This window comes from Impatiens glandulifera, chromosome 7, assembly GCF_907164915.1.
Source record: "Impatiens glandulifera chromosome 7, dImpGla2.1, whole genome shotgun sequence".
Taxonomy (NCBI): domain Eukaryota; kingdom Viridiplantae; phylum Streptophyta; class Magnoliopsida; order Ericales; family Balsaminaceae; genus Impatiens; species Impatiens glandulifera.
In genome coordinates, this window is record NC_061868.1 from 6,848,994 (window position 1) to 6,909,941 (window position 60,948).

At 31.5% G+C, this 60,948-nt stretch overlaps 6 protein-coding genes across 9 annotated transcripts; 3 read left to right on the plus strand and 3 right to left on the minus strand.

The window, feature by feature from the left end:
• The first annotated feature begins 6,852 nt into the window (after positions 1–6,852).
• LOC124946247 lies at positions 6,853–8,085 on the plus strand. The gene is made up of 4 exons (XM_047486813.1): positions 6,853–7,095; positions 7,274–7,342; positions 7,678–8,010; positions 8,059–8,085. The coding sequence occupies exons 1-4, from the start codon at positions 6,916–6,918 to the stop codon at positions 8,083–8,085; spliced, it is 609 nt and encodes a 202-aa protein (XP_047342769.1). The 5' UTR covers positions 6,853–6,915.
• A 3-nt stretch (positions 8,086–8,088) lies between these two features.
• LOC124910603 (WRKY transcription factor 42-like) lies at positions 8,089–9,499 on the plus strand. The gene is made up of 2 exons (XM_047451275.1): positions 8,089–8,220; positions 8,780–9,499. Exons 1-2 carry the CDS (start codon positions 8,146–8,148, stop codon positions 9,374–9,376), a joined length of 672 nt encoding a protein of 223 aa, XP_047307231.1. The 5' UTR covers positions 8,089–8,145; the 3' UTR covers positions 9,377–9,499.
• A 17,040-nt stretch (positions 9,500–26,539) lies between these two features.
• On the plus strand, positions 26,540–28,126 carry LOC124946248 (mitogen-activated protein kinase kinase kinase 18-like). Its single transcript, XM_047486814.1, has 2 exons — positions 26,540–28,012; positions 28,110–28,126. Exons 1-2 carry the CDS (start codon positions 26,716–26,718, stop codon positions 28,124–28,126), a joined length of 1,314 nt encoding a protein of 437 aa, XP_047342770.1. The 5' UTR covers positions 26,540–26,715.
• Positions 28,127–28,987: 861 nt separating this feature from the next.
• On the minus strand, positions 28,988–29,783 carry LOC124910613. The gene is made up of 2 exons (XM_047451286.1): positions 29,355–29,783; positions 28,988–29,264 (listed from the first exon to the last, which is right to left on the minus strand). The coding sequence occupies exons 1-2, from the start codon at positions 29,632–29,634 to the stop codon at positions 29,161–29,163; spliced, it is 384 nt and encodes a 127-aa protein (XP_047307242.1). The 5' UTR covers positions 29,635–29,783; the 3' UTR covers positions 28,988–29,160.
• A 1,389-nt stretch (positions 29,784–31,172) lies between these two features.
• Positions 31,173–37,314, minus strand: LOC124945164 (dihydrolipoyllysine-residue succinyltransferase component of 2-oxoglutarate dehydrogenase complex 2, mitochondrial-like). 2 transcript variants are annotated; one of them, XM_047485551.1, is made up of 15 exons: positions 37,190–37,314; positions 36,991–37,062; positions 36,828–36,905; positions 36,143–36,203; positions 36,034–36,058; positions 35,669–35,736; positions 35,117–35,191; positions 34,944–34,999; positions 34,797–34,841; positions 34,415–34,693; positions 34,231–34,325; positions 33,272–33,365; positions 33,056–33,166; positions 31,755–31,949; positions 31,173–31,680 (listed from the first exon to the last, which is right to left on the minus strand). In XM_047485551.1, the coding sequence occupies exons 2-15, from the start codon at positions 37,039–37,041 to the stop codon at positions 31,489–31,491; spliced, it is 1,425 nt and encodes a 474-aa protein (XP_047341507.1). In that variant the 5' UTR covers positions 37,042–37,062; positions 37,190–37,314; the 3' UTR covers positions 31,173–31,488. The 2 variants fall into 2 exon arrangements, with proteins under 2 accessions (XP_047341507.1, XP_047341508.1); XM_047485552.1 differs by having other exon boundaries at positions 37,251–37,309.
• Positions 37,315–38,725: 1,411 nt separating this feature from the next.
• On the minus strand, positions 38,726–44,396 carry LOC124945825 (rab3 GTPase-activating protein catalytic subunit). 3 transcript variants are annotated; one of them, XM_047486329.1, is made up of 14 exons: positions 44,064–44,396; positions 43,882–43,949; positions 43,540–43,737; positions 43,363–43,457; positions 43,043–43,223; positions 42,735–42,923; positions 42,010–42,336; positions 41,873–41,937; positions 41,540–41,588; positions 41,284–41,434; positions 40,422–40,506; positions 40,272–40,341; positions 39,773–39,913; positions 38,726–39,172 (listed from the first exon to the last, which is right to left on the minus strand). In XM_047486329.1, exons 1-14 carry the CDS (start codon positions 44,176–44,178, stop codon positions 38,915–38,917), a joined length of 1,992 nt encoding a protein of 663 aa, XP_047342285.1. In that variant the 5' UTR covers positions 44,179–44,396; the 3' UTR covers positions 38,726–38,914. The 3 variants fall into 3 exon arrangements, with proteins under 3 accessions (XP_047342285.1, XP_047342283.1, XP_047342284.1); XM_047486327.1 differs by having other exon boundaries at positions 43,534–43,737; XM_047486328.1 differs by having other exon boundaries at positions 42,735–42,913; positions 43,039–43,223; positions 43,534–43,737.
• Between the last annotated feature and the right edge of the window lie 16,552 nt (positions 44,397–60,948).

Here is a 60,948-nt window from a genome sequence, read left to right on the forward strand (position 1 = left end):
GTTAGTAAAAACCTGTTCTTTATAAGTTTAGTGATATAGAGGAATATATGATGGTTTAGTAGAACTTAGGGTTGAGACTTGAGAGACAGCTAATAAAGGTCAAACTCTTACATTAATAAAATAAACTATTAAATTAGAAAATGGAAAATAGTACATTATTATTATAGTGAGGAGGGAGGATTAATTAAATTCTAACACTGGTCAAATAAAATCTAATAATGAATACACATCAGCTAGCTCCAGCTGTAATGAATACATGGCACATGAAAGTGTTGCAAATTTCAATTATTTTTGCAACTTGTTTGAAAATTGTATTTCTTTTCTACCTAATCTTTGCATTTGTGATATTTATAGACATTTGCAATTTTTTTAAGAATGAATGAATGGGAAGGAATAAATAACAAGGTATAATATCTCTCTTCTCACATTTTTTTTTCTTTTTTTCAATTCAATAATAACATTATTGTCGTGTCATCCTCTCACCCAATTTTTCTCTTTCTTTTACTAAAAAAAATTATTAATATTTTTTTTATTAAAAAATTAAAAATAATAATGGGCCTAACGTAATATTTCAGAGATTTTATTAAGTTTTTATGTTGACGTCTTTTTAATGTTTTTTTTATAAAATTGTATGTTTCTTTATAATAAATGTAAAGACTAAAGATTGTTTATTTATCATCATACTAAATTTACGGTGGGTCTTTCAAAAAATTATATTTATATCGTACAAAAATTTTGGTATACTATATAATATTTGCGGTAGATTGAGATTTTATATTGAAAAATATATTTTTTTAATTGGAGAAAAATTGTCGAAAATAAAAACATAAGAGAGAATAGATATATTAAGAATAGAACTTCATTATTTCTGAATATATTAATATACCCAAATTTTGCAAAACTTATCGATAATTTTGCAAAACTGGTTTTAGGGCATACCAAATATATCTGTAATTTTTCATTCCCTAATAATAATATCTAATTTTGAAAAAAAATTAATTTGAAAAAAAAATATGAACTAACATTAAATTTGAAAAAAAAAACCCTTGAATAATATTTTTTGTGAACTTAAAATAAAAATTTCTAACCTATATAGCAATTTTGCATGCCCAATTTTTAAGTGTGAATTGAATCTTTGAACATTTTATTTATTTATGTTTAAAATAATTCAATTATATTAATTAATAAAGTGGTTGCATTATTGGGATAAGAAGAAACGTCCTTTTTGTAGTTGTTGACTTCAGTTTCTTCAAATATATATAATTAACTTAAATGATCATCATCGTCACTTTGTTGAAAATGTAATTTTTCTTTTAAATTCAACTATAATTAAATATCACAAATTTAATCCATCATTAATTATATCCCCCAATTCAGTAAATAAAATATAATTAAATTTTTTAAAATAAAATTATTTTATTATTATATATTTCAAATCCTTTTACACCAATCATCCACTCTTTCAAAATTACTTTCTATAAATATTTTTTAAAATAAACCTAGAGTTTATTTAAACAAACCTTACAAAACAAGATGTTGAACTAGTCACTATTATTATTTTGTTGAACAAAGTGCATATGTGATACAAATAAATTTGATTAGACTTTTTTTCTTTCTTTAATCCAAGCTAGCTTGTATTAATAACATTTACAATTTTTTATTTGCATATAATTTTTTATTAAAATGTTCATTTTTAATTTGAAATTTTTGATTTTTTGTATGTAAAAAACATATTTGAATTATTTTAACGGTTAAATTGTTTAAGTTGAATAATTTAATTTTTTTAACAAATTAAAATAACTCAAGATTTATCAAAAGTATTATTTAAGAGATTAAAAATTTGAAGTTTAGTTTTTTTTTTTTAAATGTGAATGTTAGGTTAAGAAAATGACTATGAGTGTGTATATGTAGGTTGCAGTACTCGTTTGTCCGATATACGTGGTATCCAATAGTCGGGTTCGAATATTTTAAATTGGGGTCGGGCATGGAGAGGAAAGAAAGTATTCAGGGTACGGGAATGAGGAGTGTTCGAAACTTAAACCCGATACTTGACTATATTAATATTAAAATTAAAAGTATTTTTTTTATTAAAACTTATTGTGACTTTTCAAATGCTTCGCCATTACAATTTACGAATATCATCATAAATATATCATTAAACTTAGTTTATCCACACTCCATTTTTAAATTTGTTATATTTTCAAAAATATATTTTTCTACATAAATATGATCTTCAACTTTATTTTAATAACAAAATATTATTTTCTCACATCATTTTTTATATTCAATCTTTTAATTTATTTTTCAACTTTCATTCTATTTTATTTTACTCTAATTTATTTTTTTCAAGATCTACCGAATAAGTATTTAAGTAAGTCATATTTTTATTTTTATTTTTTTAATATTATTAATTTTAAAATTATTTATTATAATTATGTTTCTTTTTCTTAAATATTTATAATCTTATAATTAGTTTTATAATCGAGTAATGAGGTATCCGTCGGACATCGGGTACCGACGAATTGAGGATGGAGATAAAAGTAGAGATACTTGTCGGGTTCGGGGTCATGTAGTAAAATATAAATTAGGTTTGGGAACGAATACTTCATTACCTATTACCCATCAAGTAAGATACCCGTTGGAAGACATATTTACCAGATATACTCATAAGATGTGTAAAAAATTCAAAATAGAAAGAATAAGTATTATTTTTTACAGTTATTGTAAATTAATTTTTTTACACTAAATCTCTAATTATTAAAATTGTGAATAATATAAAATTTAATAAAGATTAAAAATAATAATAAATTTTTTTTTGTTGTTGTTGATGGTTAATTCAAACAAAATTATTTTTTTAATTAATTATTTTTCAATAATCAAATCACTTATTTTATTAATCAAAATACTAAAATACTCTCTATTTAATGGGACAACGGATTAAGTATGTAGTCCGCAAACACACGCAGAAACAGGTACAACCCTTTAACCAACTAGGTTAATAACACTTTTAAAAGGAGTGTGACACGAGGACTTCCCAGGTGGTCACCTATCCTAATACTACTTTTGCCCAAGCACGCTTAACCAACTAGGCTAGTAAAAATTTATGAAAATGAGACAACGGATTAAGTATGTAGTCGCAAACACACTTAACCATTTAACTAGGCGCCTTACGAGCTCGAACCCAGGAACTTAGGGTTAGTATCCACCTCTTTTTACCACTAGGCTAGAAGAACAAAGTATCATTCCCAACTACCAAAGAGGCTCTAATTAAACAGTGGGAGAAAAGGGACTTGAAAATGTTTTTGCAAACATACATGACTTCTACTTCCTATAGTTCAAAAATGACTTAAATCTGAAAGAAATCCTATAGAAAGGGCATACATACATATGATCAAATTGCATGAAACTGGAAAAGTGATCAGAAGAGATAAATCTACAGAGCGTACCAAAGGAAACGGCCTAGATTTGGTTCAAGCTCTAGAATATTCCAGTCCACATGTACAATGCTGAAACAATTAGTCATTTTGCAGGTACAATTGGGAAACCATTATATATGGACTCAATAATTGAAGGAGGAGAGCACTTGTCCTTTGCTAGAATTAGCATTAAAGTGCATCCTAAGAGTGTTCTGCCAATGAAAATGACAGTTGTTGACAGGAAAGGAAATCACAATGTTATGAAGATCTCTTATGAATAGAAACCAAAGAGGTGTGCTTTTTGTAACACTTTCCTGCACAATAAATGTAATAAAACTAAAGAAAAATAGCAGAAAAATCAGAAAAGCCAAGAAGTAGAAAAGGAAAAGAAAGAAACAAAGTAGGTTAAACTTAAAGATCAAACAGATGTAGAAGGAAGTAAGAAGGATTCTAGAAAAAAGGAAAGTAGTGAAGGAAAAAAAGTAAAGGGAATCAAGGTGAAGAAGAAAAGAAAATTTGCTATAATGCAAATGACCAGGATGAAAATGAAAGATGAACCTCAATATGTTGTTGAAGAAACTCAAGAGGAAGATACCCAAAATTTCAAATCTAAAATAGAAAAATCTAAAATCGATAAAGAAGATTTCAAAACCAATGTGGAGTCTGAAGCTGAAGATAAGAAAGACAAAAACACATAAATTCAAGTTGAAGATAAAAAAGATAAAAGCCCTAAAATTCTTTGAAACAATTCTTTCTGTCAAATCAGAACGAGTTCGTACAAATAGAGAATTCAAAATGAGAAACAAAAATATTCATCATCCTCTTCAATACAACCTCCTTTCATAGCCAGAGGAAAGGGAAGAAAGTCTCTCAATGAAAACGGATGGAATGAAAAAATGCTAGGCTGGGATAGTTAGGTTTGAATATAATCTTTTTTATTTGTAATCTCTGTTTTTTTAGAATGTATGAATGTTACTAATTAGTTTTTTAAGATCTTTTGATTGTCATACTTAATTATAGTTAGGGTTTGTTATTTTTGAAAACTAACCCTCCCACTTTTGGGATTTTAATAAAATGGTTCTAATAGTTTTTCAAAAAAAAAAAATATCATTTATTTTAAATTATTAATTTTTATTTTATTTATATATATATATATCAATATTTTTTAAGTTTTCTTTTATCAAAAATAATTCTCACCTCTTCAAAATCATCAACGATCATTGTTTTTTCTTCACTCAATTTTAAAAAAATCACAATCCAAACAAGGTCCTATACCTATACAGTCAAACACATAGTCTGCGGACCCCACACACAGATAGGACCATCGCAACCGTCAATTTTGTTGACTTGGTTCAGTTCGAAATAAATGGGATCCACTCTCATAATCCATACAAAAAAAAATGAATTATGAACTTAAAATAATTTATGCTTATAAAAAAAAATTATTTGACATTATTATTATTTTTTAATTTAATATTTAACTTAATAAAAAATAGAAATAAGTTAATAAATTAAATAATTTGATTATTAAGAAAATAAAAGAATTATTTTACTTTTTAAAAATATTAATAACTTTATTTATTATAAACTATATAAGAAATAAAGTATGAAAATATTTAAATTAAATTAAAATAACCCTGTAAAATAAGTTGTGACTGCACAATTTAATCCTACCCATCCATTGAAAAACTATCCCATATCTTATCACAACTTCTTCAATAAATTTCTTTATTAAAAAAAAAAAATACATTTCCTATAGATTCACTAAGACCAGCCGCAGCAGGGGAGTATTTGAGGGGTTATTTGGGTGTCAAAAGAGGAGGGTGGGAGGCAGCAGGGGGCAATTTTGGGTGTCAAATTTTGGGTGTCAAAATTTGACACGGGTGTCAAATTTTGTTTGGCCAATGAGATCCTGCCATGTGGCAGGATAATATCTACTTTTGATTTTACTTTTCTTATTTTAAAAATACATTTTAATAATGATTGATCAATAAAAAAAAAAAAAATTATATCAATATTTTTTATTTTTCACGATCTATAAATAGAGACTTGGTTTGTGTCATTTGGACACCAAAAAATTTCAGAAATTTTCTACCATATTATCATCCTTGTTTGTATCACCTTTCTTTTAAAATCTTCAAACTCTTTCATCCTTGTTTAGAGTGTTTGTTTTCTTCTTCGTTTTAAATAATATTTGTATGTTTGATTTATCAAGTGATGAATAATATTGTTTGTGGTTAAAAAAAATGAAATTATGTATATGTTTAAATGATGTGGAAGTGAGAGAAAGTGAAAAAGTAATTTTGATACTTTGAATAACACGCTGCTGTATGACATGTTAAAAAGTGGGTGTTAAAAGAGGTGTTAAGCTGACGTGGCAGGGTGTTAAATGAAAAAATTTAACACCCTGCTGTGGGTAGTCTAAATGACAATAATCATATTCATCATAGAAAAAACAAAAGTCATACAAAGACAAGTGACTTTTGACATGGGTAAATCATAAACAACCAACAAAACCATGTCTAAATACATTATCAAATTAATATATATATATTTCCAAACTTTGTTAACAAATGTCTACTAAAATCTTATACTTTTTTATTTCAATTTTGTCAACAATCTTGTTAAGAATATTCATGGTTCGTCACCTTGATATTTTTACTTCACTTCGTGATCAATTGTTTCGTTTTTCCGTCCTTGAACTTATCTCTTAGAAACATGCAACACTTTATGAACCTTATATCGCACCCACTCTTAAATAAAAAATATAAATTTATCTTTGGGTGAAGTTTGAACTAATTAAGACTACAATCTAGTTTGAAATGATATTTAATAAAACTAGACATAACAACTTCCTATTAAAACTTAGCAATTAAATATTATATTTTACCAATTTTCTTAAAAGATAGAAACTAAAACAAAAAATATAAAAAAAAAATTTTGTTTCACTTAAACCATCCCGATTGTCAGAGTTGGAGAAAAGATTGAAAACTCAAAACCTTATGAGAAAATATTGAAAACTCAAAACCTTATGAGATAAATTTGATGCAAGGGATCCATATCCTCCTCACAAGTGATCATAATTAACAAAGAATTACCCTTTTAAACTCCTCTCAAAAGCTAGTCGACGCAATAAACCCTAAACTCTTGAAATGAAATATAGACATGTCATGTTTATATAAACAACAATCTCTTGACATGAACTAGATAAGGGGTTGGCATTGAATTAAGGGTTTTATCATATAAGATCTCATAGAGAAGTCATTAGCCATATATGAAAGACGAAAGATTTAATATTATGACATAAGCTTAAATGAGAAAAATATTTATAATGTCACTTTCCTAATTCATTACCTTTCTTAATCCCACAAAGACTAAATTTTCCAAAGACTTTAAACAACCACCTTCTCTCTCTTTCAATATCCATGTATTTATTATTGAAGTTGAATATTAGAGCAAGAAAATATCATCTTCAAGATCTATCTAGTAATCTCTCTCCATGGGAGATGATCCTATATTCAACAAGATGCAAGATTTCTTCTTCAACAATACTATTAGTAGTTCTAATAATTGTATCATCAAATCATCTAATTCTTCCATGCTTGATGAACATCATGATCACATGATCAAGAAAGAGACTTTTCATGATGAAGATCATCATGATCATACTAATATTGATGTAAGTTTTTACTAAACAACCCATCTCATAAGTTCTTGTAAGAAACTCATGTTTTTGTTGTGTTTTTATTGTGGGATTAATGTAGATTAAGATCATAGTTATATTCATTTGATTATTCTTGAATTATTACTTACAAGTTTTTTTTGGATGATTTATTTAATTTCATGCTTTTATCTAGATCGGTCTCAATCTATTCCCTTGTGTTGCTTCAAGTAGTGGTAGCAAGGCTATTTCTGCTAGTGATAAGGTAATATTATTAATTATCACATTAATTTATTTTTTTAACTTTGTTTGTTCATTTTTTTTTTATCTAGTTTTATATTACAAATTTTCTTTGAGTAGGATCGTTACATTCGCGATCACATCATCAATAAAATGGTTTTGCCCAGAAAAAAACTTAAACTTTTCGTATTGGTTTTATTTTTGTATCTTGATTTTTTTTAAACTCAAGATAGGTCGCGACATTCGTGTAGATCGTGAAATAATGAAAAAAAATATTCTTTTCAAAAAATATATGAATTTGACATGAATAATTTGTTAATTAATGTATTTATATTTTAATTTTGGTTTTAAATCAATTAGTTGACCGTTCTAAAGTCCGAGTTAGAAAGAATCAATGCCGAGAATCAACATTTGAGGGACAAGCTTAATCAAGTGGGTAACAACTATCGTGCACTTCATGGCCACATTCTAGCTATTTCTCGCGATCAACATTATGGAAATTTGACCACAAACAATTTTAAGCCCATGACAAATAATCCGCGATCCAATGATCAAGATCGTGAAGTACGCGATGGTTTATTGAAGTCCATGGATATCGATGATTATCATTTTGATCATGATGGAAATGAGGATCAAACGAAGATGGTGAGGAGAGCACGTGTTTCAGTTCGCACATGCTTAGGAGAATCTATGGTATGTAATTATATATATCATTTCATCCAAACTTTAAATATTTTGTAGGAAATTGCATTAGTTATATGTGTGTGACAGTAATTTTATTCTGATCAGGTCTCGGATGGATGTCAATGGAGAAAATATGGACAAAAGATGTCTAAAGGAAATCCATTCCCCCGATCTTACTATCGTTGCACCATGGCCATTAGTTGTCCCGTTCGCAAACAAGTATGTTAAGAAAAAGATAATAACGTAAAACATTGAGATTTGTTAGCCTAAGCAAGGTTTATTTTTAAAATCTATCTTACATTTTTTTTTAAGAAAAATTAAAATTTTATAATATTTTAAAGTTAAATAGTGGACTTACCCTAGTCTTGACTATACCTAATTACACATATGTCATCAATCAAAATATATTTTATCTTTAGTTTAGTGCTTTTTATTATGATATTCTAAAGGTTAAATACAAATAATATTTGCCTTTTTCATTTTAATGTTTATTTCGAGTTTGCTTTATTTGATTGATAAATATGGTTGATTAATTGGATTCTTATTTATTTTATTAACTTCCTCTATTGGGACACCTACAAAATTTAGATTAATAAAATGAGTTTATTGAATATAAATAACTCTCTTTAACCTCAAACACGGTTTATTTTTCTTTTTTTTAGAAAGAAAAAAAAAACTACATAAAACTAATTTGTAATCCAAAACTTTATAACGGGTTTATTCATGATCATATCGTATCAAATTATGTGTTTATCTAAAACATAAACATCGTAAACAGGTACAAAGATGTTTAAAGGAGCAATCGGTCCTTATAACAACATACGAGGGTAACCACAATCATCCTCTCCCACCATCGGCCAAGGAAATGGCATCAACAACATCAGCAGCCGCATCTATGTTGTTATCGGGATCCATTCAAAGTGCAGATCGCAATTACGATCACAATCACCATTTTCTCGTAAATTCATCAAACAATCATCTTCTATCGAGAACAATGCTTCCCTACTTGCCTCCCATGGCTAGCATTTCCTCTTCAACCCCATATGCCACCATCACATTAGACCTAACAACAACAACATCAAATGGTTCACAAACTATAGGTAGTAAAGTGTCAAACTTGTTTCCACAAAACAATTCTCTTAGCCATGAAGCAATATTGGGTCCAATTGAGTCGTATATGAATACCAACACGAATACAAATAACTCGGAAAGATTTCCATTACGCTGCCTCGATGTACAAAATCAGCAAATAATGGACGTTGTGACAAATGCCATTGCTTCGGACCCCAACTTTGCAGCGACCATTGCAGCTGCGGTTTCGTCAATTATTAATAATAGTGGGGCAAACACGCAAAGGAATGACAGTATGGAATGAAATAGAGGTGAGATCAATCCGGGAAGCCCTTAGTTTTGTAGATATGTAAGTTCATCTTTTTTATTTGGTTTAGTTAGATTTGTGTGTAAGATAATTAATACTTGAATACAATAATATTATGTACATTTTTTTTTAAAGAATAGTCCAAATTTATATGATAAGGACATACATAGTCGATTAAGATAAATTGAATCAAATTTAAAAATAATAATAATCATGCGGTGCCTCCACCTGACATGAAAACGTGAAAGGGTTCATGATTCAGTTTTTCTTTTATAAAGGCTAAAATCACTTCATTTGAATTTTTATTCCTTACTATAGGGTGAATCTCAAAATACATGAAAGATCTTCCTCTCATTCGAATATATAACTTTCATCGAATAAGGCTTTCCACATAATTCTATGTTTTTATTTCTTGAAGAGAATTGGTCTCTCAAATTGTTATTATTGCGCAAAATATCATCATCATACTTTTTCATGTTGGATTAATTTATAATTAATTCAATAATTATTGGGTCTTTAATGCAATATTTATAGTGTTGGGCTATTATGTAATAAACTTAAACTAAAGTGATTAAATACGGTATTAAGGAGGTTTATGGGATACTTAGATTATGGAATAAATGCGTAAAGACCAAAGGGTTATTTAAATATCTATGAGGGACTGATTTATAAATAAACAAAATCTAAAAAAGATGGTTATGGTCCACAATCTACACAACGCTACATTGGATCAGGCTCATTGGACTTAATACATGTCGATTGGTATTAGTATGGTTACGACATTCAGTAGGTAAGACATCTCTCTTGCTCTCATCGACAGAGAGGATTCACAGAGTGAGAAATCCCAAAGTGAAGTTAAGGGTTGTGCTAGATTGGAAGGTCCATCAACCGAAATTCATCTCAAGGACAATCAAGAACAATGAAAGTTAAAAGTATGTTCCGTTTATGGTAATTGAATTAATCTATCATCTCAAATTCTTTGTTTATCATTTGATACTATTTAAAGTTTTTATAAAATATTATTAGATTTTATTCATAAAATTTAACATTTCAGTCTGAATCTCCTAAAAATGTTGATTCTGTCACCTTCAAATTCACAAAAGAAAAAAATACTCACACCGAATTATTATTTTTCCTATTAAACATATGATAGACAATCAAATTTGTCATCCAAGAGAATGACTTCTAAATGTATGCTATAACACAAAAATGTTGATTTAAACAATGCTTATGTTTGGATCAACACCAATATATTTTTAACGAAATAAATGGTAAAATAACTTTAAGTTATCTTTATTTATAAAAAATTAAATATATAAAAAACCAAAACTTCTTTTACTAATAACTATATTAAAGTTCACTATAAAAATAAAAATTATTTAAGACCATCTAGAATTCACCTACAAAATGACCCCCAAAATGTGTTTTTCTCCTCCAACCCACACCTAAACCAAAACCAAAACCTAAAAGGATTTATCCTCATTTTCTCACATAAAAATGTAAATTTACGTATACATACTCAAAACCTTTTTACAAACACAAAATGGTCCTCCAACTATATTAATAGGTTATTTTTATACATTTAATATTTTATATAATTATTGATATGTTTTTATTTTTTTATTTTTATCTTTCTTTTTTTATTAATATTTTTTAAATATCATAAATTTATAATAATGAACAACATTGATAAAAAAAAAGTTAAGAAATAACAAAATAATTTTTAATAATGTTTATTTTGATATAATTTTTTTTATTTGTGTAGTGTAACTGAGTTTATTTAAGAAAGTTTAATTTGTTTTTTTTATATATGTATGTTGGTTTTACAAGTGAGGCTATTTATACAAGGATATAAAGGAGCAATACACAACCCAAGGAGAAATTTATACACTTCCTAAGGTAGAAATATATACACTGCACAAAGAGGACTCATCTCTAATTTAATTTAGTCATTGTTTCCAACACTCCCCCTCACGTTAGGAGTGAATAGATTAAAAACTCTAACTTGCCAAGAATGCGGTTAAAGGAGGTTCTATCTAGAGACTTCGTGAAGATGTCGGTCAATTGGTTCTTGCTCATCACGTAAGGTGTTTTGATTTGGCCAGACTGTACTTTCTCTCGTATAAAGTGACAATCAACTTCAATATGTTTGGTTCGTTCTTGAAAAATGGGATTAGATGCAATATGACGTGTTGCTTGATTGTCACAATACATTTTCATAGGTTCATTATGAGATATTCTCATATCTTGGAGTAGATTCTTAATCCAGATAAGTTCACTAGTTGTAGTAGTCATAGCCCGGTATTCCGCTTTACCGCTGAATCTTGTAACCACATTTTGCTTCTTGCTACACCAAGTGACTAGATTCCCGCCAACAAATGTACAGAAACCGGTGGTTGATTTTCGATCATTACTTCCTGCTCAATTTGCATCTAAGTATCTAATAATGTTTGAGAAATAATTTCTTTTAAGCCAAATTTCTTGTCCCAGAGTAGCCTTGAGATACCGAAGTATTCTTTCGACTACTTTGAGGTGGCTTGTTCGTGAAGCATGCATGTACTGACTTATTGCGTTAACGGAAAAAGTGATATATGGTCGAGTAATAGTTAATATATAAGTTTACCAACTAATCTTTGATATTTGCCAATATCCGGTAACAACTCACCATCATCAAAGTTAAGTTTAGTAGTGGTATCCATGGGAGTATAAGTTGGTTTTAATCTTAACTTCCCTGTTTCATTTAATAAATTCAGGGTATATTTTCTTTGAGACAAGAACAACATTTTTTGTGAATGGGCTATCTCCACTCCAAGAAAATACTTAAGAATACCTAAGTCTTTGATATCAAAAGTTCTTTGTAAGTACATTTTAACTTTTTTTTATTTCTTCGTCATCATTTTCAGTAATTAATATCATCTACATATATAAGAATAAAAAAAGATGAGTTTTAATAAACAAGGAGGAATATGCCGTACTTTTATGAAACAATTTTGAAGAAGAACATTACTTAATTTAAAGTACCAAACTTAGGGAGATTGTTTTAGTCCATATATAGCTTTATTAAGTTTACAAACACAATTAGAACTCAAGTTCTCTTTGTAACCTAGAGGAAGAGTCATATAAACTTCCTCCTCTAAATCACCCTGTAAAAAAGCATTTTTTATGTCCATTTGAAAAAGATTCCAATTTTTTATTAGTAGCAATTGATAAGAGAATTCAAACTGTGTTCATTTTAGCTACATGAGCAAATGTTTCCTCGTAATCTATACCATATGTTTGAGTATATCCTTTTGCTACAAGACGAGCCTTTTATCTACCTATTTTTTCATTACAATCATATTTTATTTTATATACCAATTTGCAATCAACATGTATTTTTTCTATAGGGGTTACAACAATGTCCCAAGAATGATTTTTCTCAAGTGTTTCTAGCTCCTCACACATAGCTTGTTGCCATAGAGGATTAAAAACAGCTTTTTGAAAATTGCTAGGCTCGATGTTATTTATACCATTTAAGAAGTTATAATGTGATGGAGATATTTGTTCATAAGATAATAATTGTTGAATAGGGTAGGATACCTTATAAGTAACATAGTCATCGAGTTTTGTAGGTGGTCGGCTAGGACGCAATGATCTTCTTACACCTTCATGTTCTAATAAATTTTCTAAATTATTTGTTTCATGATCTCCTTCTGAAATAGGTTGGCTTTCTTGTTCCGGTGGATTTTCCGATCCATGTGACTCATGATTTCCTCTTGAGAATTCTCCCTTTGAGATGGTATCGGATTCCAAGTTATTGCCCCAAAGAATTCATTTCCAGTAGATACATCTTCAAAAGGGTTGAGAGTAGGAATGAAATCGTTAAAAAAACATAATCATCGTTTTTTTCTTTGAAAAATGGCTCGTGCTCTTTAAATGTAATATTTCTAGAAAAGTAAATTTTGTTAATGTCAGGATCATAACACTTGTACCCTTTTTTGAGCTGTGGAATATCCAAGAAACATGGCTTTGATGGAAGACGCATTAAGTTTATCAGTGCGATTAATGTGGACAAAACATGTGCAACCGAAGACACGCAACTATTGATAAGAGATTTCTTTGTTATTTAAAACATTGAGTGAAGCTTTTCCATTCAATCTAGATGTAGGAAGTGTTGGGGAAAACCCTGACAGAACCACAAAAGAAGAAAACAAACTGAAAGAACACTAACAGAATTTGATAACGGAGTTCGGCCAAAATGTTGCCTACGTCTCCGAGCACTAAGTCTATCAATTAATAAGGAAGAAGAGATACAAATTTGGGTGCAATAAACCAAAGAGGGGAGAGTTTCTTTTATACACTAAGAAACTTCCCCAACTCCCATCATCTTCCGATGTGGGATTTATACAAATTGTGAATATAGTTTCTTTTATATACTAAGAAACTTCTTTCACTCCCATTATCTTTCGATGTGGGATTCTAATTGTGCCAAAAAACAACAAATCTCCACCTTGGCACAATATCCAATTACTAATCTTCAATATTAAAAGTAGCTCTTCAGTGCTTCCAATTGGCGCTCTTCAGCGCCGACTCAAACGCAGAATGTGTTTACCAAATCTAAACAATTAGATTTGGTTTTCCCCATGTCTTTCATCTCGAACTCTCTACCCAATTGAGCCTTCAATTTATCAACTTCATATTGGCTCTTTGATGCTATCCACATATCATCACCGTACAAGAGTATTTGTGCAAATACACAAATACACACATGAACTGAATCTGCTTCTTGTGTATTTGTGCTCCATCATAAACTTGTCAAGTCGCTTGTACCATTGTCTCGACGATTGCTTCAACCTGTACAATGATCTGTTCAACTTCCAAACCCAATTTTCTTTATCAGCAACTTTGAATCCATCTGGTTGATAAATGTAGATTTCCTCATTCAAATGACTGTGTATGTATGCGGTCTTCACATCTGGTTGAGCTAGCTCCAAATTCATTTGCGCTACCAAGGCCAACAAAATTCTAATGGAAGAGTGTTTTACAACAGGAGAAAGTACCTCATTATAATCACCTCCTTCCTTCTGAGCGTAGTCTTTAACTACCAATTTTTCCTTGTAGCGAACATCAAATTTTTCAGGAAATCCTTCTTTCTTAGCAAATATCCATTTACAACCAATAGCCTTCTTCTCTTTTCGTAGATGACTCAACTTGCATGTCTCATTCTTCTGAATAGATTGCATCTCATCTTCCATAACACCTCTCCTTTTTCCGTTTTCAGTACTTCGACTGACATCTGAAAAAGTGGATGAAACATCATCTACAACTAGAAGTGCATAAGCCGCCATGTCAACAAACCGACCTGGTTTTTGAATAACTCGTCTTGGCCTATTAATAGCAATTGATTCACTTTGTTCTGAAGGTTCTTGGGTCAGAACTTCTTCCTCATTTAACTATTTCGTCTGTCGTCGGAGAGTCACTAATTATTGGGCTTATCTTTATCTACTCAAACTCCACCTGTCGCGGAGTACAATCAACTTTGTCTGGTGTTACCTTATTCAACATTGAATAATCATCAAAAATAACATCTCTACTGATAATGGTTTTCTTTGCATCCAAACACCAGAGGCGATATTCTTTAACTCCTGTATTAAATCCCATAAAAAGAGCCTTCTTTCCTCGTGGATCCAACATTGATTTAACTACATGATAATATGCAGCAGAACCAAAAATATGCAAAGAATCATAATCAGTTGCAGATTTTCCAGACCATACCTCTAATGGAGTCTTGCCACCAAGTGCAGATGATGGTAGGCGATTTACCAAATGTTGAGCGTATGACACAGCTTCTGCCCAAAATTTCCTGTCTAACCCAGCATTAGACAACATACATCGAACTTTCTCCACCAATATCCTGTTCATACGTTCCGATACTCCATTCTGCTGTGGTGTTTTTCTAACTGTGAAGTGTCGAACTATGCCACACTCTTGGCATAACTTCTGGAATGGATCATTCTTGTATTCTCCACCGTTATCAGTCCGGAGAACTTTGATCTTTCTTCCTGTCTCGTCTTCAACTTGAGTTTTCCATTTAAGAAAAATCTCAAACACTTCACTTTTGTTCTTCATCGTAAACACCCATACTCTTCTGGAAAAATCGTCAACAAAAGTAACAAAGTAATGTCTACCTCCAAGAGAAGGAGTCTTGGCAGGTCCCCAGACATCTGAGTGCACATAATCCAAAATACCCTTAGTATTATGAATTGCAGTGCCAAATTTTACTCGCCTTTGTTTTCCCAGAATACAATATTCACAAAAATCTAACTTACAAACTTTTGTACCTTTCAACAATCCTTGTTTGACAAGAGTTTGCATAGATTTCTCACCAGCATGCCCCAATCGCATATGCCATAGATTTGTTGCCTCTAAATCTTTACTGCTCCCGGAAGTTGATACACATGATGTCCCATTAACTGTACTACATTGATAATAATACAAATTATTACTCTTCCTGATAGCTTTCAACATCACTAGCGCTCCAGATATTACCCTAAGAACTCCCTTTTCCAATTTCACATGTAGGCCTTTCGACTCCAAGGCCCCCAAAGAAATGAGATTCTTTTTCATATTTGGTATGTACCGAACATCTCTAATAATTCTGGTGGATCCGTCATCATTCCTCAGCTTGATTGAACCTATCCCCTTTATTTTACATGTATTAGCATCTCCCATGTAAACAACTTCACCATCTAGCTCCTTAAAGTCAAAGAACCACTTTCGAACTGATGTCATATGATAAGTGCAGGCTGAGTCCAATATCCACGCATCAGGATGTGATGTTGTGTATGACATCGATAAAGAGTATTCTGAATCTGCATCACCTTTGTTTTCTGCAACATTCGCATCTTCGGAATCTTTCTCTTTCTTCTTCAACTTTGGGAAGTTAATCTTCCAATGTCCTTTCTCACGACAGAAAGCACATTCATCTTTGGCAACTCTACTTTCAGATCTTCTTCCTTTCCCTTTTGATTTGCTCTGCTGACGGCCCCTAACCATCAATGCTTCATCTGCTGTATCTACTTTGTTTTTTCCTTTTATCCTGCTTTCTCAATTCATGACTATATAAATCAGAACTTACAGCATCAAGAGAAACATTTCCCTTCCCATGAAGTAACGTTGTTTCTAAGTGTTCAAATTCATCAGGAAGGGACGATAGCAACATCAAAGCCAAATCTTCATCCTCAAACCTAACGTCAAGGTTTAACAAATCCGCTACTAACTGATTAAACTTAGTTATGTGCTCATTCATCGTAGTACCTGATTGGTATTCAAACCGGAACAATCGTTTCTTCATAAGGAGCTTATTCTGACCACTCTTCTTCAGAAACTTGTCCTCCAATGCTTGCCACAGTTTCTGTGCAGAAGTTTCATTCTTTAAAGCATACTTCTGCTCTCTAGACAGGCACGACCGAATTGTTTCGCACGGCAACCGATTCATGATACTCCACTCTTTTTCTTCTATACCATCTGGCTTTTCGACCTCAATAGCAACATCTAGACCCTGCTGAAAAAGACAATCTAGAACCTCACATTGCCACATGCCGAAATGCCCAGTTCCATCAAAGATCTCCACCGCAAACTTTAAATTCGACATCGGTGTCCTCGTCCAGGATGACGAAAGAGTTGACGCCCCTTTTGAAGACTCCATCATGCCAAGGACGAACCTTCGGCTCTGATACCACTTGTTGGGGAAAACCCTGACAGAATCACAAAAGAAGAAAACAAACTGAAAGAACACTAACAGAATTTGATAACGGAGTTCGGCCAAAATGTTGCCTACGTCTCCGAGCACTAAGGCTATCAATTAATAAGGAAGAAGAGATACAAATTTGGGTGCAATAAACCAAGGAGGGGAGAGTTTTTTTTATACACTAAGAAACTTCCCCAACTCCCATCATCTTCCGATGTGGGATTTATACAAATTGTGAATATAGTTTTTTTTATATACTAAGAAACTTCTTTCACTCCCATTATCTTTCGATGTGGGATTCTAATTGTGCCAAAAAACAACAGGAAGTCTGTTTATAAGTTGAACGACTATGAGAAGGGAATCAGACTAAAATCTCTTAAGAACATTAGATTGGAAAAGTAAAGTTCGAGTGACCTCGAGAAGATGTCTATTTTTTTGTTCAACAACACCATTCTGGGCCGGTGTATGAGGACATGTTTTTTGAAGAACTACGCCCTTGGATTTGAAAAAATTTAAATTTTTTGAGTTAATGTATTCAGTTCAATTATCAGATCGAAATTTTTTAATTGTTCCCCTAAAATGATTTTCTACAAATGAATTAAATTCAAGAAATTTCTCATAAACCTCCACCTTTGAGGTTAGAAGATTTAAGTTGTATGTGAGAAGTCATCAATGAAGCTAACATAATTATTATACAAATCGATAGGTGCAATACCATATACATCTGAATGTATCAATTCGAGAGAAGCTTTAGTTTTAATAGTAGAGATGGGAAACAGAAGTTTTGTTTGTTTTGAAAATTGACAATGGCACAATTTGAGCAATAATTATCTTTCTGAAAATTTTGTTTCAATACTTTATTAGACGGATGCCCTAGCCTTTGATGCCATAAATCGTAATTAGAACAAAGATATGCATTTAAAACACATTTAGAAAAATCAACAATGTAAATATCGTTAACAAGTTGTCCTTCACCAATCTTCATTCATGTGAACTTGTCCTGAAACATATTTATTAGAAAAAATAACAAGACATTTAAGATCTTTAGTAATCTTACTAACAAATAATAAATTTGAGGATAATTGCGGAACATAAAGAACATTGTCAATCTATTTTGAAAATACTTTGATAGACATGTTCCTAGGATGGCATATTTGAATCATTAGAAGTTTTAATATTTTGTTGTGAATTTTTAATAAAAAGATTTGAATAAATATTTTTGTTTCCACTCATATGATCGGAAGCTTTTGAATCAACTATCCAATAATTAGGGTTATTGAAAAAAAATGTAAAATACTTATAAAAAATACTTGGGTCCACCTTTAATGTGGACCGAGCCTCTTGAGTTTGCATAATTTTGGTGAAATGATAAAAAAGACTATTGAAATTGGGTTGATCATTTGACTCAGTTGACATATTAAAGTTAGAATGTCCAGTTGTTGGCCCATTACACCAGTCTATTTGAGATTTTCCCTCTTCTCCGTTGTTTTGAGAGAAAAAACTCTTCGGTTTCTTCCTTATGAAACTCTTACTCGTTCTTCACCATTTATTTTTGCCGCACGAAGATGTGGATAGAGTATGAAGCAAAATTCCTTCGCATGACCCTGTTTCTTATAGTGATTACAGAAGAGATTGCTATTTCGTTGAATGTTCTGCGATTTATTACAAAAAAAAACTTGATTTTTACCTGTTGTTTGCCCCTCGCCTCCCATAGTGCTCCTCCGTGTCTCCTCTTGTTGCAACCTTGAGACCACATCATCGAAAAATGGAACATTATGCGACATAAGGATCTGAGTGCGGATGGCATCCCAACTCGGATCTAGGGAAGCAAGCAACTAATATATCCCTTCTTGTTCTTGTCGTTCTTGCAAGGTATTATCATCGTTGGTCGGAGGTAAGTACATGATAAGGTATTCTCTTTTTCTAGTGAGCTCACCAACGACTTCGATAATCGACTTCGATCCTCTTTTTAGGGACTGGATTTTAGACTTCAGTTGATATATGTACGCATAATTTTGAGTATTTCCATATCTTCTCTTGACTAAATCTCATATTTCCCCTACTAAATTCTTGCCCAAGAAAAATTCTGAAATTCTCGACTCCATGGAGTTTAGAAGCCAACTCATGATTGGATAATCATGAGCTTCCCAATCATTGGCTTTTTTTAAATTATCATTAGTGGATTCAAATTATTCTCTTTGATAGTTGGTTTGGATGATATTCAATAAATATGACCAAATTTGAGCCTCTCTTTGAGGAATATAATTGATGATCGAGCCCAAGAGATGTAGTTCTTTTCGTTCAAAAGAACCGAGGTGATCTTCCTAGTTGAGTGGCTATCAGCAAAGTTGCTCCCAAGTGTAGACATCATCGGATTTCGAAAACCAGAGATCTTTTGAGATTAAAAAAATGCACAACAAGTAGTGTTAGCATAAAAGAAAATTTAGGCCGAGATTAACTGCTCTGATATCATGTTGAGAAAGTGAAATGTATTGATATGTCTGTTGGTTTTACAAGTGAGACTATTTATACAATGATATAAAGGAGCAATACTGAACCCAACGAGAAACTTATACTTTTCCCAAAGTAGAAACATATACAATGCCCAATGAGGACTTATCTTTAATTTAATTTAGTCATTTTCCAACAAGTTTGATATAATTTTATTGTTTGTGTAGTATAATTTGTGTTTGTTTATTTAATGATATTTAATTTATTTTTTTATGTGTATAAAATATTAATTTATAATTAATAATTAATTTTATCATAATTTTATATAATGAGTGTGAGTTTGAAAAATATTAGGGTTCAATTTGTAAAGTTTGATAAATATATAGATAGTATTGAAAAAGTTTGTATAAAAATGAATATTTCAAAAATATTTTTTTGTAGTTTGAAAATAAATTTTTAGATTGAAGATGAATTACTGTTTAATGGGACACATTATTTTGAGTTTGAGAAAACGTTTTTGCTTTGAAAATGGTCTTAAAAACATCTTATATTCTATGAGAATAAGTGATCATATATTTTTATTTTCTTCTTTTTGACAAATTTAATGTCATATGGAATAAACAAATCACATGTTTTTGTCTATTAAGTGTATTAGAAACAGTTTATGACACAAATTAAAGTGTACGTTTCTTTGAACAATAAGAGATTTTTAATAAATCCTTTAAATCTCCATTGTCTATTAATTGATGACATTTTTGGTCACACTTTGAATAAGAATTCTTTAATTTGTTTCATCAATAAAATATTTACCTTCACATTAAAGCTTTAATCAAAATTTTAAGGCTTCTTGAGCTAGCTTATTAGGTTTTAATCAAATACTTAATTATCAAACCTTGACTAGTTTTCACAAAATGATTTTAAATGATCCAAATAATTCAACTTGACTAAAACGATTTAAAAATCTAAATTATTCAAAGTGATCTAAACAATTTAAAGACAAACAGAAACAAATAAAGCAAGCTCCAAATCAAAATCTCCACCTTGATAAATATAGCGCTTTTAGAAGATCCCAACAATTTCCACCTTAACAAATATCCAGCCACTAAGCTTATAAGGTGGCCACTTCTTCATTTTAAAATCAAATAATCCCTTAAATCTTGGGCTTGCGTCGAAGTTGTTAGAATAAAGAAGAAAGATTGTATTGAATGGTATATATTGAATTACATAAGTTATGTCTATTATATAGACATTACATTAAGCTTATAAGAAAACTAATAATATAATATAATATTGATATAATATAATATACTAATGATATTATCACAATTTATAATATTGTGATAATATCTTACATATATATTATCTTATATTCTAATATCTCTCCTCAAACTCAAGATAGAAAAACGCTTGAACAGCTTGAGGTTGAAGACGAGATGATGAAATATTGATGTTGTATTCTTCAAGCTTCAAAAAGTCGTGAACTCTATCCAGTTAAAGGATGGCAGTGTGTTGACGGATAAACCAGCGAAGAGATAGAATCCCATGGGAATAGAATGCTGGGGTGAAACAACAACCGAATGAACTCCGAAGTTACTCGCGAGTCTCGAAATTCATTCAACGACGGGATGGCAGTGTGTTGCATTAAAGAAAACCAGCGAAGAATGAATGTAGAATCCCATTGGAATAGAATGTTGGGGTGAAACAACACCTGTAAAAACTCATTTCTAACGAGAGAATGGCAATGTGTTGACTAAATAACCAGTAAAAAATATAAGCATTAATACTGGGATAAAGCAACAATTGAAAGCAAAACCCAGAGAATATGATTCCAAAGATAATAAGAACATCAAGAGAATTATTTGAAAGAAAAAATATAATAATAATAATAATAATAATAATAATAATAATAATAATAATAATAATAATAATAATAATGATGATGATTAAAGCCCTCCATCAATGGCTAAGGTAACCATTGATGGAGGCAGCGAAATACTAAATTTGTTCTCAAGGACAAAATGTTTGCTCTGATAAAGAAGAAAGATTGTATTGAAGGGTATATATTGAATTACATAAGTTATGTCTATTATATAGACATTACATTGAGCTTATAAGGAAACTAATAATATAATATAATATTAACATGCCAGCACTAAATGTGAAAAAACGGTTGAGGAAGAGCATAAAATTCTAAAAGCCCAAGAAGAAGAAAAGCAGAAAAATGAAACGGAAGAATCAAGAATCAAAAAGCATATTGGGGAAGTTAAAGAAAATCGGCAAGAAAAAAATACAGAGGAAGAAATCAAGGAAGAATCAGAGAAAGAAGAAAGTAATGATGTAGAGAAAGAAAGCAATGTAGAATCAAATAATGAAGAAATCAACGAAACTGATGAAATAGGGGATACTGAAGAAGATAAACCTAAAGACAATAAAGATGAAGAGGTAGAAGATGAAATCAAAGATACAACAGAGAAGAAAAACACAGAGGAAACCAATGTTGTTGATCCTCAAACACGTATAACTGAAATTGAGAAAAGTAGTGACAAAAGCTCTGAAATCCTGAAGAAGAATACATTTTATTATGTTAGTACGAGTTCATATAGAGGAAGATTCAACAATAAGACCAGACAAACATCATCATCAGCTTCAATTCAATCTCCCTTCATAAAGAACGCAAGAAGAATGGGACGTGGAAGAAGGCAATATGGTCAAAAGGCGGATATGGAGACAACATAGGTTGGGATAGCTAGATTGTAGTCTTGGTTCATTATAATCTGTGTTTTGTAATGTGATTTGACTGCCACCATTCAGAAACTTTTGGGTCTTTTGTTTGTCATCTTACAATCAAAACTAGAGTTTGTCTAGTTTCGATTATTAACCCCTCCCACTTTTGGGCCTTTTAATGAAATGGTGTTAAACCGTTTTTAAAAAAATAATATATAATATAATATTGATATAATATAATATACTAATGATATTATCACAATTTATAATATTGTAATAATATCTTATATATATATTATCTTATATTCTAACAGAAACCTTCAATCCATTTTTTTAACGATCAAACAAAAGTTCTTTAACTAAAAGAAATATAGAAGATAATCTTATTGTTGTTCAAACGGTTGACGACAAACAACAAACCTACTATCAATAGGACATCTTTTCATCAATATTTGTACGCCGCGTCCCTATTGCTAATATTATTATTCAAAAGATGCGACGATATTTTTCGGATACTTATAGATCTTTTTCATAAACCAATCTAGTATCGTAGTCTTTCAAGAGATCTGAAAACAGTCGTTGCTTTCTTTACTCAAAACTATTAAATAATCTGCTCTAGTTATACTATGAATATTAATATCTTTAATTCGGTTGCATTTTCTTATATTTCATAGTAAATCTAAGAGTGTTCTCCAATCCCATCCCAATGAATTAATTTGAGGAATGATAAAAGATTTGATAGCAATTACATTATATATTGGGAGACGGTTTAAAGGTCATCATTTGACCAATTTTTAGTGGAGTACACAAAAAAAAAATATTTGATTAAAACTAATAAAACAACAAAATAAGTAGTAAATTACCGTGGTCCAAACAAACGACAGAAAAAACATGTTAGTCGTTCTATCAATGGGAGAACAAAATTCAAAATCTATAAAATTACAAACTATCATTCAAGAAGGTTAAGATTTCGATTGACATTTAATACATTGGTCTGGATGTTATTTTAGGCTGTCTCAATTTTTTTTTTATCATTTTTTAATTTTACCATACTAATTATATATTTTGATATATTTTTTCTAACTGGATAATATTATTTGTTGTGTTCATATGTCTTTGCGGCTAGTTAATTTAAAAGGAAATAGCATTTGCTTTACTTGGAAGCCAAACAATCCCTGATAAAAAAAAAATAATATATTGTAATTAATTGCAATAATGATTTATGGATAACTTTAGTATCTCAGTCACTTCACAAACACCCTATCCATCTTTCCTTTCTTCTAATTGGGTGGTCATACCCACTTTCTTGGGTTATACATAAATGACGGCGTCTCTCATGACAAACAAAACAAAGATTGAGAATAATTGATAATTTCTGTGGATATTCTTATTTTTTATTTGATATACTTTTGAGTTTTTCAATTTTATTTATGTGGGACTTCCGTGAAATAAGTATATAACGCGTAAATATACTTAACAAATTTAACTTTAAAGGTTAATTTCACGGAACGTAGACCTCAGAAAGGACGGTGGGATATTGATGATGCTTTTTAACAAGTAATTTTACTGATTTTTGTGGAAAAGTGTCTTATCAATTATCGAGATGTTAGAAAAGTTTGGTGATGATAAATAAAAATGGGCGAGCAAAGAAATTAATCTGCATCAAATAAATAATTTTTTTTTAAAAAAAGTTAATGTGTTTATTTTCTCCTTAGTATTGTTAGTATAACTAGCTAAGGGAGGAGGGGATTACTAACTAGTTGAAAATAACAAGAAAAGCTTAGTAGTAACTATAAGAGTCAAAATCATAAACCCAAGAGAATGATGAATAATTAATTAATTAAAAATAAAGATATAAGCAAGAACCCTAGTTGATGCCGCCTAAATAAATAAATAAATAATATACTAGTACGTACGTTGAGTATGCATCATTGTTCGAATGATTCTCGTACGTTATTCCTCCTCCTCATCAATGGTATCAATTCCTAAGTCAGATGCTTTGTTTTAGCTGATTGATCATCATCATCCAATTATATATTTGTATTCTTTCTCTTGTCTTCTTCTTGTTGTTTAAAATCTAACTTATCGATTAAGACGAATCAGGCAAACAAAACCGTCATCAACTATATTATTATTGAGACATTTTGGATTGATGATGGACGTACAATAGTCGTCGAAACGAAATATGAAATTTTCATTTAAAAAAATATATATACTCAATGGAACCATTTTCATCGTTGAACTTCTTTGATCTTTGGGATTTTTATGATTATTTTTGTAAAAGACATTTTTCTTAAGAAAATAGGATTTGTTACGAATAACTAATAAAATATTATTTGAAATTTAATAAAAATTAAGTAATATATTTTGATATTTTAATTAATAAATTAAGTAATTTAACGATTAAAATGACATTATCAATAATTTGACGTAATTTTGTTTTAAATGTAACCCAAAAAATAAAACTAGTCATTTTCATCCATCAAGATTTGTGTTCAAAAAAGATGATTTAAATCATTTACAATTAAATAATTATCTCATTAATCAAATTGATAAATTAAACTATTTTTATTTTTATTATATATTACCTTTAAATAAAAAAATTACTAAACAATACCCACATTTCAAATAATCTTAATCAAATCACATCAATGTGATGGAATCAAACTCATAAACTAGGGTTGCAAATGAGTCGAGCCGCTCGATCAAAGTTCAACTTGAGTTTTAGTTTGACAGAGTTCGAGCCGTCTCGTATAATATTCGAGTCGAGTTCAAATAATATTTACTTTAAAGTTTGTGGAGCTATAATAAATAATATATATTTTATTTATTTTAATATTAAAATCTAAATTTTAAATTAAATATATTTTTTTCACAAATATCTAAAAATTTAATTTAGTTCAAGTTTACCGAATCCAGCCGAACTTGTAAGTAAATAGTCGATATCGAGCTCAAATTTATAAACTCGTTCAAACTTGAGTTCGATTCGAACTAATAAATATTTAATCGAGTCGAGCTCGAACTCAAATTAGTTTGAGCTCAGCTTTATTTATTTGTAACCCTATCATGAACCAAACATCTCATTTTATTTTATTTTTCATTCACGAGTAAAAGACTGCTTATTGCGCATTTCCTTAATCTTAGAACAACAAGTGAGAATGTTTGAATTTAATAATCTTAACAATAATAAAGTGAGATAAAATAATATGAATAATTTTATATGTTAAAGCAAACAAGACACAATTGTGGATGAATGAAGATAATGAACAATATTATTGTAGCGTCACCGACCACCTCCTCTTGATAAGCGGATTCCGTAAGCTGTAAGCATTGAGATGACGTGTCGTCATCCTAATGGTTGTATAGAAAAATACTAATAAATCTAGCGCCGTCCATTTCCCCCGGCCAAACCCTGCGTGACGTGGTTGCTTTTCACTCAAGTAAAAATCTTCATCATAACTTCTTGCCATACACTAACTTTTATTCTTTATTATAAGAATATTCTCATTCATCTACTTATTTGATTACCATTTCTATATTATCCATACCTATTTTATGAGTTTGGAGTTAAATTGAAAACATATAATAGTGTAAATACTCTAATATCAAATGTTAAGGTTAAGGTCATGGCTGCCTAATTTACCTTAGCCTCACTCTAGAAATGACCCTATCTTCACCCAACTTATATTCGGAATTCGGAATCGAATTTGTAATATTTGGTCTCTTAAAAACATTTACTGTCAATTAATTAAACTATTTTAGTAGGTTATCTATAAGATCTATTATAACTCAACTATAAAATGAAAACAGAGACATACTTTCATACTTGCATATGGTTTGAATATGAAAACTCGAAATTATTATTATTTTATTTTAATTAAGAAGAATTAGCGCGCATGACACTCTACGGTTATTGTCCCTGTTTTAATTCAAATTGTTTTCAGATTAAATCGAACACTTGTCCTTTTGATTTTTAAGTCGACTCTTACCACTGAAATTACATGGGTGGATTGACTCGGAAAAGTTATTAAGCATACTTGTAGTATACATTGAATTGAATGACGATGGGTCATAGGTAATGGGTGATTATTTGAAAATAGTAAAAAAAAAATTGAAAGAAGGTAGAATTAAAAGATAGATCTTTGTAAGTTTAATAGAAATGAAGGTCCAAAAAGTGCAAGAAAAGATTCCATAGTAATAAGAGCCACTAAAGGCATAAAGACAGCTTAAAAATACCGAAAGCATTTCCATTTCAATCTCCTCTTTGTATTCTTCTCCCACTACTTGTTATATTTAAACCCATCATCCAAAATCATTCATTTCCCATCTTCATCTTCATCTTTTCTCCCCTGCAAAAAAACCCTAAATAGTAAATACCTTTTTCCTCCATTAATTCTTGCTCCTTTACCCCCTCTGGTTCCTCTCCCAAACCATGGAGGAGTGGACCAGAGGACGCACAATTGGTCGCGGTTCAACCGCCCAAGTCTCCATCGCCACTTCTAAATCCGGCCAACTCTTCGCCGTTAAATCTACCCATCTCGATTTCTCCGATCAATTAAAGAAAGAAGCTCAAATTCTATCAAGATTAAGCTCTCCTTATGTGATCAATTACATGGGTTGTCAAGATTCTGAAGAAAATGGTAATCCCATGTTCAATTTGTTCATGGAGTACGTCCCGTCCGGCACGATCTCCGACGAGATCAGAAGGGAAAAAGGGTCGCTTGATGAATCCAAGATGAGATCGTATTTGAGGGATTTGTTAATGGGTATTGATTATCTACATTCAAACGGAATTGCTCATCGTGATATCAAGAGCCAGAACGTTCTTGTTGGGAAATTTGGCGCGAAAATTTGCGATTTTGGTTGTGCCGGAGATTATTATTCTCAGTCGACATTTTCAGGCACGCCGGTTTTCATGGCGCCGGAAGTTGCACGAGGGGAAGAGCAATGGTTTCCGGCTGATATTTGGGCTGTTGGGTGTTTGATAATCGAAATGGCAACTGGGTCTAATCCCTGGCCGGAGATAACTAACCCTGTTTCGGCTCTTTACAGAATTGGGTTCTCCGGCGATTTGCCGGAGTTTCCAAGGCGGTTATCCAACGACGGGAAGGATTTCTTGAGTAAATGTTTGGTGAGAGATTGTAGAGAAAGATGGACTGCGAAGCAACTTCTTGAACACCCATTTGTTAAGATTAAGGTTTCAATTCCTAACTCCGGCGAAGTTGAGGTATTCGAGAGAGAATCGCCTTGCTCTGTTTTGGATCAATCGTATTGGGATTCTTTGCCGGAAAGTTCAGACAGGGGATCATCTGTTTCTCCGGCGAGGAGGATTCTTCGATTGATGAGTTCAAATGTTTGTAATTGGAGTGTGGATGAAAGCTGGGTATCTGTTAGAACCAATTGCATTGATATTAACGAAGGAGAAGAAATTGAAAGAGATGAAATGTTGGGTGAAGATGATCGGTTTCTTGCCGGCGCCGGCGATTTGGTATCGGAAAACTTGAAAAAGAAGTGGGTAGAATATAAAATGTTAAATAATAAGGAAGATTTGGAATGTGATTTTATGTTGTTTGAGGAATTATGTGTGGTTGTTGTGAAATTGAAATCAATGCAAGTTTTATTTGAATTCATTATTGCTTTCTTTCTTTTTTTTAATCATTTCCAACTATATAACATTTTTACACTTATTTGTCCTCTATTGATCATCATCATTTTCCTTTTGGAAATGGGTGCTTTGATGAAAGATACCACCAACTTTTATTTTATTTTTTTAAAAATAATTTTAAGGTACTTTTAATAAAAAAATTGAATTGAGATTATCTATAGGCTTAATGATAGCCTAAAGACAATTTTTTACCCAACATCAAAATCTTACCCGAACCAAACACGAAAAAATCAAGATAGAATTTTGTATTTTTTGGTTCGAATCGAAATCAGGTGACCTATTTAATTTCATTATTAAACATGTCAAAATCATATCGACCTTAAATGACTCGATATAGACCCGTCAATCCGTTTTTAATTTTCAGTTTTGTGTTTGACCTTATCTACTCATTCATTTATTTATTTATTTTGGTTTTTCGCAAAAGAATTTTTTATTTAACTTTATTTTTATTTTCGGTTGATGTCATTTTAATTTAAAGTGATATTAATTATATCGGGTTAAATCAGGTTGGGTTCAAGTTATATCAGGTCAATTGGATCGGATTCGAATCAACTACAAATTTAAGATATTAGGTTTATGTTAAATATTTTAACCCTAATTACTAAACAAATCAGGTTCAAGTTAATATCACTCCACCCGAACTCGACCTAAATTGTCATCCCTAGTGAACACATCTAAAAAGAAATGAAATACATGTCACGTCATAAATCAATATTTTATATAAAGGTTTTCACAATTTTTATTTATTTTTTCAATATATTTATAGTGATAATCATGGACCTCTCACAATCACCGTCCAAATTTAATAAAAATGTTTTTTTTTTATTAAAAATCAAATGTGAAACATATGATTTCTGAAACAAGATTTTTTTTTTTTTTTTGAATTACTCTGATTTGTTAAATTAAACCTCAAATTGAATTGATAGGATATCTTCCTGTTAACACTTGATATTATTTCATTTAAATCTCAATTAATTCATTTTTTTAATAGATTTAATTATACATGTGTTCTCCTAATTCTTATTAACATCCTTGCAAATATGCCTAATTATAGTATTGTTAAATAAAATTATAATCTCAAAAGTACATTTTTGTATGTTTTCTTAGTAATTTATACAAGTTGACATTCTTACCATATTAATTATCACAAACAATCCTAATAAATTATTATCCTTAGAGTGTTTTGCCAATATAAGAAATAATGTCTTTCTTTCATTTGAGTTGTTTCATTGCATCCAAACGCTTCCTTAAGTTATTGATATCTTTAATATGGTAGTGTAGCCTGTCTATCATCAATCCCATGAACATGGAGAAACCTACATTAAAGAATATTATTATTATTAGTTACCATATATCAATCCAATTAACCAAATGTGTAAAAAAAATATTCATTTTCAAATAATCACCTAAAAGAGAAGCTTCAAGCAAATGGTTAGCCATAAGAACTTGACGAGTCGGGCTCATGATCGAGTCGGGCACACTTTCTCGGGTCTTAACAAGGGTGTATAAGCTTGACGAAAAGATTAACAACATGATACCCGCGATAGTTCTTGAAACAACGAGTCCACGGCCTCGTTTGGTTCTATCTAATCCGATCATCGATATTTTTCTTGCCGGGGTAGCAAAAGTTAAGGAAAGGATTATACCCATCTCGATGAATATGAGTACAAACAGAAGATTAATCATTGTAAATGAGTCGATGTGGGGACGAAGAAAAGTGATTATTGGGAAACTACTTTTTTTTCAAAATTTAAAGTAGGAAAAGTTAGATTCTTTGTCATGTTCCTTAAAACTTGTGAATGGGTTAAGGAATCATTCACTTTTAGTTTTTCCTTTAGTTCTGGTATGGTATATCCTAACGTGTATGTAGGGGTGCAGAGTCATTTCCAATTTAATATCAAAGATTTAAATAAAATAGATAGTAAAAATAAGTAAGGAAATGAACAATAACAAAAACAATTATATAAATATTTACATAACAAAACCATTTATAATAGTAGAATTTTAAAAAGATTAGGCCTTGTTTCAATTTGGGTTATATAAAATATTGTTTGGCATTGATAATTATAAAAAAAAAAATTGATAAAAATAATTCAAAGATATTAGTATTTAATAAAAAAAAAAATAAAAGTTAAAGAAAAATAAGGCATTTAAGCATTTTTTATAAATTATTGATGAAAGTGTAAATAATCCTTCCTAAACAAGGCTTAAGTATGACCAGTACCATTTTCACCAATTAAATATAAATAAATAAATAAATCATTTTTACTCTATTTGAAACTTTTTTATAGAAAAGATAAATTCCATTTTCAACCAGTCATTTTAAGGAAAATTGTGGTCCTCATTTGAACTTTTTTTTTTAAAATCATTAGGTAATCTATATTTAAACAATAAGTGATTTTAAAGTGATGATTTTCATATTTTGAGGTTATAGGTTCACATCTTAAAAAATGATAGTAGGGAATCCCTTTTACATCTTTAATGAAATAATTTTTAAAAATATTGTCATCTTGTCTTTCTTTTAATCTTTTATTTGTTGGTTAAATGTTTAAATTGAATAATTGTTTCCTAAAAAAAAACTCTAACAAGTTAAAATATCCCTTGGAACCTATAACAAGTATGGTCTTAGAAGCTCACTAAAACTATAATTAATCCACATAAGTTTTTATTTAAAACATTTCTTAAAGTATTTAAAATAAAATAAAAAATTATGTATATATATATATAAATAAGTATTCCCATAAATAAAAGTCTAACATCGTTCCTTTCCATCAATCAAATTTTAAATTTTGTTCGGTTTGATGCTTAAATTGAGTAACTGTCTATCGACTTTAAATTTTAATTTCTATACAAATTTTTATTTAAGAAATTTTTTCAAATATTTAAAATGGAAAAATAAAATAAATATATATAAATAAGTATTCCAAAAAAAAATCCTCCTCGAGTTTGTATTAGTGATCCTTTCTTAATTCCGTGTGAGACAAAATAATTGGATCTAAAATTATTTTAAATTTTTTTCAAAAAAAATTATAAATTATTTGAACTGATCTTTTATTTAAAATTCTCTTACAAATTTAACACTATTAGGGACATACATGGCACTTTTTCCACATTGCTTATTAACATTCGATAAAGATTGTTTTAACACCATTCAACTTGTTCTTCTTTCCCTAAAATAAATTAACTTTATTTCTACAAAATTTTAAAAATCAAAGTCATTAAAATGAGTGAACTCATATTTTCAGAATGATCTATTGGTACAAAATGAAACATTAAGCAGAAATAGCATAAACAGTATAATTTTTTATCATACATCATCTGATGTGCACAAAAAGAATAGTAGTAAACGTAACACTGACCTCGTCTGGTAAGCGAGTATTCTGCAAACTGGATGAGAACCCAACAGTATAAATAAAACTTATCAAAACGGGGTAAGGACACCTCTCCTCGATCTTCTCGAGGTATTATTCAGTTTTTTTAGTATATCGCCAACAGAAAAAACAAATTTCAAAAGCAAGCCATCGATCCATCATTGTCGTCTTAAACATCGAGGAGCAATCTGCGAGGATCTTCAACCACATCCTTAATGCGTCGAAGGAAGAAGACAGCCTCTCTACCGTCAATCAGCCTATGATCATAGGTCAAAGCAATGTACATCATTGGCCTAGCAACTACATTGCCTCCAACCACCATTGGCCGATTCACTATCGAATGCATCCCCAGAATTGCAGACTGTACCCCAACAAATTAAACATATTTTAATTCTCGAGTAAATTCATGTTTTGAGGACTTAATGAATGAAATACCTGAGGGGGGTTTATTATAGGTGTGCTCAATAGACTTCCATAGACGCCTCCGTTCGATATAGTGAATGAACCTCCAGCCATCTCGTCAATTGAAAGACTTCCATCAACTGCCTTTTTAGCAAGTGAGCTTATTTCTTTCTCTATTTCCGCAAAATTCATTTTATCAGCATTGCGGATAACAGGAACAACCAGCCCCTGGATAATCAAAATAAAAAATGATTCATCAATATGTAGGGTTTATAACATGGACCAATTTTCCTTCTGCTTGATTTAAATGTCATGCTTTATGGCAATCAATGTTATATTATCACACTTTATGGATGAGAAAACTTCACCAAATTTACGAATATATGTTATGTTCCAAAATATTATCTGATCTAAATCATCATCCATATGAGATACTTTAGCTAAATTAAAAATAATAATAATAATAATAAAAGAGTTTTCAAGCAAATTTATGGACGTTTTCTTGCCCTGCAGAAAGTATTTACAAATGGAGTATATTTCTATATGTAGGATGGATCCAAAAAATTATTGATCCTAACAGCACTTTCGCCTTTCTGATAACCTAAGGATTCTGATGTAGAATCGATCTAACATGTAGCAAAGGCTGTTTTATGTTTAATTTTCTATTTTCTTTCCCTTTTTATTGATTCTCATCGTATTTTTCAGGACCCTATTGTAATCATTTCTATGGTCGACAAGAAATATGCGTATAATGTAGTTTTAACTCTAACTAATCTATGGCCTTGTTTGATTCGGGATTATTTAAATAAATAACCCATTGGATGTATGTTATAAAGACTAGGTTATTTTGGGATTACAAAGTAAAAATACATTAGGGGCATAAATATATAAATAAGTAAATAAATTTCAAAAGAAATATATGGAGGAAATTTTGGTATTTTTAGTTGATGGTAGATTAATAGTGGGTTATTTGTGCCTGGTTTGATCTTGGGTTATTTAAAAATAATCTTGTAGGATGTAGTTTATTGAAAATCGGGTTATTTGAGTAAAAAGATATTGAGGTATAAATATTGAATACAGAATATTTTAGTATTTGGTTTATGATTTGATAACCCAGATTAAACAAAGCCTAATTCAAATCAGATAACTATTTATTTAACTAATACTAATCATTTACTAAAAATAATTAATTATCTTATCTACAAGTGTTCTCTTATGATTAGTTTTTCAATGCCCTAACCTTATTCTCGTGTCATATTTCATGTCATCAGGAAAATGACAATTAATGCCGAAAAGAACAATTTTGTGAGATTAAGTGAATTTCTCAGACAAACCTTTGGAGTACCAACAGCTACACTGATGTCTATATAGTCTCTGTATATAATATCATCTCCATCAATAACAGCATTAACAATTGGTTGATTCTGGAGCCCGCTAACAGCAGCCTGAGATTTTAACCAAAAATGTAAGAAATGACCCGTTATTCAAATGAAATAAAAGGCAATTGAAATTTGGTTTTCAGTACTATTAACAATCAACAGCTCACATACTTTGATAAATCCAGACATAAGCCCCAACTTTACTCCTCCATGCTTTTCAACAAATAAATCTTTGTAATCCGAACGAAGTTTCATCAAATTGGTCCTGCGCAAAGAGCCAATCGAAGGTGAACTCCAACAATGAAAATATGATTTGAGTGCTATTTTCTCATTTCAAAATTTTCAAAAACCATAGCACAAGTATTAGCATCTTATAGCATAAATATATATATATATGTAAACGGTCAAAATACACTTAATCAGAGAAATTGGCAGAAGAATTTCTCATTTCTGTAAATGGAAATGAGACATGATGATTTTGGGCCTTGATCGAAGTGGGTTAATTGGGAATAATTCCAAATAACTCACTATCAAACAAAAATGTACTCACCAATCCTATTATTCAACCAAAATACCATCTATTTCAATATAATATATATATATATATACTCATATATTTATACCTCTAATATTTTTTTGCCCAAATAACCTAATTTTCAATATGCTACATCAAACAAGATTATTTGAAAATAACCACTTAGTTGTTTAAATAACCCCGATCAAACAAGACCTTGGTTGAGTTGGGCCTTGTTTGATGGAACCCTTATCCCCATAAACAATCAAATTATTCAAATCAACTAAAATATTTTTACTTTATAACATTTTAAAATATTATAGCCCAAATAACCCTTAGTAATCCACTTTTTCATCATACAAATTTGTGTCCTATGATTTAAAAAAAAAAACTACATCAAAACAAGCTATTGGTTTTGTGTACATATTGTTGGACTGTTTATTTGGAAATAGGTTAATGCCTTGTTGAAAATATTCCTTTACCCTCTCGCTTCTCATCTCCGACCGTTCTTTTACTTTATGAGGTTTATGCAACAACTTAATTAATAATTTAATACAATCTTTTAACTTTTTCAAACAAACAAAAAAAACACTTAAAAATACACAGAGCCACTTACATATCAACTTCATTGAATGTAGTCAACAATGCAAATGTATTTTGTGAGTCTTTCAACCTAGTTGCGACTCTTTTCCTGAGCCTTGTCATTGGAACCTGAAATTGAAAGATGATTTAAACATTTCATCAGCAATGAACTTAATAATATACTAGGTAAATATGAAAAAGAAAGGAGTTCAACATACTCTTCTTTCCCTGTCTTTTGGCGGGAGCTGAGGTTCAGAAGCAGTGCCTTTAGGAGGAGGAGAAGGGCGAGCTGGAGTAGGTTTGGTTGTCTTCTCTGGAACAGGAGCACTTTCAGGTTTTTTCTTTTCCTCTTCACCCTTAGCAGGAGTGGGTGGTGGAGCAGAATCTTTGTCTGAAGCCTTTTCAGATGGAACCGCTTTCTCTACACCTTCACCAGACTTTGAAATAATAGCTATCTTAGTACCAGGCTCCACCGTATCCCCTTCTTTTGCTGTAAACTGGCAAAGATTCCAAATCATGTGAGTCAACCAAATATAGAGAGAAACAAGCTATTACATAAACTAGAAGATAAACAAATATATACCAAAGTACAAACTCTACCTTTTGGATCACACCTGCTTCGGGGCTTGCAACATCTATCGTCACCTATGGGACATACATAATAAGAATTTACAATTGATTGGTACCTTAGAGAATGTTTTCAGAGTTTTTGGGCGATTAAACCAAAAGTAAAATACTAATTGTCACCTTATCTGTTTCCACTTGAGCAATTGGTTCATCAATGGCAACACTGTCACCAGGATCTAGATCCAAGCATTTACAAAGTGTCATTCTCAAGCCTCAAACAATGGTAACTGATACTTAAATTTAGGGAGAGAGAAATGTAGAACAGATTAAAGGGGAAAAAATAGAGAGCATACTCTTTAAGAACTTGGCCAAAGTTCCATCAGTTATGGATTCGCCCATATATGGTACTACAGCATCAACAAGATCACCTGTTTCACATACAAAGAAAGATGAGCATATGTGTAATTTGTGTTCCTTCAATTAGTATACAAATTATTTTCGAGACCATTCTCCAAAGTGTAGTGTAATTAATGCTTCATTTGGTATAAAGATTCTTTTCTCCATTTTTTGGATCACGATCAGATTTTTTCTTGATCATTGTGATTTGGAAAACATAACAAATATAGATTGTTTTTCTATCATGGTCAACATCAAAAAAAAATTATGGGTATGTACCTCTGCTTAACTGGTATTTGTCAGAATAAAAAAAGTTTTAAAGATAAGAATCTAGAAGATGGATAGGTAAATATAATAACTAAACTATGGACTAAGAACATCAAAATTCTAATTATCTGGAGTCACACAAACATGAAGCCCATGAAATGAGACTCATATAAATGCGTACACTATCCCTGCTAGTAAAACTTGTCCACAACATGAAAGCAGAGGCAAGCTCAAAAACTTACCGTCAGAAGAGAACAATCGGCTTTGCATTACCATGGTAGCAACAGTCTGAGAACCAGACACAGCATGCCTACATCCAAGAAATGTGGGCAATCAGAAACACTCAACAACAACAATTATCTAACACAGGTCAGCAAAAGGATGTAATTGAAATGATCTAATCTTATAGGTGAAATTCATTCTATATTTCTATGCACTCCCAATTGCATTTTGGTTATTCCTTTCACATTCTACCTATTTCTAATATTAATAGTGGGAACTCAAAGACCCTTATTTTCGGCCTCGCTCGAATGGAGGAAGAATTAAAAAATAGAACATCAGTTTAATAGTTAATTGCTAGAGAAGGAAACAATTATAGCACACTGACCGCATTTGGCTTCCAATAGAATGGCCTGATACAAAAGAAAATACAAGAGGAATTAACCAAAAGAAAACCATATAATACACAACAAGTGAAAAATAAAATAACAAATCACCTGGTAAAATAAAGTTGGATAGATTCCGAGCATGCCCGCTCCCTGATAGATGATGCAAATCCTGTTCACGTGTAAAAGGGAAAATAGTAAGAGTCTATTGGTTATCAAATTTTATGATCACATGAAAAAAATAACATTGTTATGATTGTCAAAATCACAATATCTAGAAAATAATCTTGATTGATCACCCAAAATGAAGCTAAAAAACACCATATAATCTAGATCATGATCTGAAAGCTAGTTTAGCTCAGTGATAGAGTGAAAGGGATGGTTGTGGGTTCGAGCTTTCATAATCATTTTCAAAAAAATAATCTAGATCATGATCCATAAAATAAACTTAATACAAAATGAAACAAAAAAATCAAACTGATGATGATCATAAAGCAATCTTAACTTTAGAAAATCAGTTCTGAATAAGTTCCATATAAGATCCAAGATTATAACTTTTTAATTAGAATGATTTAACTTTCTTCTTCTAAAGGTTGTGATACAGACAAAAATTCAAATGCTAGTGATAGTTAAAGATAGTGATGTTTCAGTTTTCTAGTGATTAAAACGAGATCGGTAGTCCAACCATCATGTTCGTTTGTCTTTTGCGTAATTCCAATTTCCAGCTCTTCAATAATTGTCAAAGACCTAAGTCTAAACAAATTTGATCTCTTTCAATATGAAAATCAAGACATACCTCTTGTCCAGCACATGATACAACTATAGAAGAAGTACGGTCAGGAGTCCGAATCACCCGAGATGAACGACCGAGTATCTACAGGCAAATAACAGAAAGAATCACATGAAATCGAATTCAAACTGGCAAATCTAATAAGCAGATTTCATATCGATGTTGTTACCGAGCCAGAAGAGCCGCCAGAGGCAACTCTACGCCTAAGTATTCCCAACATCCTCAGTTTAATGGTGTACGACTGCATCAAAGAATGAAAGAAGCTAAAGATTCATCTATAGAGCGGAAACAGAGAAATGGATCATATGATTGATATATACGATGAAATTAAAGGATGTTTATAAGATGAATGCATTCATAAGTTTGACCAGATTGAAAGATTTCTTCAAATGTGTTAGTATACGAACGGTAGGGTTCGAAGAAGATGACCTGAACAGGGAGAGAATAAGAGAGAGAGACCTGCAATTTTGAGAATAATGGAATTTTTTTGTCGGAAAATAATATAGATTTTCATAAAGAGTTTTTTTTTTCTGCTTTTCGTCCGGGCCGATTTACTTAGAATAATTATCAACTAATATGGGCCTTAATATTATAGCCCAAGTTACAGTGAAATAATAATATGATTCGAATAAACTTTACATATTTGTAGGAACTTATTTGTTGTAGAAGGTAAGATGGTAATTTGAATCCGTGCTCTGATAATTGAACCGAATTGTTATTTGGGCGTTCTAGGGAATGATATTTGTGTCTTTCGTTACGATTCTATTCTGATTCTGTCCCGAACACTATAAACGCAATTAAATATATAAAATTATCAATATATTTATTTTTTCATTATATTTTATTAGAATTTTAAGTTTATTTAGGTATAATAATATAAATTTTTTTTATATATTACAATATATATTATATTTAAAAATCTGTTTATATAATTTTATTATATATATATATTTTTTAAAGAATACAATATAAATTGTGCCCCGCAAGAATTACTCAAAACCGAACGAGGCGGGGATGATAGTAAAAATAAATCCCTGAAATAAAACGGTCCGGGATGGTAAATGCATTCTCTGCCCCATTGTCATCCCTAATATTAGGTTTTCGGTCAAAACATAACTTGAGTTTAATTTTGATTGAGTTCAAGTCGGCTTGTATAATTGACTCAATTGTTGTCGTGCTTTATTTCGAGTCAAATAATATGTAATATATTATATAATAGTTTTATTTTAGTTTGAACTCTGAAAAAATTAATTTTAATTCAAGTTTTTGAGTTAAGCTCGAATTTTTTAGGTATATTGTGGAATCGAGTTCGAGCTCAAATTTACAAAGTCGTTTGAATTTGAACCGAGTCGATAAAAAGCGAATCTAGTAGATCACTCGATCTCGAGCTTAGTCAGCTGGAGCTCACTTAGCTCACTTAGCTCATTTATCGCTCTAAATTATAAAAGTTGTTCTAATTGTTTTTAAATAAATAAATAATAGGTAGTTTGAGTTTTTCATATGAATTATTAAATAATTATGTAATGAAAAATATTTATAATAAATAATAAAATAAATTGATTGATCTTAGAGGTTATTTTAGAATGATTTTTGTTAATATTAAAATAATGCCATGACTGCCACTGCCGCATTAATGTATAGTTATAATAGTGGAAAAAAAGACAACTAAATAGAGAAGGTTTTATATTCAATGAAATATAATAGTTGTATTTCTATGTAATATTTGAAATATCTATTAATTAGGAAAATATATAATTATTTCCTTTTTCTGTAAGATTTGAGATCTAAATTAATTAGGGAAATAGAATTGCTTATTAGTAAAATTCTTAAAACTTATGAATTTAATAGTTCATATTTTAATATTAATTTATAAAATCACAATCAATGTTACATCAAAATAGCCACAACCCAAATAGAGGCTAAAACTAACACTTTCTTGAAATGATGGTTACATCAATAATGTTTCCTATAAAACTTAATATTAATTTTCTTTTTTTCAAAAATTAACAAATTACACTTCCCTAATAATTGTTGCTTCTCAAAAAAAAGAAAAATGTACATGAATGAATGGAAATTTATTCACTCTTCATAAATCATACTACAGCCCAATCATGTTCAATAGCAGTTTTTTCGGTTGTTGGGGAATTGTTCCCGGGCCTAGGAGGTTTCTTCGAGAACATAGATGAGAAAAACTGGTCTTTTCGCGATTGCTTATCTTTTCCCCCAAATATTACACCGAGCTTCTTAAACCGTCGCTTCGGTTCACCTGCACTTGAGTTTTCTTCAGGCTGGTCCATGGCCTTTAGTACCTCGTCTGGCTTTATTAGCATAATCTCCACTGTATCATATACCTGTTCAAAAGATATTCCAACCATAACCTTAAATACAAAGTCAATTTGTTCAAAATGCTAACATATAGATTGAGTGTGTAAGCACCCTTTCAGACGTCGATCGAGATGGGATCACATTTGGAAACTGGGTATGTCTAAAATTATTGTAACCCAAATTCAGAAATTAGTTGGAGGTTTATCCGTTAGATCTAGAAAGTACAGTTCATTTGGAAACACTCTTCCGCGTGTGTATCCAGATGGGATCATATTTGGAAACTGGATAAGTTGATTCTAACCCATAATCATAAATTAATTGGCGGTTTCTGTGTCAGATTCGGGTTTGGATTTCGAAACAAAAGTATTTTCAAATTAAGGATGTCTAGATCCATTCAAAAAGTTTGCCAATATCAAAATTCATCAAGTATGTTACTACTTTTGGTCACAAGTGTTTCTATCAGGATTGTTAAATTATCATTTTCCAGATAAAAAGATAAAGGATGTCAAACAAGAAAGAAGGGACAATATTTGTCATGATTGCCACTATAAGATCGGCAATATGAAAGGCTGTGTATATGTAATTTAATGAAAAAAGAGATCGGGTAAAGTAGGTTAACTACCTACCTGGCAAATATCGTCAACTTTATCAGGCCATGTTTTGCCTCCACAAGTAGCAACAATGTAGTCTTTGCACTCATGGAAAAGCTTTGATAAAGCACTATTTGTGGAGAGCTTATCCTCAGCAATCACAAAGGCAGAACCAATCTGAAACAAGTAAGAAATCGGAACAGCATTAAACACAACAAGGCCTTGTTTAGTGCAGGGTTATTTGGATTTTTAACCGCTTATCCTATCATCAATCAAATCATTCAAATTATCAACTAAAACACCCTTCTTTTATAAAATGGCCATTCTTGTCTTTTCATTTACAATTCAAATGATATATTATACTATACACACAAAATAATAAGAACAGGCTCCAAAATACAATGCTACAATAGATAAAGTCGTTATCAATGTAGTCTCATGAATTGAAATCAAAACTTGAAAACTAAAGCAACCCATTTCAGGGTAACCCAGAAAAATATAAAGAAATTAAGATATGAAAACCAATGAAACCTACCAGAGAAATAAATAGTTGTTCAAACAGGTCAGAAGCAGAAATGTCCTCCAACGAAATTAGTATTCCTTCCCTGCAATGGGCATAGCATCTTGTCAGGAGTTGAGTTTAAAACGGGTCAAGTCAGCACAATAAAACTTTCTTTTGACTTACACAGCCAAGTCCTCGTCAAAGAGAGGAGCCTGCTTCACAGAAGGCACAGGCTTTGATGTCTCCCACAGTTCCCGCCACAAATTACCTGGTTATAAAAGTAACTTAATCAGTACAATGAATATAATCTACAAATAATAACATTGAACACTATTAGAGAGACACTGAAAAGATATACATTTGTTATGTTTTTCAAAAATCACAATCATCTAGAAAATAATCTAGATTATGATTTTTATACCAAATGAAAAAAATTACTCTATAATCTATATCATGATCTAAAAAATATCTGAATAATGATCTAGAAAAAAACATCACTTTTAATTTCACTTTGACGATCATCCAATGAGATCCTGACTGTGACAAAATAGCAGTTTCCAAATAGGCTCGATACACTTTAGCACATAACAGTAATTGCTCCACAACTAACTACTCAAAATTACTTCTTACAACTATACAAAATATAAAAACTAACAAAAGTGACTTTACTGCATCTCTAGACATTCATATGAGCAACGATTTAAGATGAGGAATACCACATAATTATATTGGACCATTACAGGTGCTGATGATTGAAGTCAAATGAACATAAAAGAGGAATCTGGTAAATGTAACTAAAACATGTATTAATGGTTGATAACAACTCCTCTAATGTTCAGATGTTCAACCGAAACAGCATCAAATTAACACAGGTTGAGAAGTTACTCCTTTTTTGAAGGACAAGAATCACAAGCAGTTGAAATAATTATGCAGTTTTTCATTATCATCCATTATTTGAATAATAATATGAAGTTTAATTGCATCTTGTCAAAAGTTGATATGAAAATTTGTCCTGTATGCATTAAGATTAGATTTTATTATTAACCTTCTTTCTGCATTCGACTACTTAGTTGACCTCTTGCAGACACTGCATCACCGTTATTATTGTTATCTACAACATCTGGGTCAGCTTCCATCCAGTCAGGTGGAGAGTGCCATCTTACAAAATCTTCCAAGATACAACCAGGATTTGCAGCCTGAAGACATTGTTAGGGAAAATTCTTAGTTTTTATTTTATTTATGATTTTTTCCCCCTATTTCCTGATCAAAGAAGACAAAAAACAATAGGATATAAAAGTCACCTTGAATGCCTGCATGTCAGAGAGGAGCTGTGAGCAACCAGCACCTACACTGAAAAGTGAAAGAAGCAATGTAAAACAATGCCTCAAGATAAAAGATGGCACAATAAACTAACAGATTTTTTAATAATCCGATATTTTGGAAGAAAAAAAAACTTGTTTGATGAAAAGTGGATTATTTTAAGGGTATTTTAGTGTTTTAGTTGATGAATTGATCGAAGATAGGATAAGAGGTTAATCCTTCATCAAACTAAGGTTTAAGATTCAATACTATATGACATTACAAGATTTAACACGGAAACGAGGGAAAGAGAGGAAACTACTTTTTACACTAACCTCCCAGTCCTAAGTACAAACTCCTCTGTTTCTTTGATAAGATCTTCAGTCAGCAAAGGCCCTTCCTGTACAACCAAATCCCCAATAAAGCCAGATGAATAAACAATAAAAACTCATTCTTAATGTATTGCCCAAACCTGCGTGACAGGTGTATAAATAGGTTCTCCTGTTTCCAGCATTGTTAGGTTTTCATATTGTTTGTCAGTTCCTAATCGGAGGACAAACTCTCCGGTGCTGGTTCTAGCATACAAGAAAGGACTTTCGGGAATAGATGATTCCATAACATGGCTAGCTTGACTTATAATGGATTCTAGTGACTCCGTGGCAGCATATAACCGCCTCTTTCTAGAAATACAACAGTTTATGACCTGTAGTTGCTGATAGAGAAGACACGAATTTAAGTCCGGAATCTCATCTAGGGGAATGCCTGGGATATATTGATCTTCGTCCCAAAGTCTCCTCAGCTGCAAGTAAAAATGAAGATGCAATAATTTTAGTACCAATAGAATCCAACAAAAATCTGAATTAAAAACATGAATTTCTCCTCATACACAAGGAGGACAACTGAAATGAGTGATGATTTAGTGCTTGTTTGATCTTTGGATTTGGATAAACTTTGGATTATTTGAATAAAATAACCAAAATATCCTTAGCATTATATATTTTAAAATGTTATAAGAATAAAAGGGTATTTTAGTTGATAATTTGAATGATGGGAATGAAAAAGTGATATTTGATGTGATAGTGTCCACATCAAACAAGATCTCAGATAAACCTGCCTCTGTTAATAAATAGTATGATCCCCTCTTCGTTATCTCTTTCTAAAGTGAGACTAGAATATATGAATGAAGAAGATAATTACCTCTTCAACAACCTTAAACCAAAACAATGACATTTTCCTAAGTGTCTTGAGGCCCCCAATGACTTCAGAAATCTTAACAACAAAACTTTCTGGAGGAGTACCATGAATCTCCTTGGGCAAAGACATGTTTAATTCTGCGTCTGAACCAGAGCCACTCTTCCTCCCATAAGAAGCACCTTCTGCAGATGTCTTGCAAATATTGTAATTGAAGTGAACAATCATCAAAGGATAACAAAGACACTGAAGATGAAATATTTTCCTTCAAATAGAAATGCAATCAAACTACATGAGAGGGTCAATATACCTACACTAAGCAGTTTATTCATCAGAGCCGCCACATTCTTATCACCACCAAACTCAGCGGTGAATTTTTCATCCTTTTCTCGTAAGACTAGTGATTTCACAGCAGAAATGGCTCTATCCTTCACTGGTGAAGAATCTCTAGATGTTGCCAGAACATCTTTCATGGAGTGAATTCTCTTCCCAGCCCTGAAAAAATAGTATCCATCATCCTTAAGTATTTACAAGCACAACTACTTCCTGATATAATGAGGGAATTAATGATGTCAAGATTATTTACATAACGCGTTCTTTCAAAAACAGAAGATTAAACATCTAAGAGACATACTCAATAGCTGTTGCCAATTGCTTTACTACAGATAATGGAGGAATAATGCTAATTGAAGTTGCATCAATACCCTCCGCTGGAAAGGCTTCCGAATCCTGGAAGATAACAGGCCAACCAACGTGTGAATACAAGGGAGAAGTATGCGCAGAATCAGAAAGTAACTTTACTCGCCTTCACCTCAGGATTATCCTTCTCAATCTTAAGGTACAAATTAGTATCAAAAATTGCAAAAGACATGTTTGAATTCCCAGGACTCTCAGTATCTTCAATTCCTTTCTTTCCTATTCTAAAGTTTCTAAATCTCTCCTGCCAATCTTGTTTCGTCGTTAACGGAGCTGGCTTCCCACTCAAGAAACGCTTTTCTTCAAGTTGACTCTGCGCAAATAAACACATGTAAGTCCCTACAACTACTACTACTACTCACAATTCCTCCATTTACTTCTGATTTGGTTTTGGCATCATCACATTCTATATAACATACAATTAATACAAAAAATCTATGAATTATTATGTTATTACCTTTGAGTCGGCAGTTCCAATTGAGCAGTGAGATTTCGAATTTGGTGAGGATTGGTGATGAGAATGGTCTTGAATATATATTTGAAAGTTGAGTTAGATTTGACAGCGATGATTGAAGTATAGATGAAATATGGATTAATTTGAATGAATATAGATAGTAGAATAAGATTAAGAATGATTACCTCCTGCTGGATCGGTTAGAGAATCAGATTTTTTAATATCCGTAAAGACTTTCTCCGCTTTAGCTGCAGCGGAATGAAAGGCAGTCCTGGCTTTCCATACAAAGGAATCCTCCATTTCTTAGGCCAGGATTTCGGTTGTGAATCAGAGATTGAACGAAATTTACGCCATCCTTGAATCAATGTACGCCATCATCACGCGGATATATAGACAACATCATCAAGAGAGAGAATCACCATCCGATTAGCGTTTACTCTCTCTCTCTCTCTTCTGTATATAATCTGTCCGCCACAGTTGGACTTGGAACCTCGAAGATGAAGAAGAAGAACAAGGGGGAGATCATAAACTAATTTCTTTCTTTTCTTTTCATCATTCTTTTTTCTTATATATATATTAATATATATTAAATAATAATAATAAAAATAATATTACATCATTATCCGCTCATTATTATCTTATATGACATGTCATTTGCAGTCAACCTTGTACAAACATTTATAATTTAGGTAAAAAGTAAGATGAATTGTCAAATTGAAATAGGTGAATTTTTCTTTAAAATGAGATTTTGATTATAAGATAGTACACTTGTGTAAAAAAGTAAAAATGAATTGTGAGATTGAGATGGTTGAATTTTCACATTATTGTTAAAATATATAAAATGAGATTTTGATTAAAAGATGAGTATATGTGTTTATATAATTATCAAAATAAAGTAAAATAAACTTAAAAAATTATATTATATTTAATTTAAAATTATGATGCATTGTTTTAAGTTATTACATAAAACTAAGTAAGGGCATTTGTAGCAGAATCCTTAAAATGTGTTATATCTCTATTATGAAGATAAATAATATAAAAGTTGTAAAAAAATGTTTTATCAAATTCCCTATCCTTATATTTTTTTAGAGATGATGAATAGTGAATCTTTATATTTAGGGATTACTGAAACATCCCTAAATAATAAAATAATATATTTTCTCTTTCATGAACATTTAAATATATATGAATAAGTAATTAAGTGGTTGAGGTGGTTGAAAAGTTAGTTGTTTTAATGAATATTTAAATGATATATGGATAAGGATAAGGAAGCTGATGTAAAATAATTTATATTTTGATTCTCTAAAATAAGGATATTATTATTTTATATTATTTTTAGGGATACAAAATAGGAAACGGGTACAAATGCCCTAAATAATAAAATTATTTTGTCCATATATTCTTATCACTTTAATTTGGGTCACTTTGACTTTATCAATAAAATGGCAAAATTAATAAATCTGATTAGGTATGTTAAGGCAAATATTATTTTAAGAAATAATATATGTTCATTAGTGTTAACTTCTTACCATGATTTAAGAAATAATATTGCATATTTTTAATGTTCAAATTGTCAAATTAGGGCAATTTATTAGGACAATGAGAGTTCATACATTTTTTTTTTCAAACTTTCTAATTGGTAAGAAATGATTGGGAGAGAAATTTTTAAAGGGAATGCCATAACGAGCAATCTTGATTGGCCTAAAAAATAATAAAATTTATCTATCTTTTCTATCTATTCACTCTTTATTCTTTTTTTACCCAGTACTCATTCATTCTCTCAAATTTCTTTTTCCCCTCATAATTTGTCTCTATTAATTTGATTATCAACGTGACATTATTTATAAATAAATAAATGAGTGATAGTGTAGAGAATTTGGAAGAAGAAATTTTGAATGGAAATGACTAACATCACCTAGTTGGAATAATAAACCCTTCATTCCCACCTTGAACCGCAGCCCAAATGACCAAAGGTTGTTGTTCTTTGAGGAAAGAGATAAATTATTTTACTTTTTTAACCAATCAAATTGTGACACATAATTTATTAACTCCTTCAGTCATTTATCTAAATAAAATATCATATCAATTATTTAATTACCTAATTTTCGCGAATTAAAGATTTTGACTATCAATTTTTTGAAATTCAATATAAAATATATATATATATATTTTGATAATAAGTTAACCAAGTTTTTAATCGTTAAAACATAGTTTTAAATAATTTTAACAATAAAAAACCTAAATTATAAGATTGGAAAGAAAATGTATGAAAATAAAATAGTCTAATAAATATTCCTAATTTGACAATTTAAACATTAAAAATATGCAGTATTATTTCTCTTATAAAGAATTACGTAAGAAGGAGTCCTGGTAAGAAGTTAGTAGTAATGAACATATATTATTTCTTAAAATAATATATTTGTCTTAATAGACCTTAATCCGTATTTATTAATTTTGCTATTTTATTGATAAAGTCAAAGTGGGCCTAAATTAAAGTGATAAGAGTAGATGGACAAAATAATTTTAATATTACCTTAGTTTTATGTAATAACTTAAAACAATGCATTAATAATTTGAATGAAATTAAATGTAATGTAATTTTTTAAGTTTTTTTACATTATTTTGATAATTATATTTGTTTTTCAAATATAAAATTAATTAGACGCATATAAGCATTGTCTTAAAGCTGAGATTGCCTCAATATAATCCTAGTGTGTATGAAATATTACTAAAACTTTGACCATGTCTATTTTCATTAATTTAAAAGATAGTCTTAACCTAACTTGCTTTATTAAAATAAAATATTATCACCGACTTTAATATTAATTTATATATAATTATTATTATTTTCTCTCTTTATGACACATCTTGTATTTAGTTTTTTAAGTATTTTAATAAAAAATAATAATTTTTATTAGTTCTCTTAAAAAATAACTTAAAGTTATATTACTATGATTTTATGAAACAGTACAAAATATCAATATTAAGTGATTAATTAATTATTTTATCAAATTACTCTAATGAATTTTATTTTATTTATTCTTTTGCTATAAGATTATTTTTTTTTTGTTAAAATTTGCATGACTCCATAGCCATGTTACTCACTTGATGTTTTAAGTGAGAATTATAAGACAAATTATTTAAAAATGATTCTATACAATAATTTGACTAAGTATAATAATTTTGTAAGTTTTTTATTTATTTTAATTTAAGAAGTTAGTTCACCTACAATTATAACTTCTATTTCCATAACCCCATAATTTGACTTCTATTTTAATTTCGATCTCTTATACCAAACTCACCACTTGAGTTATCTTAATAGAATAATTTCATCTTTTATGTAGAACGATAAAAACTAAAATAAAATGTATAAAAAATGATAAGGAGGCTGTGTTTGAGCCAAATTCCTAAAGAGACTATTAATATAACCTCAAGCACTTAAAAAAAAATGTTTTCAACATAAAGAACTTTGATAGTTGATACCCTAATTTTAAATCAATTAGTCCAAATATCATGACTTTCCTTACTATGGATAACAAATCTTTTTTTAAGGGTTCATTTATATTAAAAAAAATAATAAAAATTATTTAAATACAAAAAACAAAGCATGCATGAGGAAATAAAAATAAAATTACAATCAATAAATATGAAACGAATACAAACACATTGTCTAATAAATTATGGAGCTCGTGGATCCTCGAGAAGAACGATTAATTCTCCGACCGACTCTACTATATTTCCGAAACGAATTTTAGAAATTGTTATAATAATAACATTATAAATGATACGTTATTGGACGACTACTATCATTGAAGGTTCGGAAATTTCTTCCAACCAAATAGTCTACCAGAAAATAATCGGGATGTTAACCAAAATACGTAGGCTTGTCATATCAACCGCCTAAATTTAAATTTCTCAGCAACTACCTAAAAACTCAGTCACCACCTAGTAAATCTCAATCACACTCCATAAAAACTCTAAATACTAGTCACTCATCAATAATGCAAAAGTAAGTGAGTCGCTCATATATCTCATTGTGACACATACGATAATGACTTACCATAATACAATTTTTTTCATGCACATATATTATCCGTAAGAATTCCACAATATATAACGATTCATTCAAAGAACGAGGTCTTAGATGAAATATTTGACTTTCAAAACTTCTCCCAACAAAAATCATATTGAATTATCTTAGCGAACAAACTGTAACAATACACCTCATGGAAACTGTATATAAATACATAACATTTTATTCTGACGACGCAGACACTTGCTTGTATTCTATTAGAAACAAAACTATGTTATGGCAAAATTTTTATTATAATGTTAATATTTTTTTATAAATCTAATTCGACTAACTAAACCATTAAATTGATGATAAACATGTCATTAACTGTGATGTTTTTACTTATAAAAATGTCGACAAATTTATTATAAATCGTTTAGACTTTTATACTACACCAAGTGTCATCATAAAAGCATAGAATATCCACCCAATTTGTATTTTTGTTGAGATGAGTAAAAAATATTAAAATCTTATATAATATAATAAAAAATAAAATTTATAGAATATGAAAGAGAATTGAATAAAAATTATAAAAGTATAATAAAATGTTATTGAAGGAATCTATTTTTATTTTTAGTCAAAATAATAATCTTTATTATAAATAAAAGATATGAAAGATCACTCAAATCTATATATATATAATGATGCTTAATTTTTAAAGTGTCCGGATTGCCGGGTCGAGAGCTGTGGTTAATTTGGATATTTGGGTCGGATTGTGGGTTGACCCGTTTTTAAATTTAAAACGGTTAAAAATAAAATTAAAAATGCTAGATGTATGTTTCGAACTTGCAACATAACAAAACAAGTATAGCTCTTTAACCAACCAGGCTACAAAGACATTATATTTTAAATTCAACACCAAATTTGATAAACGCGGGACGTTTTAATATTAATATAAATTCAACTTTTTAACTAACTAATCTATATATATATAATGATGCTTAATTTTTAAAGTGTCCGGATTGCCGGGTCGAAAGCTGTGGTTAATTTGGATATTTGGGTCGGATTGTGGGTTGACCGGTTTTTAAATTTAAAACGGTTAAAAATAAAATTAAAAATGCTAGATGTATGTTTCGAACTTGCAACCCAACAAAACAAGTACAGCTCTTTAACCAACTAGGCTACAAAGACTTTATATTTTAAATTTAACACCAAATTTGATAAACGCGGGACGTTTTAATATTAATATAAGTTCAACTTTTTAACTAACTAATATATAATGATGTTGAGTAAATGAATACTTGTGTCGGATTGTGGATTGACTCACCCATAAACTTAAAACTGTTAAAAATAAAATAAAAAATGTTATCCGTAATTTTTTTTCACGGTTTTTATATTATTACTCGTGCAAATGCACGGGCTAAATGCTAGTATTGATGAAATCACTTAAAAAAGGTTCAATAAAGAAATATTAAACATTTCAATGACAAGTTTCTTAGCAATAAATTATATGAGAAATGGTATATTATAAACGACTTAGCTGGAATGTCTTGGTAATAAAAAAATGAAATAATAATTATTTTAATTTTATTTACTTCTCTCTTTCTACTAAAAATTTTCCTTATAATTTTATTTCTCCCTCTTTAAAAAATAATGATAAAAAAATAAAAAACGTTTACAAATCTTATTACAGTAGTTTTTTCACATAAACTCTTTACTAAAGTATTTTAATTTTATTATATTATTCTGTCCACAAATTTTGTTTCTCATCTAATTTAAATGAGATTAGGAGACGAGACGAGACGAAGAAAAAAAGAAAAATTAAAAGAAATAAAAGAAAAGAAGAGAAAAAACAGGAGAAAAAAAAAATTAAAGTAAAGAGAAAATTAATTTGATTTGATGTATAATTTTTTTATTTTTTATTTGTTATATTTTCTTTTCTTTGAATTTAAGTATATAAGTTATGAAAAAATATTTATATAAAATAATAATATTTTTTAATATTAATGAATAATACAGACTAATAAATAAATTAGGTACAATAATTAAAATAATCAAAATAATCATTAATCTTCAATAGTTTGATCATGTGTGGTGGTTAGTATATCATTAAATCTGTAAAATTCTTACATGGCAAAATATAATAATGAAAAAAATGTAATTTAATCCTGTTATGTTTTTATTAATTAAATTATATTATATAATATATATATATATATATATATATGATGAAAAATCATCTATATTTCTTGTTAGATTTTTAAAAGAAAAGAATTTATTAAGCTATTTTGGTATGGAATTTTGGCATAATTGATATTTATATGGTTCATTTATTTAATGACTTAAAATGAAAATTAAGAGAGTTAAATAATTAAGGTAATTAGATAAACTAGCATATATCTCGTCCAAATACACGAGTAATAATATAATAAACCGTGAAAAATATTACGGTAAAAATATAATAACATTTTTAATTTTATTTTTAGCCGTTTTAAGTTTATGGGCGGGTCAACCCACAATCCGACCTAAGTATCAATTTACTCTAACATTGTAGAACGATCTTTAAAACAATTGATACAGTTTGATTCATCAACTCAATTAGTTTGACATATAGAGTCCACTTTTTCCCATAGTAAAAGGGAAAATGTAAAGACTACCATTAAAGTAGCCCATGCGAGACTTACTATATCCATATAAATTATGTCCCCTATCTATATAAATATGACGGAATTCTTCCATTAATTCTCACTAATAATAGTGAAAACTATAGGCGTAGAGTCAAAAGAGAATTATGTCTGTTTAAAAACTATTAATGAACCACCGCGTTCATCAAATTTGATGTTGAATTTAAAATATAAAGTGTTATTAGCCTATTTGGTTAAACGGTTGTATTTGTTTGGTTAGGTTGCAAATTTGAACCATACCTATAGCATTTTTAATTTTATTATTGATCCGAAAATCCGAACACTTTAAAAATTAAGCATTATATATATATATATATATTAAAAAGGAGAATTAAATAAGAGATAATATTTCACTTGATATTACTTTGCTAATCTGGACTTTCACTTAATGCGCTTTATAAAAAGCGCTCAAATTATATTATCATATTTTATATTACTCACCATAGTTAGGTTGTGCATAAATTTTAAAAGCTCTAACATCATTTCTTCTATATACAATATTATACCAAAATGATATTGTATAATTCAAATTAAACATTTCGTTATTGAAACAAATTAACTTCAATAATTGCAAAAATCTCTTCAAGAACCCTGATTTACAATTTTTGGAGACATGGTGTTAAAATAAGTATATAATGTAGGTAAAAACGGGAATGCCCATGATGATTGAGTCTGGAAATATGAGAATGCCCATATATATAAAATATATATAGAGTTGTATTTTATAAATTATATTAATAGATGTATGAAAATAAGTTTAGACATAACTTTAGTCTAAACTTAATATATAAGTATTATTAAGATACTTAGATTGATAGATAAATGGGTAAAGAATAAGGACTATTACTGACTTTATTCATTAATCAATAAAACGGGAGATGACCCCCCTATGCGTCATCACTTTTTTTATAACTCTATCTTCTTGTTTTTTCTAACTCTTCATCTCAAAACCTAGCTATTCTGTTTTCTTGATATGGTATCAGAACAAGGTTCAAGAACAAAGTGAACAATCTACTAGAGACGAAAAAGTAATTCAAAGGGTATCAAAACGAAGTTTGAAAATTCTTCTACCGAGAAGCCGCTGATTGAAGACAAAGAAAGAATGACAACTGGAGGACGATCCTCTATATGTATCTGCACACGACAATCCTGATATGTCCATTGTTACTACTCTATTCAATGGAAATAACTATATCAGTTGGAGTCGAAGTGTGCATATCGCACTCACGGCTAAGTCAAAACAAGAGTTTATAGACGGGTCAATTCCTTTCCCAAAAAATATTGATGCTCAAGTTCGTTGGGTTAAAGAGGATTCACTCGTTAGATCTTGGATCTTGAATTCTTTGATTGCTGAAGAGAAAGATAATTTTATACACACTGAGACTACAATTGATCTATGAGAAGGAATTAAGAAACGTTATCAAGTCAAGAACGAGCAATCATCCTTTCAAATTCAGAAAGAGATTAGTTCGATGAAGTAGGGAGTATGGACCATGAATAATTGAACCTTATTATTCCAAGATGAATCAATTATGGGATGAGTTCAGAGCATTAAACCCACTACCAAGATGTGACTGTAAGCTTATGACTCATAAGTGCTGTAAAATTTCAAAAGAAGTTGAAAAAACTGATGTTAAGAGAAGATTGAGTCAATTCTTAACAGGTTTAAATGATTCTTATGACTTTGTAAGGAGTCAAATTCTTGTATCTGAATTAGAACCAGATCTTAATAGAGCATATGCATCTATTCTATCAGTCCAAAAGAAAAGGGAAATCAGTCATGTTGGAGAGGAGATTATAGAACATTCTGCAATGGCGTTCAATTTAGGAGGAGGAAATGGTCGAGGAAAGATCGGCACAGAAAATAAAACCCCTAAAGGGGAAGCTCAAAAGGAAATCTCTACTGTAAATTTTGTCGAGGAAATGGACATCTACAAGAGGGATGTTTCAAAATTATTGGGTACCTTGACTGGTAGAAAGGGAACAAAGATGGAAAGAAGATGAAAAACCACATTAACATGGCATCCACTCCCCTCAACTATTTCGATGATGATTAGAAGTATAACAACTCTCAACGGGAAAATACTCAAGAAGCCATCTTTATGATGAGTGCTCTACTATAACAAATGAAGTATAATAACTTTTTTTCTTATGAAACATCAACAAGAAAAAATGTTGTAGGTCAGTTTTGTTTTAATATTTTTTGTGAAATCCATAATTGTTCAAAATCAAACAAATACAATGATTTAAAATTCAAAGAATAATTATGGATTATTGACACTGGTGCTAGTAATCATGTGTGTTTTGAAAAACAAAATATGTTTGAGGTTAAAACATTGGTTGAACTAGTCTGCGTATACCTTCCAAACAAAATAAAAGTATATGTTTTGTTTTTGGGAAAACGGTTAAAACCATTTCATTAAAATCCCAAAAGTGGGAGGGTCAAAGATAAAAGTTAGAAAAACCTTAGCTATGATTAGAGGATGACAATCAAACGACCCTAAAGAAAATTATTAGTAGCAATCAAACATACAAACAAAGATTACAAACAAAGATTATACACTGTATCAAATCCTAATTATCCCAATAAGGATTTTTATTTCCATACCAACCTGTTGTATCAATAGATTGTCTTCCTTTTCCCCTTGTCCTCCTCTTCTTCCCTTTTCTCTTGCAATAAAAGGGGGATAAACTGAAAAAGTTGATGAATACTGCATATTCTCATTTTGATTTATTTCTTTATATGAACCCGTTCTGATTTGATAGAAAGATTTATTTTTTAGGATTTTTGGGCTCTTCACCTTGTTGTTCTGAACTTGATTTTCTAGACCAGTCTCAGGATTCTTGTATTTGTTTTTCTCAGTTTCATCTATGGTATCATCTGCAACAACCTTAGTAACATCTACTACATCTTAATTATTCTGAGTATCCTTCTCTCTGGTTTCCTGTATTACAGCTTGACTTGTTTGAGAATTAACTTCCTTAATCTTCTTCATTCTCTATTTCATTGCTACCTTTATTATTTTTTTCAACAGAAACCCCCTTAATATATTTTCTTCAATTTCATTGCTTTCTTCATTTTCAGAGTCCTCATTGGTTTCTGCTTCTTTCTCTTCCTCCACATTTTGCTCTTTATTTTTAGACTCGCCTATTTATTTTTTCTGATTTTTTGCTTCTTGGCCTTTCAGTATCTTCTGCTCATCTTCTATAGCTTGAGCACATTTCGTATTGGTATGTTGAAAAGTATTATATAATGCACACATGTCCGGTCTCCACTCATAAGTGATTCCCATGACATTAGATTTTCCTTTCTTGTTGACCACTGTCATATTATTCGGCAATGTGTTATGAGGATTCACCTCTATGCTAATTCTAGCAAAAGATAGATGCTCTCACCCTTCTGTTATTGGGTCCATGTATAATAGTTTTTCCAATAACTCTGCAAATTGACTAATGACTTCTGCTTTGTACATGTGTGTAGGGATATTCTAAAGCTTGAACCATATTTGTGTTGTCTCCTTAGGTTTACTTAACATGTTTAAATCTTCAGACCATCTTTCCAACTTCATGCAGTTGGATGAAATATATGTATGCCCATGTTCTAGAATTTCATCCAAATTCGACCCATTCTTGAATTGAAGAAATTAGAGATCATGAATATTTACAGAGATCTTCTCCATCCCATTTTCCTTCCACTGTTTCATTAAACCTTCTTTAGTGATTGAGAATGATACTCTGATTTTTCCAATATAATTCCCTACCACCACATTTTCTCATTCTTTTATGCACTTTTCTTCTACTTCATTAGGAAGTTTAAATTCAAAAGGAGAATTAAATACCTCCATTTTTGTTGTAACATCCCCTAAGAAGATTTTCCCTTTGTAGGCATGGTCTTCAGCTTTCTTTCCTGCATTTTTATTCCATACCTCATTTACTTTCCAGGTAGAGTTACTCATGATAGTATATGTCTTCGATTTAAGGGCCTTCATCAGCTCCCTCATTATAGACACTGATCAGTTTACTATTGTTAGATAAAATCAGACCGGTTCAAACATACCTAACTTAAATAAACTTTTCATGCAGGAACAAGGAACCGAACCGGAACCGGCTAAAGAAAACTAACCGGTCAAGCTAGTAAACCGACCAAGAGTATTCGGAACGTGACCGCACAAAGAAAGGATCGACCAAAGCTTAAAACCGGAATCATCAAACAGCCGATCATCCACAAGGCAGAGAAATAACCGGAAGAAGTCCGGTTACATCACTCATACCAAAAGCCATTCGGTTAAGACAAATGGCCGACCAGAACAAGAAGACAATTCGGGTATCTGTTGAGAACGATACCAAAGGAACAGACTGAACACTTCCATATTCATGCAAGTCTGAGGAAAGACTGTAGGCTGCAGAAGACAGTACTACCGGATCTTTCCACTTTGGGATAAGTCAGAAAGAAGATCTTCCAAGTACAGACAACTGTCCAACAGACAGTGCCTACATCAAGTAAAAGACAAACCCGGCAGGCTTGTCTTACATACCGGAAGAACAGACCGCCAGGTCTGAGACAGAATGCCAGGTCTGAGGTTGACCATCAGGTCTGAGGAAGCGACCGCAGGTCTGAATCTCTGAAACACTGAATCACTGCACCTATGCTCAGCCAATCAGATTCAAGGTAGTGAAATATGACCGTTGGCATATTTCATCTATAAAAGGGGCAGTTGAAGAAGAGTAAATGCGGGACATACATTGGGACAACAAGCGATACAGTGGGATAAGTAAAAACGCTAAGAGCATTTACTACAAGTGATAAGATTGTGCTGTTCTAGAAAGCCTAAGTGTTAAAAGTTAAAAGTGTGTTTTACAATTTCAGTGTAAATTGTAAGAGTGTTATCGAGCAGGAAATAAGTCTCGATCGGTTTGTACTTGTATTCCTTAGTGAATATCCTTCTCGCGGTTTCGAGAGGAAGGGGTGACGTAGGAGTTTTATCTCCGAACATCCATAAAATCTGTCTTGTTATTTACTGTCTGCCGGTTTCGTTACTTAACCAATCCGTACCACTATAACCAACTTAATCCTATCCAAGCCGAATTTCCAGACTACCGAATCCGATCCATCAAATCTCAAAACTCCATTATACAATACCGATTCTGCCTATCATACAAGCGTGCCGCTTCAACCTGAAAGCAAACCTCTTCCGCGCTTGAACCTAGTTTAAGGGTTTGTGACAGGTTGTGTAGTATTGAAACCCCGGTGTTAATCTCTAACCAGATTAACCACCACCCTTCGAGTGAGAACCGCTAACCGGTCCAACCCCCGGTTCTCCAGCGGCGATCTAGATCCTAACAATTAGTATCAGAGCAGTTAGTTTCAATACTCAAGCAAGCATGTATCAGGATAGGCCTCCAATGCTAGAAGGTGATGACTTTGCCAACTGGAAAGCACGCATGCACCTGCACTTAGTCACCTTGGATGATGAAATGGAGTCCATTCTGACCGAAGGACCGATATTCATTGATAAAGACAGAAAGGAATGGACGGCTGAAGATAGGAGAAGAAACAACCTGGATAATCATGCTAGAAACCGGATCTCCAACAGTGTGGACAGAAACACATACTGCAAGATCAGAGACTGCCAAACCGCGAAGGAGACATGGAACACGGTTATCCAGATCTTTGAGGAAAATGAAAGAACAAGGGAAAACAAGATAATGGTGGCCACACAGAAGTTTGAAAGCATCAAAATGAAACCAGGAGAAACTATGAAGGAATACAGTGACCGGTTCACTGGTGTGTTGGATGAATTAGCAACTCTGGGCAAGAAGTATGACAACAAAGAGGTCATTATGAAGGCTTTGAGATCTCTTCCAAGTACCTGGGACATAAAAACAATGGTAATGAGGGAATCAAAGAGCCTACGTAAGATGAAATTACACGATGTATTCGAAGATCTCAAGGCATATGAGTTCGAAATGAGATCTAGAACCGAAGAGGAAGTCTCGGCTTCAACATCAACCAGAGCACTAATCACATCTACAGAACCGGCTGCACTTGCTCCTGCACCTGCACCGATACCGGCTCCTACACCCGTACCAATCAGAACCGCCGAACAGTTCACCGAGGATGCCATGGCAATGCTTGCACAGAAGTTTGGGAGGTTCATGAAAAGAAGCCAACCGACGAACAACTACTATGGTGATAAATCCAATGTAAGATGTTATAACTGTAACTGTTTGGGACATTTTAAGTGGGAATGCAGGAAACCAAGAAGAGATACCTAGAAACCGGACTACCAAAATAACCGGAACAACTATCAACAAATCGGTGAAGGAAGTGAAGTACCGAAAGCGCTGATAGCCGACGATGGAGGAAGTCTATGGGCTCACAGTGATAGTGATGATGAACTCACGTGCCTCATGGCAAATAAGGAACAGGTATTTGACTCTCCTTGTGAAGAATTTACTAAAGATGAACTATACAATGCATTGAATGACATGGTAGAAGAATATAAGAACATACTAACCATGCTACCTAAGCACCTCAACATCAGAACCGATCCCATAGTACCCATTCCGACAGAACCAGAGGTACTTATCATAACCGAACCGGAGGTCATACAACCTGATGATACCCACACCTTAGAGACCGAATTAGACCCTAAGACTGAACAAACTAGTGAACCGACTAGAGAATTAACCGAGGAAGAAAATGCCCGACTTCAATATAAGATGGCCGCCTATAAGAGATCTAGTGATATAGTAAAGAACATGAACAGACACTACATACATCCTCGTTGCAAGTTTGGTCTAGGATACACAGAGAATAGCTCTAAAGACCGAAAACCCATATAGAAAGCAAGGCTTACAAGAGGAAACCTTCCCTTTATAAAATTTCTTAAAAGCTCCTGGACCGCTGAAGAAGAGGAGACCGCTTACTATAGGGAAGAAAAGCTAAAATACGACTATGTTGGTCCAACCGAATCATGGCTTGACCCTGTGAAAAGAAAAGCCGAAATCCTCAGACATAAGAAAGCCTTTCCTGAACCGCATAGGTCAAACCATAGATCACCGAACCAAAGACCATCACCATTTAGGACCTTTGTAGGAAAACCGAGATACACGAGACCAAGTGCCAAAAAGACAATTAAAACCTTAGCAAAGAAGACTGTCCGGTTTATCAAGGTTTGGATACCTAAGGGACTAATTGCATGTGGACCCAAGTAAATGTGGGTACCAAATAGTTGTAAATATGTACATTTTGCAGGATCCAAAGAAACGGCTAGGAAACTCTGAATGGTTCTTGGATAGCGGTTGCTCCAGGCACATGACCGGAAACAGCAGCTTGTTAACCGATATCAGAACAACAACTGGTGCTTTAATCACTTTTGGTGACAACTCAAAAGGTAAAACTGTGGGCAAGGGTAAGATTGTCCATGGTAACCTAACTATTGATAATATACTTCTAGTGGAAAACCTATGTTTTAACCTGCTTAGCATTAGTCAGATGTGTGATGCTGGATACACGGTAGAATTCCTTAAACATGCATGCTTAGTTAAGAACTCTCAAGGTACTGTACTGTTAACCGGAAATAGGATAGGTAACATTTACAAGGTAGACTGGAAAACTAGAGTTGAATATCCTATATGCATGATAGCTAAGACTGATCAAACCTGGTTGTGGCATAAGAGACTAAACCATCTAAACATGAAAACTTTAAACTACATTCATGGTAAAAAGCTAGTTGAAGGCATTCCTGATATAGTATTTAATCAAGATAAGGTCTGCTCAGCATGTCAAATGGGTAAACAAACTAGGTCAACATTTAAGAGTAAAGGAAACATCCAATCTAGCCGATGCTTAGATCTTCTTCACATGGATTTATTTGGACCAATTCAGGTTGTTAGCCTAGGAGGTATGCTTTACACCATGGTAGTTATTGATGATTATTCTAGATTTACATGGGTAATATTTCTACCATCTAAACGTGAAACCGTATCAAACCTGATTACACTTCTTAAGCGCCTGCAAAATGAAAAATCAACTCGCATTAATAGCATTCGAAGTGATCGAGGTACCGAATTTACCAATAGTACATTAACTGCATATCTTGATGAATCCGGCATTAGACACGAGTTGTCTAGTGCTAGGACTCCTCAACAAAATGGCCTGGCTGAGAGAAGAAACTGGACTCTCAAGGAAGCCGCACGGTCCATGATAGCCGATTCCGGCATTGCTCATAAATTTTGGGCTGAGGCTATCAACACTGCATGCTATACACAAAACCGGTCTTTAATAAACAGATTTCACAACAAAACACCGTATGAGGTTTATTTTAACAGGGTTCCCAAACTTAAGTACCTCAGGATTTTCGGTTGTAAGTGTTATATACACATAAATGGTAAAAACCAACTCACCGTTTTTGATGCAAAAACCGATACCGACATCATGCTAGGATACTCAGCAGTAAGTAAAGCATATAGAGTATATAATAATAGAACTGCAACCATGGAGGAAACAATTCACGTTGTTTTCGATGAATCGGTTGAAAGCAATACTGCTTCATGCTTTGATCTACACAACAGATTGGAAAATAACAATATTCATTCTGATAGTGAAGATGAGACTCCGGTCTTCAGGCGGTTTGTCCATGACCAAATGGGTAACATTGAAACCCAGCCGGATCAAGCTGTTCCACAACAGGAAGCTGACACTTCGGTCCAATCCGAGGAAGTCGGTCGGTCTGACAATCTCGCTCAGCCTACCGACATGTCTAGCCTTGATCAAATAAACGGTAATTTGGTAGACTTCCCTGAATTGAATCTCAGAAGAAACAGCAAACATCCTCCTGAGCAAATTATAGGTGACCCTTTAGAACCTGTTCGAACTAAGAGTCAACTTCTGGAAGGATATTTTAATTCCGCTTTCATATCCCAGATTGAACCGAAAAGAATAGATGAAGCATTGTCAGATCCGGATTGGATCTTGGGAATGCAAGAAGAGCTAAACCAGTTCGAGAGTAGTAAAGTCTGGTACCTAGTCCCTAGACCGAAAGATCAATCGGTCATAGGAACAAGATGGGTATTTAGAAACAAACTCAATGAGGACGGTTTGATCACAAGGAACAAAGCCAGATTAGTGACACAAGGCTACAAACAGGAAGAAGGTATTGATTTTGAAGAGTCATTTGCCCCTGTAGCCAGGATTGAAGCCATTAGAATTTTTCTTGCATTTGCTGCTTTCAAAAACTTTAAGGTTTTTCAAATGGATGTTAAAAGTGCATTTCTGAACGGTGACTTACGTGAAGAAGTGTACGTTGAACAACCACCAGGTTTCAAAACCGCTGCATTTCCAAACCATGTATACCGGCTAAATAAAGCTTTATACGGTTTAAAACAAGCATCTAGAGCCTGGTATGATACACTAACCGCATTTCTAGTACAACATGATTTCACCATCGGTTCGGTGGATAAAACATTGTTTAAATTTGAAAAGAAGGAACATATCCTACTTGTTCAAATCTATGTAGATGATATCATTTTTGGCTCAACCGATCCTAAGCTATGTGATAAGTTTTCAAAAATGATGACTGATAAGTTTGAAATGAGTATGATGGGAGAATTAAGCTTCTTCCTAGGTCTTCAGGTTAAACAACTCAAAGAAGGAACATTCATTAGCCAACCTAAATACACCAAGGAGCTACTAAAGAAGTTCGGAATGGACACTTGCTCCTCGGCAGCTACTCCAATGAGCTCATCCATTAAACTGGACAGGGATGATGAGGGCCAATCGGTAGACCAGATTGCATACCGGGGAATGATCGGTTCCCTCCTATACCTGACAGCGAGTAGACCGGACATCCTGTTTGCAGTAGGTGTATGTGGGAGATTCCAAGCAAATCCAAAACAATCTCACTACACGGCCGCAAAAAGGATACTGAAGTATCTAAAAGGCACACCTGATGTCGGTCTGTGGTACCCAAAGGACTCATCCTTTAATCTAACAAGTTACTCAGACGCAGACTATGCAGGATGTAAGATTGACAGAAAGAGCACCAGCGGAACATGTCAGTTCCTAGGTGACCGACTAGTGTCATGGCATAGCAACAAGCAGACATCGGTGGCCACATCAACCGCGGAGGCTGAATACTTGGCGGCCGGAAGCTGCTGCTCTCAACTCCTCTGGATCCAACAACAACTGAAGGACTTCGGCATCATAGCCGAAGAGTCCCCGATCTTCTGTGACAATACAAGTGCCATTGCGATCACCTACAACCCGGTTCTCCACTCCAGAACCAAGCATATCGACATAAGGCACCACTTCATCAGGGAACATGTCACGTTGAAGCATATCCGGCTGGAATACGTATCGACCGATCAACA

Bases quoted from the DNA above. Each gene is read 5' to 3' on its own strand.
- LOC124946247 (XM_047486813.1), top strand. From the start codon at position 6,916: ATGGGAGATGATCCTATATTCAACAAGATGCAAGATTTCTTCTTCAAC. The intron at 7,096-7,273 runs GTAAGTTTTTAC...GCTTTTATCTAG, and splicing joins ATGATCATACTAATATTGAT to ATCGGTCTCAATCTATTCCC. The intron at 7,343-7,677 runs GTAATATTATTA...TAAATCAATTAG, and splicing joins CTATTTCTGCTAGTGATAAG to TTGACCGTTCTAAAGTCCGA.
- LOC124910603 (XM_047451275.1), top strand. From the start codon at position 8,146: ATGTCTAAAGGAAATCCATTCCCCCGATCTTACTATCGTTGCACCATG. The intron at 8,221-8,779 runs GTATGTTAAGAA...CATCGTAAACAG, and splicing joins GTTGTCCCGTTCGCAAACAA to GTACAAAGATGTTTAAAGGA.
- LOC124946248 (XM_047486814.1), top strand. From the start codon at position 26,716: ATGGAGGAGTGGACCAGAGGACGCACAATTGGTCGCGGTTCAACCGCC.
- LOC124910613 (XM_047451286.1), bottom strand. From the start codon at position 29,634: ATGATTAATCTTCTGTTTGTACTCATATTCATCGAGATGGGTATAATC. The intron at 29,265-29,354 runs GTGATTATTTGA...TCTTTAATGTAG, and splicing joins GCTTGAAGCTTCTCTTTTAG to GTTTCTCCATGTTCATGGGA.
- LOC124945164 (XM_047485551.1), bottom strand. From the start codon at position 37,041: ATGTTGGGAATACTTAGGCGTAGAGTTGCCTCTGGCGGCTCTTCTGGC. The intron at 35,000-35,116 runs GTATGCTCTCTA...GCTTGGATCTAG, and splicing joins TTTGGCCAAGTTCTTAAAGA to ATCCTGGTGACAGTGTTGCC. The intron at 34,842-34,943 runs GTGACAATTAGT...TATGTCCCATAG, and splicing joins CTCAAGTGGAAACAGATAAG to GTGACGATAGATGTTGCAAG.
- LOC124945825 (XM_047486327.1), bottom strand. From the start codon at position 44,178: ATGGAGGATTCCTTTGTATGGAAAGCCAGGACTGCCTTTCATTCCGCT. The intron at 43,950-44,063 runs GTAATCATTCTT...TATATATTCAAG, and splicing joins TCTAACCGATCCAGCAGGAG to ACCATTCTCATCACCAATCC. The intron at 41,938-42,009 runs GTTTGGGCAATA...TTGGTTGTACAG, and splicing joins TTTATACACCTGTCACGCAG to GAAGGGCCTTTGCTGACTGA.